This window comes from Zootoca vivipara, chromosome 2 (genome assembly GCF_963506605.1).
Source record: "Zootoca vivipara chromosome 2, rZooViv1.1, whole genome shotgun sequence".
Taxonomy (NCBI): Eukaryota; Metazoa; Chordata; class Lepidosauria; order Squamata; family Lacertidae; genus Zootoca; species Zootoca vivipara.
In genome coordinates this window covers 82,382,626-82,452,484 of record NC_083277.1, presented here as the reverse complement: position 1 = coordinate 82,452,484, position 69,859 = coordinate 82,382,626, and the positions used below count along the sequence as shown (strand labels likewise).

General features: G+C 46.7%; 4 protein-coding genes across 17 annotated transcripts in view; 2 read left to right on the top strand and 2 right to left on the bottom strand.

The window, feature by feature from the left end:
- MAN2B1 (mannosidase alpha class 2B member 1) overlaps positions 1-16,090 on the top strand; it is a 30,022-nt gene extending 13,932 nt beyond the window's left edge. The window contains exons 14-24 of the mRNA XM_035104885.2: positions 68-280; positions 1,075-1,172; positions 1,403-1,520; positions 2,603-2,721; positions 2,805-2,906; positions 3,454-3,541; positions 3,816-3,896; positions 4,534-4,770; positions 5,385-5,534; positions 6,096-6,198; positions 14,133-16,090. Coding sequence (XP_034960776.1) covers positions 68-280; positions 1,075-1,172; positions 1,403-1,520; positions 2,603-2,721; positions 2,805-2,906; positions 3,454-3,541; positions 3,816-3,896; positions 4,534-4,770; positions 5,385-5,534; positions 6,096-6,198; positions 14,133-14,254 — 1,431 coding nt within the window. The 3' untranslated portion in view covers positions 14,255-16,090. The remainder of the gene's footprint in view (positions 1-67; positions 281-1,074; positions 1,173-1,402; positions 1,521-2,602; positions 2,722-2,804; positions 2,907-3,453; positions 3,542-3,815; positions 3,897-4,533; positions 4,771-5,384; positions 5,535-6,095; positions 6,199-14,132) is intronic.
- TRMT1 (tRNA methyltransferase 1) lies at positions 15,239-30,103 on the bottom strand. Of its 10 annotated transcripts, XM_035104890.2 has the most exons (18): positions 29,989-30,102; positions 29,708-29,830; positions 28,074-28,453; positions 27,113-27,168; positions 26,014-26,162; positions 24,576-24,763; positions 24,169-24,284; positions 23,438-23,550; positions 22,863-23,011; positions 21,904-21,987; positions 21,008-21,077; positions 20,766-20,900; positions 19,828-19,913; positions 18,203-18,311; positions 17,765-17,841; positions 17,285-17,404; positions 16,860-16,980; positions 15,239-15,446 (listed from the first exon to the last, which is right to left on the bottom strand). In XM_035104890.2, exons 3-18 carry the CDS (start codon positions 28,424-28,426, stop codon positions 15,363-15,365), a joined length of 2,010 nt encoding a protein of 669 aa, XP_034960781.2. In that variant the 5' UTR covers positions 28,427-28,453; positions 29,708-29,830; positions 29,989-30,102; the 3' UTR covers positions 15,239-15,362. The 10 variants fall into 10 exon arrangements, with proteins under 10 accessions (XP_034960781.2, XP_034960778.2, XP_034960784.2 ...); XM_035104887.2 differs by having other exon boundaries at positions 28,074-29,830; positions 30,046-30,103; XM_035104893.2 differs by having other exon boundaries at positions 28,689-30,102.
- A 4,783-nt stretch (positions 30,104-34,886) lies between these two features.
- Positions 34,887-64,550, top strand: NACC1 (nucleus accumbens associated 1). 4 transcript variants are annotated; one of them, XM_035104894.2, is made up of 6 exons: positions 34,887-35,099; positions 51,173-52,154; positions 55,594-55,767; positions 57,157-57,286; positions 57,515-57,612; positions 58,022-64,550. In XM_035104894.2, the coding sequence occupies exons 2-6, from the start codon at positions 51,203-51,205 to the stop codon at positions 58,279-58,281; spliced, it is 1,614 nt and encodes a 537-aa protein (XP_034960785.1). In that variant the 5' UTR covers positions 34,887-35,099; positions 51,173-51,202; the 3' UTR covers positions 58,282-64,550. The 4 variants fall into 4 exon arrangements, with proteins under 4 accessions (XP_034960785.1, XP_034960788.1, XP_034960789.1 ...); XM_035104897.2 differs by having other exon boundaries at positions 34,888-35,099; positions 55,597-55,767; XM_035104898.2 differs by having other exon boundaries at positions 34,889-35,099; positions 57,181-57,286.
- A 1,005-nt stretch (positions 64,551-65,555) lies between these two features.
- Positions 65,556-69,859, bottom strand: part of STX10 (syntaxin 10) — a 16,492-nt gene continuing 12,188 nt past the window's right edge. For both annotated transcript variants that reach the window (XM_060271749.1, XM_035104908.2), the window contains exon 8: positions 65,556-68,062. In XM_060271749.1, the coding sequence (XP_060127732.1) occupies positions 67,986-68,062 (77 nt within the window). In that variant the 3' untranslated portion in view covers positions 65,556-67,985. The remainder of the gene's footprint in view (positions 68,063-69,859) is intronic.

Sequence of the window (69,859 nt, the reverse complement as noted above, 5' to 3'; positions counted from 1 at the left end):
AGAGAAGAGTATCCCTTCCAGGTGCTCTGCTGAGTGGAATGAAGAACTGTGCAGACTTTCTTTCCAGGTCATTCCCGTATCAAATTTCACCCGTGCTGTTCGGCATGATCGGGGCGATGCTGTCAATGAGTTGGTGTTCCAGGCATCTGTCCCACCGCTGGGCTACACCACTTACTCGGTCTCTAGACTGCCTGACAAGGAGCCAGCGCGATCCAGACTGCTGAAGAGGTTGCCCCACCAACCTGGAGCAGACCGACTTTCTTGGTCAATCCAGAATGAGGTATTTGCCAATCTCACCCTGACATTTGGCTGACTCTGCTTTGGTATTCCTGGCCTGGTCTTGCATGCTCTTTTCCTATGAGGCACAAGCCTTTCTTACAAAACCTTCAAAGGGCAATTTGTTTTGCTCAAGGAATGAAATATTATAACTTTGAGCAACAGAGAAAGCAGAGATTCCCACACCTGATTCCTACCAAGAGTAAGTGGTATTCAGCTAAGTTTTATTCAAAAGTTGGCCCATTGTAATTAATGGATGTGACTCAGTTAGGTTAATTAACTTCAGTGGGTCGGTCTATCCTGAGCAAAACTTGGTTGAATACTACCCAATATCTGGATTTTCAGTTCTCCATTCCCAAATGCCCATTTTGGTGTAAACATTAGACTATTCTTTACAGAAGTGTTACCAGACCCCTGAAATCTGGGACAAACTATGAGTTCAAATCTGTAGAAAGAAGTATAACCCAAATCTATGAACTAAGACCAGTTCAGGAACAAAACAAGCTTTCTTGAGAAGTCATCTTCCTTGGAGACATTCGAGAAAAGCACTGAAAAGAAATCCATCAGAGGCAGCTCCCTTGTTTACAACTTGGGTAGAATGAGATGACCACATGACATACTTTTTCCTACTTTAAAACTTTTGTGGGGATCTGTTTCCTGAAAGCAGACTTCCCTGGAACAGCATCACATCTTTTCATGCACCTTCTGCCACCCAGACTAAGAATCTTTTCCAGATTGCATCTCCTACAATTTTTTTCCTTTTCTTGTTCCCTCCTCCTCCTCCTCCTCCTTTCCCAGCATCTACGAGTTCTGGTTGACCCCAAAACAGGACTCCTGAAGGAGATTCAGAACCTGGACAAGAACATCTCCTTGCCAGTGTCTCAGAACTTTTTCTGGTGAGTTTTCTTCTGCTTTGAAAGGGAGAAGCTTTGGGAAGCAGTGTGGAGGGGAGCTCTCTCCCTGCACTTCCTGGCTGCGAGCTGGACTCTTGCCTCCGTGGAAGGTGGATATTAAAGATGGGCTGTCTGTCTTTATCCTTTCCTGCTTGAATTATTGGCAGTAGATGGTGGGGAATTTGTTATAGCTGCATCACCAGTTCTGTCCATTGATTGGCTGACTTCTTCAGGTACAATGCCAGCGCTGGGAATGCAGAGAGTTCCCAGGCCTCTGGGGCCTATATCTTCCGCCCAGACACCTCTAAGACCTTCCCCATTGCCAAGGGAGCCCAGTTGCACCATGTGAAGGTAGGAGAAACCGGCAGAAGACGGCACAAATCCTGGCTGAGGGACTATCATAAGCCTAGAAGGGCTGCTGGCCTGTCCAGGGAACTGACCCAGTCACCAAGGGCCTGAAGAGCTTTGGATCCATTGTTAGAAGGATGATGGCCACATCCAAGCTGGCTCTCTAAGTGGTCTGCACCCTAAATCCCACATTCATTAACACTGAATCCCACAACCAGAGCATGCTGAATGCCTTGTGTGGCTTTGCTGGGCATTTTTGCATAGTTTGGGCTGCAGAAACAGTGTTGCCTTGCCACTGAATGCTCAGTGTTTCACTGTGGCCTAAAGAGACAGAAGAGAATTGAAGTTATGGAAGAAGTTACAGCATGGAGCACAAGAGATGAGAAAGTTATGGCGATATAGGAGAGGATAAGGAAGAGATTGGAAGCTGTCACAGCTCCCAGCCCTGTTTTCATGGATGTTTTGTCATGTATGTTGCTTTTGAGTCTTCCGTGTTTTACCATCCACAGCCAGAAATCTTTTTTGTAGTTATTCTGCAACAAATACTGGTTCCATTTTAATTTCTGTGGTGGCGAAACTGCAGTTGCCAGGGCTTGCCAGACCCCAAGAGCAGACACATCTAATATGTACAGCAGGAGTGGCTAACCATTTCCAGGCCAAGGGACACATTGACCCTTGGACAGCCCACCAGGGACCAAAGTGGGGAAGGCAAGATCTGCCGTTCTCTAGAAGACTTTTCCCATCAGCTAGTCTACATTCTTTAAAATAATTTTATCATTGGCAGGGATTTGTGTGGGGAAGGGGGAAGCTGCATGTTAGCCTCCTGGCTTATAGTTCATGCCTATGCAATTTCAAGCCTAAGGTTTCTCATGCATGTGTGGCAATAAGAGTGCCCTGGACTACTTTGGCTACCACTTTTGTATGCCCAAAGGCCAACTTCTGCAATCCCCTTCCTCCTCCTCCCCCCCCTTGTGCGCACACAGTCTCCCCAACCCCATCTGTGCCACTTTTTATCAATAGAAGGGGCTGCATATCGATGCCAGGCAAATTAGAAATAAAACCTACACGTGTCTCTTATCTGGCAGACCCAAGTGGTGGAGGAGCTGTACCAGAACTTCTCTGCCTGGTGCTCCCAGGTGGTGCGACTCTATGCCGGGCAGCCGTACGTTGAGCTGGAATGGACGGTGGGGCCCATCCCTATCCGGTGAGTGTTTGGAAGCTGGGGGCGGGGGCGGGGCCTTCCCCTTGTCTTCAGAGTGCATCTCTGACCTCTGGGTTGTCCCACAGAGACGGTCTTGGCAAGGAGATCATCAGCCGCTTCGAGACAGACCTGCAGACCGCTGGCCGCTTCTACACAGACTCCAACGGGCGTGAGATCCTAGAGAGGAGGTACTGGCGGGAGCAGCAGGCGAAGTGAAGCTTTTGTGTCTTGGGACTGTCCCTCCATAGCCTGGACAGGAGCAGAGGATGCTAAGAGCATAGGGTGCAAACTGCTCTTTCTCCATCTTGACCAGGCATCCCCATACTGCGGCCCTCCAGATGTTTTGGCCTACAACTCCCATGATCCCTAGCTAAGAGGACCAGTAGTCAGGGATGATGGGAATTGTAGTCCAAAACATCTGGAGGGCCGAAGTTTGGGGATGCCTGATCTTGACTCTTCTTCTCCCCCATCTCCCAATAGATGTGTAACAGGGAGAATAATACTGGTTTATAGTAAGCCAGTATTCTCCTAAGACAATAGACATGCACTTGGAAGAAGTGTCTCTTAATGTAGTTGCTGCTGCCAGCACCTCGGGGTCCATTTTGCTCTGTCTCTACCCTTCCATGTTCTGTTTTCCCCTCCTCTGGGTGGGTGTGTCTGGGTTCCTAACTGGCTGAGGAAAGGCAGGAGATTGATCTTCCCTTTTCACTTCTCTCTCTGCTCACCCTGGCGCAGGCGCAACTACAGAGCCACGTGGAACCTGAGCCAGACGGAGCCTGTGGCCGGCAACTACTACCCTGTCAACAGCCGTATCTACATCCAGGTAATGGCACCCCTTGCGCACTGTGACAGGCCCACCTGCAGACCTACCAATGGTGGGAAATGTAGGGACAGGTGCTCCTCTGTTTCCAGGGAAGGTTTGGGACAAAGCTTGAGGGAGGGGGCTGTGTTCAAGTGTGGTGGGAACGGGGGGCCCAGAGAAAGAGCACACCTGCCCTGCCCTCCTGTGGCACCTAGCGAGCGGTGCGGCAGGAGGCTTTCATAGTGTGCACACGCCTGCAGCTCTGTCCTCTTGCTTTCTCTCCGAATCGCTCCAGGACCAGAAGGTGCAACTGACGGTGCTGACGGACCGCTCGCAGGGAGGCAGCAGCGTCTTCGACGGCTCTCTTGAGCTCATGGTGAGCGCAGCAGGACTTCCAAGTAGCAAGAAGGGCAAACTGCCTCAGTGTCATGCCCAGGAAGAGAAGGAGCCACGGTCAAGTAGAGAGGCCCTCGTCGGCTGGGCGACTGTGGGCATCCAGAGAAAGCCGAGAGCTACCCACTCAGGAGTCACTGAGGATGTGTAACTTTCACATTTCCTTCTGGGCAACCTTTTGAAGTCTCCATGCCAGTGGTGGGCGGGGCCAGAGGCCAAAGTGGGTGGAGTAACAAATGCAAATGCTACCTTTGTGCAGTTGGCTTGTTTCTACAGAACCTCTGCATCCTGTATCCAGACAGGAAGGGGGCCTTATCAGACACAGTCCAGCCAGGCAAAAACACTCGGGCTGCAAAGCAGGGGCAGGGAGGGGTAGGGCCTGAGGTGGAGAGGCCTGAGGGTGGGTGGGGGCTACATTCAGCCCCTGACCCTGATGTTGCCCACCTTGCCTTAAATAATAACAAGGCCAAAGCTTATACCGGTGACTCCAGTGAAGGAATTGCTGGTTCTTCAGCATCCTAGAGTGGCAAGCCCACTTTGTAGCAAGCAGACCAGCCCGACCTGCAGTACTTCTCCCAACTTTCATCCCCTCTCCCCCTTTCCTCCATCATGGTCTTCAGGTACATCGACGGCTGCTGCATGACGATAGCCGGGGCGTAGGGGAGCCACTGCTGGAACCTGGCGACTTCCACCATGGGCTGGTGGTGAGGGGTCGCCACCTCATCCTCTTGGACACAGCAGAGTCGTCAGCTGAGCAGCACCGCCTGTGGGCCCAGCAGGAGTTCATGGCACCACAGCTGGTGTTGGCCCCTGGCCAGGGGCCTCCATACCAGCCTGGCCAAGACAACGTGAAGGAGGTGAGGGAACGGTTGGGAAAGCAATGTAGTCAGTCGGCTGTGGCTGCCAGTTGCACTCACTCAAGGCCTTGCATGTGCAGCTCTGTGGGCGAGCTCATGCTTGGCATGCAAAATGGTCCCACCTTTGGCTAAAGAGGGCAGAGCTTGGAGTGGTCTCTGCCCCAACCTTTGGAAAGGTGCTCTCATTCAAAGTAAATGGCACTAGGTTAGATAACCCAAGACTCTCCAAATAAGGCAGATTCCCATATTGCTCTACAGTCTGGGCCCAAATATCTTGGGCAACACATTTCTTTGTATAAATCAAATCCCAACCCCTAGTCCACATAACTTTCTTAGGAAATGATGTGATTCAAAAAGAACAATTCATTGGCAGGTGGGGACACAGATGTTGTATTCTTAGAATGTGTTTCTTATTCTTGAGCCTGTTATCTTTTGCTGACTGTCACAACTTACTTGTGTCACTTTTTTCTTACTTTATTGCTTTGGAATGTTTTTACGACAACTCTTTGAAATGGCTGATCAGTAAAGTAAAAGCTAGTGAATCTCAGCTCTGTTCTAATCTGGTGGTGTCATATTATGCTTGTCTGATTGACTCTCTCCTTCCCCAATCCCAGTTCTCTGCTCTGCACCAGGCTCTCCCTTCAAATGTCCATTTGCTCACGCTGGCCCAATGGGAGCCCGACTCCGTTCTCATCCGTCTAGAGCACCAGTTTGAAAGGGGAGAGAGCGTCAATGGCTCCATGCCTGCTGTTGTTAACTTGCTGGTAGGTCTCTTTTGTAATACTGCCCAGAGTGAAAGGTGTTAATGCTTCCTGGGCCTGAGTGAGCAATGCTAAACTATCATGGGGGGGAAGCACTGGACAAAATACTAAATGCTCCACATATATTCTTCACATCCCTTTACAAGAAAGCCTATGAGGCATGCCAGCATTTATTTCTCTTGTCTTGCAGATGAGGGACTGAAGCTCACAATGAGTGACTCACTAGAGGCATTCTAGTGAATCTCTTGGTTGAGCTGAGATTTGAACCAGGACCCACGTCTCCTTTTTTTCCACTACTATGTTAGCTCTTAGAAACTCTACTCAGAACTAGGATATTCAGGATATGGAGAAGAGAATGCTAGACTGTTAGTTAATCCACAGTTAAAGAGCTTTACTCTCTTGGGTGTGTTGCAGCTTCCAAAACCACCTTAAAAGGTTGGGAGAACTTCCAAAGCAGTCCGTTTAAGGAGTTTAGCACTGGGCTATAACTTCAACTAACAGCATAATATGGAATCTCTTTGAGTTGTCACCATACCCTGTATGGCTTTTCTCTCCACACCCTAGAACTTGTTCTCATCTTTCAACATCATCACTGTGCAAGAGATGAACTTGGCTGCTAACCAGAAGCGGGAAGACATGAGCAGGCTGACCTGGCAGCCAGCTGAAGGTAAGTCTTCAACTCTGAATGTGGCTACTGTGACAAACTTGATGGGCCATATTTGTTGCCAAAAGAGGAAGATGGCCAGTGGTGACCAAAAAACCCACAAATCACTGGGCAATATCCTCTGCTAGATCCATTGAAACCAAGTTATTTAAGTCAAATCCATAGACTTCAATGGGTCTACTACTGTTTCCTGCTTGGCAGGGGGTTGGACTGGATGGCCCTTGTGGTCTCTTCCAACTCGTATGATTCTATGATTCTACTATGCATGCGACCAAGGTGGCTCACTGCTCTAAACTACAGTAGCACAGAACCCATCTTCCTTTGAGGTAATCCTTCACACCAACTGTAATAATTGGCTATGTCTGTGCTTACAGCACTAAACTGCTTTGATCCTCGTGTCCTAAACAGCAGGGTGTTCATAATGACAACAGTTCATAAATTATATATGTAAGAATGCTATTGTGGGAAAAACAGCCTTTGGTCAAGCCAGTCCGTTCCACCTCTGGAACAGGGTGAATTTGGTACCATCCTGCTTATGTGGCTTAATTATATAGGCAAAGGACCCCTGGACGGTTAAGTCCAGTCAAAGGTGACTATGTGGTAGCGGTGCTCATCTTGCTTTCAGGCTGAGGGAGCCAGCGTTTGTCCACAGACAGCTTTCCGGGTCATGTGGCCAGCATGACTAAACTGCTTCTGGTGTGTGAGGGACAGGGGATATCGCGAAGTCCCTCCCCTCCTGAGTTCAAGCCCGTCCCCGAGCAAAGGGGAAAGCAGGGAGAGTTCCGATTCCAGTGGGGAAGCAGGAAGTCGTGTCCGAGGCTCAGGCAGGGTAGAGGAGCCAGGGTCCCAGGTGGGACAGGAAGGGGCAAGTAAGGGGGGAAGACCCATCCCCCCAACTCCAGAATTACGCAGGAAGAGGAGGGGCAAGAGGATGGGTCTGCCAAAGCTTTTGTGTTGGAGAAAGACGCGCCAAAAGCCATTAGGAGGTTCTGAAACCGACTGACAACATCGCTCCGTGTAAATAGCAATGACTTGAGCACTGTAAATACGCAGCACCAATAAAAGAATAAAATGCAGAGCTGCGTAGCGTCGTTACTCTGAAGTAGTCCACTCCGGCCACTGTGACAGCAACCTCCTAATCATTTTTGGGCTACTTCGGAGTTGCCGGGATGAGCGTGTCCGAGGCGGAGAAGTGGCGGCAGATCGCTGAGCAAGCCCAGCTAGAACTGCAACAGCTGTCGCTGCAGGCGCAGGGAGAATTGAAGGCAGCTAAAGAGGAGACTAAGAAGGTCCAGGACGACCGGCTACAACTTGCGGAACAGGTGAGAGAGCTCCAGGAAAAAGAGCAGCATTTAAGGGCGGTGGCGGTAGACCTCCAAAACAAGCTGGATGCAGAGAAAAACAAGGCGGGAGGGGCTCCCCAAGTCCAAGTGCTGCCAGGAAGGAGAGCAGGGACCCTTGTAAGCAAGTTCAATGGAGACCCGAAGGAGTTTCAGGGCTTTGAGACTGAGATCGTGTATGCTCTTGAGCTGCACCAGAATGAGTTCCCCGATGATGAGCACAGAGTAGCGTTTATTGTGGAACATCTCACCGGAGCAGCCAGGGAGTGGCTAAGACCATTAATCGCAACCAAGAATCCTTGCATGAAAAATGTCCAACAATTTCTAGAAGGTTTGAGGACGATGTATTCGTCCGATAGTCATTTGGACCAGACTAAGGAGGAACTGCATAATTTACGCCAAGGAAATATGACAGTTCGCGCATATTGGGCGAAATTCACCATGCTGGTGCACAGACTGGGGTGGGTTTTGGATTCGCCTCCCATGCAAGCTGCGTTTTACTTGGGTTTGAGCGAGGAGGTGAAGGATGAACTCTCGAGAGGTCCAAAGCCCAGTACTATGGATCAGCTGAGCAAAGCAGCTCTGGCGGTGGGGGTGAGGCAGGAATCCCGGTGGAACGACAAGCAAGCGACGCGCGCAAAGCGGGCTTGGTTCCCACGGTCGCAGGAGAAGCCACTCCCTCAACAACCCTTTCAAGCCACGCCTGGAGCCAGCCAGGACCAGGAGCCCATGCAGATTGATAGCGCGCGCGCGCGGGCTTTTCAAACCCCAGCGGCGCCAAGACGCAAGGAGGGAAGGGGCGGGAATTGCTTTCTCTGCAACTCACCCCAGCATCTCGTCAGAGACTGCCCACATCGCAGGGAGTGGCAAGGAAAGGCGGGAACGGTGGTGCCCTCCCCCACTGACGCAGCACCACAGCAGGGAAACGGGAAAGCCTGGCTGCAGGAGACAAGGGGCAGCAGCCAGGCACAGTCAGCAGACAACAGCCCCAGCCCGCCCACCCGCACAGAGAGGTGCAGAGCCAGCCCACCCCTCCCAGAGCAGGAGTGGTTCTAGAAGTGACGCTAACGCTCCCAAATGGCTATCCCCTGACGGTCCTCGCCTTAATTGACAGTGGGGCGTCCGCCAACTTCTTCTCGAGAAGCTTTGCAGAAGAGCACCAAATCCAGCTTTTGCAGTTGGATTTTCCTCTGCACGTGGCAACCATTGACGGCAGGGAGCTGCTGGGAGGGGCCATCACACATCAAACCCCCCCCATGAGAATGACGGTGGGAAGGCACTCAGAGACACTGGCGTTCAACGTCACCACCATCTCAGACCCCCCCATCGTCTTGGGCATGAGCTGGCTGGCGCGCCACGACCCCTCCATCAGTTGGCACCAGAGGTGCATCACGTTTGGGTCGGACTTTTGTCTGGAACATTGCATGCAGCACCAACCAGGGGAGGGGCCTCCGATAGCCACGGTGGCCACCATGCATATCAAAGGGGGTGAGGCAATACCCAAGCAGTACTGGGACCTGCAGGAGGTCTTCAGCGAAGCGGAGTCCGACCACCTACCCCCGCACAGGCCTTTTGACTGCCAGATCAACCTGGTGCCAGGGGCGACGATACCCCCAGCCAAGCTGTACGCCATGTCAGACCAGGAGCTGGAGGATCTGCGCGCTTTCATCGACAAGAACCTCAAGCGGGGGTTCATAAGGGAAAGCAAGGCAGCAGGGGGCAGCCCGGTCTTCTGGGTGGACAAGAAAGACACGCAACAGCGCCGTCTTGTGGTGGACTTTAGACGGCTGAATTCGGTGACAGAGCCAGTGGCTTTCCCCATGCCCAGAGTGGATGATCTCCTGACAGCGGCACGCAGGGGCAAGATTTTCACCAAGCTGGACCTAAGGGGGGCGTACAACTTGATCAGGATCCGGGAAGGAGATGAATGGAAAACCACGATGTTCACGCCTCTGGGCTCTTTTGAATATCTGGTGATGCCCTTCGGTTTGCAAGGGGGCTCAGCATGCTTCCAGGCCTTCATGCACCACGTCCTGGGGTCCCTCCTCTTCAGGAAATGCTTGGTCTTCCTAGATGACATCCTTATCTACTCGAATGACCCAGTGCAGCACGTGAAAGATGTCAGAGAGGTGTTGCAACGCCTGAAGGAGAACCACCTGTATGTGAAGCTGGAGAAGTGCAAGTTTCACACCAAAGAGGTGGACTTCCTGGGCTACAAGCTGTCAGACAAGGGGCTGGCGATGGACAAGGACAAGGTGCAGGCCATCCTGGACTGGCACAGCCCCAGGACGCGCAAAGATGCCCAACGCCTACTAGGCTTCGCTAACTTCTACAGGAAGTTCATCAAGAACTTCTCTCGCGTTACGGCTCCCATCACGGACTGCCTGAGAGGCAAGCAGAAGTTCAAGTGGACACCAGAGGCGCAAGCAGCGTTCGAAAGCCTCAAGAGAGTGTTCGCCTCAGACCAAAACCTGTTCCATGTGGTGCAGGACGCGCCCCTACGCATTGAGACAGATGCTTCTGAGAAAGCTGTGGGCGCAATTTTGTTGCAACTGGACGCCAACAGGGAGTGGAGACCCTGTGCCTTCTTCTCCAGGAAGCTGACACAGCCTGAACGCAACTACACAGTGTTTGATAGGGAACTTCTTGCGATCTACGCTGCGTTCCAGCACTGGCGACACTTCCTGGTGGGCGCAAAGCACCCCATCCAGGTGTGCACAGACCACAAGAACCTGGAGTTCTGGAGAACTGCCAGGGTGCTCAACCAGCGGCAGATACGGTGGGCAGAGTTCTTCTCGAACTTCAACTTCTCCATCCACTACATCCCGGGGGAGCAGAATGTCAGGGCGGATGCCCTCTCCCGCAAGCCAGAGTACATGGAGGAGGAGGCGCCACCAGCCCCAAGGCACATTTTCCCCCCGTCGGCATGGTCCTGCGGAGCAGCTGTGGTGAGCGAGGCAGAACTCACAGCACTGACGGCAGCGGATGAATTTGCCAACCGCATCTTCAGAGAACTGAGAGGGGGGAGGGAGCAGGCAAAAGACTTTGCAGAACGCAGAGGGCTGCTTTTCTACAAGGGTGCGCTGTACCTACCCACCACCCAGCTTCGACGTACGGTCCTCAAGCAGATGCACGACAACCCTACAGCGGGGCATTTTGGAAGGGACAAAACCGCTCACCTAGTCATGAGACACTTCTGGTGGCCAGGGGTGCGGGAAGATGTTCGAGACTATGTAAGGGGCTGTACCACCTGCCAGCGGGCGAAGGTGGTCAGAGCAGCGCCACCAGGGTTGCTGGAGCCCTTAGCCACACCACACAGGCCGTGGGAAGTGGTGTCCATGGACTTCATCACAGATCTGCCTTCGTCCAGGGGTAAGACTGCAGTGTTGGTGGTGGTGGACCTCATGTCCAAAATGTGTCACTTTATACCGTGTGCCAGGGCAGTCTCGGCAGAAGAGACAGCCAAACTGTTTGTTGATCACATTTTCAGACTGCATGGATTACCTTTAAGGGTTATTTCGGATCGTGGCCGCCAATTTGTTTCCAGGTTCTGGCGGCGGCTCATGAACCTCCTGCAGGTGGAGGTCAGCTTGTCGACGGCTAGACACCCGCAGACCAACGGACAAGCGGAGAGGGTCAACGCCATTCTGCAGCAGTACCTGAGATGCTACGTCAGCCAGCGGCAAACGGACTGGGTGGATCGCTTGCCACTAGCAGAATTTGCCTACAACAATGCAGTGCACGTCTCCACAGGGGTGTCGCCCTTTAAGGCCAATTACGGGCGCGACCTCAGATCTTTCCCAGAGAGGGAGAGGGAGGAGGAGGAGGAGGAGGGCCCACAGGCTGAGGATTGGGCAGAGGAACTGGAGACGGTGCACCAGCAGCTCAGAGAACACTTGGAGAGGGCCAAGGAAGCGTACAAAAAGGGGGCAGATCGCCACAGGCGACAAGGGGAGGTCATCAGGGTGGGGGACAAGGTGTGGTTGTCCTCGGAGGGCCTTCCCACCAGAGGGAGGTGCAAGAAGCTGGCACCCAAATGGCTGGGCCCCTTCACGGTCACGCAACAGGTCAACCCGGTGGCATACAGGCTGGCACTGCCAGAGGACATGAGGGTGCATCCAGTGTTTCATAGATCGCTGCTGTCGCCGTACAGGGAAAGCAGCAGGCTCAGGGACAGCGAACAAACCCCCGAGGGAGGGGGGGAGAGGGAAAACAGGGAGCAACTCAATGAGGCCACGGCCATCCTGGATTCAAGGTGGGGGGTGGGGGGCCTGGAGTACCTCATGGCATGGGAGGATGCTCCACCGTCCCAGAATGAATGGGTTCCCGCCACTCAGATACAGGAGGAATTCTTGGTGGAAGAATTTCACGCCCTCTTTCCCCACAGACCCAAGCCCTGGCACATGGAAAGGGAGGGGGAGGAGGAGGAGGCACGGGAGAACAGCTCACCATGGCGCTGGGAAGCGGAGTTTGAGGAACCAGAGGATGAGGTATGGGTGTCGCCAAGATCCACCCAGTCAGAGGAAGGAGCAGATTGGCAAAACATTTTTACCCCCACCAGCTCAGACGCCACGGACTTTTTGGGATTCCCGTCCTCCCAGGCGGAAGCAGGGGGCTCGCAGGACTGGGGGGAGGTGTTCACACCAACGGGATCGGAGAGCACCGAGTTTTTAGGCTTCCAGTCGTCACCGACACATGGGGGGGGCCTGGGGAGGGGTGAAGGAGAGCTTGGGAGGGGGGTGGATGTGAGGGACAGGGGATATCGCGAAGTCCCTCCCCTCCTGAGTTCAAGCCCGTCCCCGAGCAAAGGGGAAAGCAGGGAGAGTTCCGATTCCAGTGGGGAAGCAGGAAGTCGTGTCCGAGGCTCAGGCAGGGTAGAGGAGCCAGGGTCCCAGGTGGGACAGGAAGGGGCAAGTAAGGGGGGAAGACCCATCCCCCCAACTCCAGAATTACGCAGGAAGAGGAGGGGCAAGAGGATGGGTCTGCCAAAGCTTTTGTGTTGGAGAAAGACGCGCCAAAAGCCATTAGGAGGTTCTGAAACCGACTGACAACATCGCTCCGTGTAAATAGCAATGACTTGAGCACTGTAAATACGCAGCACCAATAAAAGAATAAAATGCAGAGCTGCGTAGCGTCGTTACTCTGAAGTAGTCCACTCCGGCCACTGTGACATGGTGCAACATAACACCATGATGGAACCCAGAGCGCACAGAGTGGGTGGCGCTGTGGTCTAAACCACAAAGCCTCTTGGGCTTGCTGATTGGAAGGTTGGTGGTTTGAATCCCCACGACAGAGTGAGCTCCTGTTGCTCTGTCACAACTTCTGCCAACCTAACAGTTTAAAAGCACACCAGTGCAAGTACATATTTATGTACCGCTCCGGTGAGAAGGTAAACAGCATTTCCGTGCACTCTGGATTCTGTCACAGTGTTCCGTTGCACCAGAAGCGGCTTAGTTTTCTGGGTCATGTGGCCAGCAAGACTGTCTGTGGACAAACACCGGCTCCCTCGGCCTGAAGAGAGATGAGCACCGCAACCACATAGTCACCTTTGACTGGGCTCCTTTACCTAATTATATAACTGTCCCCAAAGCTGCATAAGATCCCAGAATTTCTGAGTGTCTCATATAGATAACCATGCATCATCGAAACAGTTTAGACTACACTTACTGTGCAGTGGTTGCTTCTCATGTTGTCAGATTCTAGGAAGAGCTTGGGTGTGTGAATAAGAGGCAAAGAGCCTTTCAGAACAGTCCCCAAGGCAGAGGGGCTGAGTCCTGTTTCTTTCCCCCTTCCACCGAGACTTGAGGCTCATTTGCTTCATTACTGCCTACACCAGGGGTCGGCAACCTAAGGCCCATGGGCCACAAGCAGCCCATGGGGGTCGTTTAACCAGCCCATGAGCTGCCCCCGAACCGAGCTGCCCGCTCGGCGAATCCCCGTGTGCTGCGCTAAACCAGCGTGGCACGGGAACTCACTTTCGTAGCACCAGAAATCGTGGGGGCGCATGCGCGATCTGGCCCACGGAAGGATCTCCGCTGGAGGGAACCGGCCCAGGCAAGGTAAACCTTGCCAACTCCTGGTCTACACTGCCTAGCAGCAGCTCTCCAGAGCTCCAAGCAGCAACCTTTACTACTTTTACCTGGAGGTGTTGAACCTAGGGCAAAGCAGATGCTCTTACAGCGATCTATAGCCTTTCCTATTAGATTCCTTTTAGTTATTCCTGACATGTGTTCCTGCTGTAATCTACATGAAGATATGAAGCTACTAGGTAAGGCAGAAGGTGTATGCCCTGTTCTCCACCAGCACTGTTGCAGGGATCTGTCTTTCCCTCTGTTAGCTGGTAATCATCTGTATGTAACTCACAGGCTTTCCACTAAACACTTGCAATTGTCTCCCAGAGGCAAGGGACTTGAAGCCACAGGATCATGTATGTAATCTAAGATCAATTGCATTAATTAGTCGACCAAAGATACTTGTGCCATTGCTAATCTACTTCATTAGATGCACAATTAGTCCTATTGTTTCTTTCCAAAAGCGTCTTATCGACAAGGGACTGGGGTTCCAATAGTGTCTTTCCTAAACTCCTTCTATTCACAGGAGCAGCAAAACAGCAGTCCAGTAGCAGGTTGGACCCAACACACATTGCACTACAACCCATGGAGATCCGAACATTCCTGGCTCGTATTCAGCACAAAACAAGGCCTGGAAGAGAGATCTGAGCAGAGGGATTAATTCCGTCCAAATGGAGTTGTGTCAAGCAAGGGCAGGACACTGGAGCTCTTGCCAGGGCCTTTTCAATGGAGATGAAATGATTTCTCGCCAAGCCAAGACATTCTCGTGGAGAGAGGATTCTTTTAGGCTGCTAAAAGGCAGTAGAATTGGCGTCTCTGAACTTCTACAATGATTTTGGTAAATAAGGGATCACTGTAAAATGCCTTTATACTCCCTTTTCCTCCACACATGCACACCAAAGAAACTTGGATCATTTTCAGGGGAGGGTGTGGAGTTGGAGGAGTACTTGGGCTACCGTAAGTGCAATCATTACCTTTTCAATAAACCACTTAAAAACACACTGCAACATTCTGCTTTAAGTCCCCAGTCTAGCATCTAAGTACACAATAAGAGGGAGAAACAGGCAATTTTGTTTCTTTTAACATACCATCTTTCTAGGACTTCAGACAGAGAGGTCTTTTCCAGCCCAGTCTGGCAGAGCCAGGAATTCAGTCTTGGAGTCGTTGCTGCATGCAAAGGATTTGGCTTTACCCTGCCTCATTACTGCACGTGCCATTGGGCTGGAGCCTGTGGTGCTAAACAGTGTAACACTGAGGAAGCAACAGGGTTTCCTAATACAGTCATACTTCGGTTTAAGTACGCTTCGGTTTGAGTACTCCGCGGACCCGTCTGGAACGGATTAATCCACTTTCCATTACTTTCAATGGGAAAGTTTGCTTCAGGTTAAGTACAGACTTCCGGTTCCAATTGTGTACTTAAACCGAGGTACCACTGTACTGCTACTATTCACTAGATTCTCAGACTTGACCTTCCACTATTTAGAATGGAAAGACATCAACAGTGAAGCAGTGCACGAGGATGATCTTAAAATATCATTTTGGGGATGTAACAGGGTCATCTCTTCCCTGATCTACTAGAGAGCAGTTTGAACGTGATCAGGTAGAAGACATCTAGCAAACCAAGAACCATCCAAAAGCTAACACCATTGTTTAATGGCAGGCACATCATAAATGGACAGTCATTTGAAAATAAAGGCTCTCCATTTAGCACAAATATATAAAACAAAAGGGAGCAGATACCAAAGACTGTTTCTCATCAAGATGGTGCCGAGTTGTTTTCTGCTGTCTTTCCTTCTGTCTCATGGGAGTAGCAGCACTTGTCCCCCAGTGAACAGTTGCCCTGTAAGGGAGAAGCAACACGCAACATCACTAAACCATTCAAGTCCTTGCATGCAGTCCTGTGGCTGAAGCAGCTGGCCCTTGGGCAAGAGAACTTGGCTGCTTGGCCTAAGGAGGCTGTAGCTGATCTGGGAACAGAACCCATTGCTACACCTCTAGTTGCCTTCACCATTCTGTTCTGTAGAAAAGCCAAACATACCAAATTTTCAAGGTTCCTCTAAACAGCCCCCTTGCCATCTGCAACAGTTTTAAATGTTACAGGTGAAATTAAAACAGACTTGCATACAACTAGTGACCCAGCCAGCCAAACAGGGTAACCCAGCAGGACTTTAAGGAACCTCCTGATTTTGCTGCCTGCCTAGGTCTGTAAAAACAGAGCAGCTGTGAAGCACCAGGTAAGCTGTGTGTGGGTTGGTGGGTCACAAGTTATGCAAGCCTGGTTAAAAACTATCTTTTTTATTTAAAAAAATTGCTTTTCATTGGACATCCTCATACCAAACAACAACAACAATAATAATTTACTATTTATACCCCGCCCAGCTGGCTGGGTTTCCCCAGCCACTCTGGGCAGCTTCCAACCGAATATTAAAAACAATACTGTACAGCATCAAACATTAAAAACTTCCCTAAACAGGGCCGCCTTCAGTTGTCTTTTAAAAGTAAAATAGTTGCTTCTTTATTGCCTTGACATCTGCTGGGAGGGCGTTCCACAGGGCAGCGCCACTACCGAGAAGGCCCTCTGCCTGGTTCCCTGTAACCTCACTTCTCGCAGCGAAGGAAACCGCCAGAAGGCCCTCGGTACTGGACCTCAGTGTCTGGGCTGAACGATGGGAGTTTAGGGACAGGGCAATTGTAGCAGGGCTTAAAATGATTACTGAGAACTGTATTCTACAGCTGACTCCCCTAAACGAGACCAATCGATACAGGTTGTGCATAATGACCTCTGGTTGTCAGCAGCTACAACTAATAATGGCAGCTGACAAGAGCGCTCATACAACAATGCCTTCCACATGGCAGAGAGGCAAACCACATGCAACTCCAGTAGAATAAAACCAGAACCCAGAGAAGAGGGGTGTGCTTAACCCTTTCCCGCTCCCAATTCTATTCAAGCTTCTTTTACTCGTACTAAGAGATAAAAATCAGTTACACAGGTACCATTTCCTCCATTTGCCACGAGTGAAGCTTAAAGAACTTAAGCTGCACAGGCCATGTGCTTAGACAGTAAAAAAGTAAAAGAGATATGGAACAGGGCAGAGAGCAGAGAACCATGTCCCTCCTCCCCTGCTCTTTTAAGCACAGCTATTCCCTGCTGTCATTAACACTCAGATTCCCCCAAAAGGCTACCCAGTTTCTTTCACACACCAACCCAACATCTCAGTTCTAAGCAAACAGCACAGGAGCTGTGGCTACTCACTTGCCGGAACCGTTTGCAGGGAAAGTTCTTCAGGTGGGCCCCGTCACTCTGTTCTGCACATTCTTTCCTCTTGTTCTGGTGTAGCTTTCTCTTTTCCTGCAAGGAGGAAGAGATCCCACCCCTGCCCCCAGCAGATGTGTCAGAGCAGAGCCAAGGAGGCTGGTGCTTTTGTTTCGGTGTCCCTGTCACTACTGCCCTAGCCAGGAGAGTCAGGACAGAAACCTGGGCATAGTTCTCCTTGTCAGCTTTTCCATGACATCCTTAAAAGTAATACATTCTGGTACCATTTTTAACCAACAGGGATGAGTCCTGGCCTGACTTTGTTCTAATGCCCCACCCCAGGACCTTTTATTTCCCCATCCCAGGTTACATAAACTGTATCCTAACTTGCTCCAAGCACACCCTGGTTCCCTGTTAAATCTTACCCAGCTTTGGCTCTTGCTTTTGGACCCCAAAAAGGCTCGGGATTCAGCTGGAACCGTTTGAGGCCTTGCTTTCGTGAGCTAGGATTAGCATCTGCCCGGACAGTGAAGGATGCCTGCAGCCTGTGGAGTTTAGAGTGTCAGCAAGGAAGGAAGGCAGACAGTTCCTACCTGGAACCAAACCCCTTTCACAAAGTGAGATCACTACCTTCTCTTAGTCAGAATGGGACAACATCTAGATGAAACACTCTTGAGCATTTGAACACACAGACACACACACACACACACACCTAGAGCTTATTTTGCTATCTTTATCTTAACCTGTAGCTGTTTGTTCCTCCCACCTCTGCCCCACAGCAGCAGCCTATAGATGTATCCCCTCCTGATTTCCAGTTTCCTGCCAGTGAGCCATTTCTTACTTGGCCCAAGGTCCATATTTGCCCATCCAACACCCAGTCTTGCAGTACACCCCTCAATACCTACTTGGGTTCTACAGAGAGGATGTGGGCAGCTGGGCTGCTCTCGGAAAGGCGCTCTCTTTTCACAGGATTGAGTTTCTCCTAAAGTTGGGGGGATAGGCAGGAGGAATAGAAAAAGAAGTGGGTTTAATCTCAAGAGGGGAAAGCAAATGAAGAAACAAACTTCCGGTAAAAGATGGCTAGGAATCTGTCCTTTACAAACATCTCAGGACTGTGTTTTAATCGCTCTTTATCAGACCAGACCCAAAGAGCAAAATATACATGCAGAAACAGTGGCCAGTGGTACAAGGTGGCCAGAGCATGCCCCATCGTTGCAGACAAAAAGCAATAGTGCCATAGGCCGGAGCCTGAGAACGGGGAACAAATAGCTGGTCTGGAGGTGCCTACAGTAAAAGATCCAGAAAGAAAAGCTCCTTTATGCAGAGGTTAAGACTTTGCTCACCCAGCAGCGCATGATGTCCCAAAGCACAGATGGTGGGGCATCTGTCTTGATGGCGTTTTTGCAGGCATGGGACAACGACACCCGGTAACCAGCATGGAGGAGAGCTGACCTGGAAAGGAAATCCAGGGAAGATTTTCAGAGAAATCCCTAATTTCCAAAGGGGAAGAACTTTGGTAGAAACAGTGGAGGGTTTCTCACTGTTTGAGTCAATTCTGTATTTCAAACTGTAGCCAACATCGCTTGTTACCGTACCCTCATTATTAGAACACTGGATTCCAATTTTGGTCAGATCCAGACCATTTCATTGGACATCCCTAAACATTTGTTGCTTGTTGATGTCGGAGCACTATAGTCTGTCAACTTGTTCTTCCCAACTACTCTGTGAAGTGTCATTCTTTCCAAACAATGCAAAAATTTGAAGATGACCACCCTCAAACTGCCAGACCCCAACCTAGAAGCAACTGTGTCTTGGATCCAGAAAACTTATAGCGTGAGCAATCCATCCTGCTTAGAAAAGGGAAAGTTTTCATATGTGGTAGACATGTGAACAAACTAAGGGATTTTAGGAAATGATATATAATGAAATGAAAATGATGTTAAAATTGGTAATTCCAAAAAAAAAAAAACTGAGGCTTTTTTCCTAGGGATATGGGGGACAACTGTCCCAAAGAATATTATAAAACTATGTATGGAACAACAGCTGCCAGAATCCTATGTGTGCAGAATTGGAAGGAAGAAAAAGTGCAAAACTAATGGACAATGCAGAATTGTCAAAACTGACAGCAAGAGTGAGAGACCAAAGTGATGAGCTTTTTACTGAAGAATGGAAATCCTTTTTGGAATATTTGAGAAAGAACTATAGCCAAATGAGATCGCAAGCAGGATTTGAATTAGGAGCAGTGGGTGGAAAATGACAATAATTGTAATAGATGAAAGATAGTTTAACATTTAATGCAGCAGAATATGGGGAGGAATAAACACACCACAGAGGTAAGGGTGGGAAGTCACCTTGTTTATTTTTTAAGAGAAATATATATTGAATTTTAAGTTAACGTGCTTAAGTGTTTAAAATTGAATAAAATTTATTATAAAAAGAAAAAAGGGGACTTTTCGACAGACTATCACTTTGGGCAACAGGACCTGTGGCTTCCTGCAAAACAGAGCAAAGTTCCAGCAGCAACCTAGCCTAACACAACCGGCCTACTCAGGTCTGAACTAAAGAGACCCAGAGAGTCACAAAGTCCTCTATAGGACAGGATTGAGGACCCTGTGGCTCTCCAGTTTTGTTTCAGACTCTAATTCCCAAGGGTGGTGGGAGCTGCAGTCCAGCAACACCTTGAAAGCTATGGATCAGCCCCTTCCCCCCCCCCCCCGCTACAAGTAAACACAAGAGTCCCACGGCAGGACCCTTAAGGCTTCAGCCAGACAAAATTGCTGAGTAGGGAAGTCAGAAAACAAAGGAAGGCACAATGCTCCAGTGTAGCTCTATAAAGGATTTAAGAGCCTGACTCTACCACTAACTAAATGATGCCCCTGCCCACTCCAACCCACACCAACTACAAACCCTCTCTGTATGTTATCCCCCACTTTAGGCTAGGTTCTTGCAGCACAAACCCCAATCTTACCTGAACTGTAGCAGGGAAGGGCTGCTGCAACGGACGGTTTTGCTGAGATTGTCAAGAGTGTAGTAGAGAGGGACATCACTGAGCTCCTACCGCAAAGAGAGAAACCAATACTAGTTAAAGCAGGTTGTTTGCCCCACTGTTGCCATAAAGACGACAGCACCAGTTTATCTTGTATAGAGTATTTCAAACAAAGATCTTGCAGAGGTGGCTTTTTAATCTTTGTTTATTTCTCCACCCCATTTCTAGATTGTCCATAGACCAGAGTACACTGGGTGATTCTTCTCCCTGCAGAGGCCTGCTCTACGGCAGAGATGCAGAACCTGCAGCCCTCTAGGTGCTGCTGCTCCAGCCACCACGAGACGCAGTGGGAGTTGGACTTTCCAACAACCTTCGCAGGACCACAGGTTCCCCACCCCTGCTCTAGAGCGAACTTTTTTGCAGGGACTCCCCTTGCTAAACACAGGTGAGAGCATTTGCCAGAACAAAGCCAGAGACTGGTAATCTCTTGTGGCTGTGGACTGCAGAAGAAGAACGACTGCGGTATAAAAGTTCTTGCTTATCTACCATTGTTTTCCCCTCCTATTTGGCAATCCCTCCCTTCTTATCTCTTCTTTTTTTTCAGTCTACCATTGCTAATCTTCTCACTAGATGGGCTTCCAAGGAACCCCGAAGTGCCCTGGAACAAAGTTTGAAAACCACTGCCCTGTATGAAAAGGGTGCCGAGCACAAAACATACCCTTCCCTTTGAATTTCTATATCAAACCAATCGCCACACAATACTGTATTCATTTGTTCATTCACACTGGAGTTTGCGCAACTCAGTGGTCCACTACGCAACATCCTTTGTTGCACCTTGGCAAAAGGCTGCATGGGGGTGGTCGAAAGGGGAAGGGATCCTGTATGGCAATCGCCTTCATCTTCTGCACAGTCTTCCTCACCTCCATCACCATGCTCAGGACGCCCTGAATCCGCTGGCTTGTTCGGAAGCGTGACGGGTTGCTCCCGACTGCTGACAGGACTCGCTGGACAAAATCCGCATTGTGCAGGGGCTCTGCCCACAGAGGGCCACCCAGCTGTGGGGGGGGGGGGGTTTGAGGAGGAGGGGGGAGAGAAGCAAGGGTCAGCTTGAGCTCTTCTGGCCAGGAACATATTATGAGGTGTAGAGATCAGCTGGGCTCACCTGGTGGCGCTGTTGACAATACTCACAGGATGGTCCCACAGGAGGCCCACAAGCAGCCTTGTAGTTGAAGCTGTTGTTTGGTCAGATAGCAAAAGCAGTATTTAAGAGCCTCATTGGGGTAGAAGGGGCCGATACTTTTTCTTTCCCTGTTCCTTTGTTATTTTTATTAACTACTGCTTGTTAGGTGCCCAAGTCTCTATTAATTATTAATATTGATTTTATTTTATTTATACCCCACCCATATGGCTGGGTTTCCCCAGCTATTCTGGGCAGCTTCCAGCACATATTAAAACATAATAAAACATTAAAGACTTCCTGATACAGGGAACAAATATCACTTAAGCATCCATCAGGCAGACTGTCAGTATGCCTCCTTTGATTGGCAACTCAGAACTGTGTCCATTATCTCTGGCATCAGGCAGAAGAGGCAGGCACAGAGGGGTTCAAACATTGATCATCACTTCCCCAATATCCCTTCCTGTTTGCCAATTGTTCTATTACACCGATAGGAAGCATCCAAAAATGAGTTAGCATGATTTCCACTCTAATAGAAACTTGCGGCTGAACACATCCTCCTTTCCTCACAGAAACAACACATGTCCCCCTGCTTCTGACTCCCACAAACCTATTGTGTATGACTGCACACAAAACTTTAGTTTTTAAAATTTGAGGCCAAAAGCTGAGAATAAAGGAAATGTTGCAATGAACCCCCACCAAAAGAGGATGCCTCATTAAGAGGGCCACCCAGGAAATGAGTTTCCCACCTTGGTCAGCACAGGAACATCTGGCAGTGCAAGTGTTCCTAGAATCTGCCCACCTGACTGGCTTAGGTAGAAGCAGGAGGGGAAATGCTGTTGGATTGTTCTATTAAAAAACATCTTCCCCAGCTCTCTTACTTGTTTCCATTGTGAGCCACTTTGCCAAGTCTCTGGAAATGAAAGGAGCCACAGCCCACACAGTTATAAACAAAGGCCTGTTTGCTGCCAAGAGAAAGAGGAATTATTAACATGTAGCAGGCTTGGGTACAAATAAGAGGCAGGGAAAGAAAAGCCCAGGGATGGGCCTCAATAAGTACTGGCTGCAGTGGATAAGCTCCCTGTTACCCCAGCTAACTGGGAGCACCATGGGGACACACACACACACACACACACACACACACACACACACACACACACACACGTGGTGACCATTTTGCACAGTGGTGCCACTCAGTTCCCACACTCCCTGCCCTGCCCCCTGTTCTGCCTTCTTCTGTGTCCAAAAGGACCTGCATGTCAGTGATCACATGAAGAAGAAGAAGAAGAAGAAGAAGAAGAAGAAGAAGAAGAAGAAGAAGAAGAAGAAGAAGAAGAAGAAGAAGAAGAAGAAGAAGAAGAAGAAGAAGAAGAAGAAGAAGAAGAAGAAGAAGAAGAAGAAGAAGAAGAAGAAGAAGAAGAAGAAGAAGAAGGAAGAAGAGGAGGAGGAGGAGGAGGAGGAGGAGGAGGAGGAGGAGGAGGAGGAGGAGGAGGAGGAGGAGGAGGAGGAGGAGTTTGGACTTGATATCCCGCCTTTCGCTCCCCTTAAGGAGTCTCAAAGTGGCTAACAATCTCCTTTCCCTTCCTCCCCCACAACAAACACTCTGTGAGGTGAGTGGGGCTGAGACACTTCAGAGAAGTGTGACTAGCCCAAGGTCACCCAGCAGCTGCATGTGGAGGAGCGGAGACGCGAACCCGGTTCCCCAGATTACGAGTCCACCGCTCTTAACCACTACACCACGCTGGCTCTCTACACATATCAGTTGGATGCCACTAAAATGGTTGTAAGCACAAATGGGGCACTACCCAAGGACTGAAACTCAAGTTTGGGGGTGGCTCACCTGGCAGAAGCTTTAACCTTGGCTTGCCCAGTAAAGACCCGGACAAAAACACGAATGTAGAAATCCGCACTGACCGACAGGAGTGGGACAATGTAGCGCTGGTAGCAGTTGGCCCGCAGATCAATGCTGTGCAGGATAATCCGCAGAGCCTGAAGGAAGGTAGGAGGAAACTACAGTGAGAGCTATTGTTGCGTTTTGATTTTGGACAGTTAACATTACTGTGATACATGGGACCTTCAACTCTTCCTGTGTCAGCCCCGTAAGAATACAGGGAAATGTCACAGTTTGTTTCATCATTTTAAGAGTCGCTCTGTTATCTTGAGGTTGGCCTTGAGAGTGTGTCCTCCAGCACAACAGCAGGCAGCCAAGCTGGGAGAAAGAGGGAGTGGAACTGCAGCAGTGTCCTGGATGCCTGCATGGCACTGCCGGTTGATACCACCTGATCTTGCAGAACCGCCAACTTGGAAGCATTCATTTCCTCTTGAGGAAGGCAATAGACAGGCCAAAGGCTGGACAGACATAGCGATGGGACATGGGCTTGTAGTCAGGGATTCCTGGCAGCTCATTCCACTCACCATTTCATGGCAGAACTTGCCCTTGATAGACATGGCCCCATATTTGCTGTAGCAGGTCTCCCCGGAGTTCCCAGCCATTACAGCCATGTCGGTGCATGTGACACACAGCAGGCCTGCAAAAGTGTCCCCAAAGGGAAGGGAAGGGTCAGGAGATACCGTACAACACAATCTTTTCCCCAAAACACACCTAAAAGGGCATCAAGCAACAACTATAGAGTCAAAGCATATGGCGCCATGACCTCAATTTGGACTGCAGCTCTGCCACAAAGCCCATAGCCAAACCATTACATATGCTGGCTTCAGTTTCTATCTGTGCATAGCGAAGAACAATGCTCTCCTGTTTCATGAGGCAGGGAAAGAATACAGAAAGAGTTCTGTAGCTTGCACAGGAGGAACAATTTCACTTTTACAGGTGTCTTCCAATCCTCAGAGAGCTTTAGGAACGTGCATAGCTAGACTACCATATAATATGCTAAAAGCATGTCTCTGACAAAGTCCTAGCTTTTCCGTCATGAGTCAATGTGTGGTTATGGTTCACATTTTACAATTATATGCAGATTTTGTTTCAAAAATCCCCCAAAAAACTTTATAAGGGTTGACAGAAAAGCCAAGTAGACAAAAATGGGTTGGTGTCTCCTAAATCAAAAACCACTGCAGAAGAAGAGTGGTCCAAACCCCCTGATTTTCACCATCACTCACAAAATTGGAGCTGGAAGAAGTTATCAGCTCACCTCCGTCACTCACGCTCTGAACCGCAGCATCCAGAAACATCGAAGGGCTGCCATACGGGTCCAGATCAATGACATCAAAGAGGTCTCTTTCTGCCTTGCTCTGGTACATCAGCATCCTGTGAGTGTGGGAGAAAGACCTGTTTAGAAGCACCACACTCCACACACAAAAAGAAACATAAAGACAACAGCGGCCTAGTTCTTACTATGGAAAGAGGAGAAGGAGTCTAGCTCCCAGGCCCTGAATCAGTGGTGGGAAATCTGTAGCCACCCAGATGCTGCTGGATTACAACTCCCATGATCCCCAACCATTGGCTGTGCTGGCTGAGGCTGATAGGAACTGGAGTCCAACCACAATCGGAGGGTCATGGGTTTCTTGTCCCTGTTCTAAATGGAAGACCTTTACGCACCGGGCATCTGACAAGCTTGGAGTCACCAGGTGTCCGACATCATTGAGCTGGATGTTTTTGGTTATGAGCTCAACAGCCTTGGCAGATAAGTCATTAGCCACCACTCTCTGAAGGCCAGGAACCTCCTTTGCAAACCGGATGGAGCGCAATCCAGAAGCAGCCAAGGCCTCCAGCACTCGGACTCCCTCCTGCAGGGGGACAGGAAGAAATATCTAGAAAAGAGAGGTGGTGGGAGGCCCCCAAAGCAACTGAGCTCCACAAGTGCCTTGCTAAAAATGAACATAACAGCTGACTTCAAATGGTATCCCCTTGCCGCAACTGATGGAGACGTAGAACAATTTTTTTCTCATATGCCTTATCATCTTGTGACCAAAGTACATGGTGAAGTAGACACAAATTGACTTTTGCAGCAGACTGGATCAGCTTTGTGAATGCCTCAACATGTATCAAACTCTAGCTGTTCCCCAGGTCTTGGATTTCTTGAGAATGTGTGCCAAAACACACTCAATATTGGGGTTGGGGGGGGGAGAGGGAATAATGCAAGGTGGTTAGTGTTCAGTGGAGCATTTGATGACCACTTGTAAGCCAGGCCTCTGCACCAAACAGAGACCTTCCAGTCCAAACTGTAACACAGCTAGCATAGTGTAGCACAGGCATCAGCAACCTCTGGCCCATGGGCCGGATGCAGCCCACAGAAGCCGTTTATCCGGCCCACGAGCCGCCCGTCACCGAGCCGCCCGCTTGGCAATTCCCTGCGCTGCGCTAAACCGGAAAATTGTGGTGCGGGACTCACAGTGGTGCTGCGCACGCGCAGATGCCAAAAACAGTGTTTTGTCCAGGTATGCACAGAAGCAATTTCTGATGCCACACTGCCCATACCCAGAAGCTGGAAATCGCTTCTGTGCATGTCCAAGCATGCGCAGAAGCGATTTCCAGTGCCGCGCTGCAGTGCCCATGCCCAGAAGCTGGAAATCGCTTCTGCGCAAGTCCGGAGCGTGTCCGTCCCACGGACCAGTGTCAGTGGCAATGATCCAGCCCACGGCCGGAAAAAGTTGCCGATGCCTGGTGTAGCAGTTACCATGTCGGATTCAAACTGGTAGGACCCAGGTTCAAACCCCCCACTCGGCCATGAATCTTGCTGGGTGACCTTAATCCAGTCTCTATCTCCCAGCCTAATCTACCCCAGAGGGTTGTTGTGAGAATAAAAGGAGAAACTTGTATGCCATCTTGATAGCCTTGAAGGAAAGGCAGGACACATATCAAATAGATAAAATATAACAAAGCACAATAAAACCAGTACAAAAATTAATATATTTTGACAAAGCAAAATAAAAGAGGGTCAAGGTGAACAAGGGAACATTCAACACTACAATAAGATAAGGTGCTGTCGCAAGACCCTCAAACCCCCAAGGTGTACATACACACGGGGACACAGCACCTGGCATACTTCTCCCACTTTCACAGCTTTATGCTCCTCATTATCTTGCTGGTCATCACCACCAGATGTCTGCTCCAGGTCATCCTCTTTTTCCCCTTTCGAGAGATCCACAATCACCTTTGAGACATTCTCCTCTCCAGGAACTGCAACTGGAACAGATGGAAATAACACAGAGTGGCATGGAGTCTGGGCCTGCCATTCTCCTTACATAGATTCGTGAAATCACATCATACAACTGTAATATGGCATTCAACATTATGCTGAACAGCACGGATAGAGAGATTGCATATATTTTCCCAGAACCTAAGCACCCATTTCCCAGAAGCAGGAGAAAGGTTAGCAGGGTGCTAAGAGATCTACAACATGTCAATCAAGTGTTCTACCTTCTATTTATCTCGCATAGATATTCTTAGCACAATTTGTGCAAGAAGACCACAGTTGCTCATTGCTCTTTTATGGTACAGAGTGGGATCTTGGCTAAAGAGTGATATGTTAACCAGATCTACATTCTGTAGTTCTACGAACAATCCCCAAGGCTTCAAAATGGGGCATGGCTAGTTCACAACAAAGCTGCTGACAGTATGCAAGCCTGCCTAAACAGGTGCTTAAAGCACAGCTGTTCACAGCAAGAGGAACAACATAGAACTGGAGAAGGAAGAAGAGAGTGGAAACAGCAGGCAAAGTCAATAGCAGGGTCTGCTCCAGCCAAACTGTTCTCCCCTCTCTCTCCCCTGGCCAACTTTATATTTTATAACATTTATTTGTTTTAATATTTTAAAATGTAAAGTGCCTTGGGTGCTTGGCATAAAGCCAAGTGCAGGGGAGATCAGAGCATCAACACCTCTTCTGCACCTGTTTACTACACAGTCAGGAGAAAGAATGGGGAAGTGCCCTAGTCAAACGTTTTATTTTGAAGAGAGAGAAAAACTGCCTCCAATGGACAGAGGTAATTACCTCAATGTCCAGACTACAGGACAAACAACAAGGAGAGAGAAAGGTTAATCAACATTCCTGAAAAGACAATTATGCATGCCTCTTACACATCAGCGATTTCCCCCTCTGGGCCGAGTCTGGAATAGAGGAAAACATTACTACTCACTTGAAATCCCTTTTGATGAAAGCTGCAGCCGTACAAATTCCGTAAGGACTGCACATCTATATGTGGGAGGGGAGAGAGGTGTCAAAGGTGTGATTTTTGTTATTCTGTAGCCAAGATATAGTAGAAAAAAAGATTTCATAAAATTTATACTGTATACCACTTGATTGTGAAAAACCCCCCTCAAAACTAAAGACCCCTGTGTGTCTTCAGAACCACTCATTTTTCCAGGGGACAGGCTCATTCATCAGCCCCAGCCAACATGGATGACGCCACCCATCAAGAATGATGGGAGCTGCAATCCAGAAAGCTGGAAAACTACAGGTCTCCCACCCACGCGAGAAGCCATTCTGCTTCAAACCATACTCACTAAATGAGCGAACACAGCTTTCCCCTCCATATTTTTCAGCCTAAACTACTGGGTAGTCATTTGTAACTAAAAGCTATGCTACAGTATCAGCAGACAAATCCCATAGGAAATATGTTATATAAATCAGCTTTTAAGGCTCACTAAACACAAGCATCATCACTATTTCCCATCCTTGGAAAACAAATCCTTCCCTCCTTCCCCACTCCACAATAACCCTTCTGGACATGAAAGTCCGCTGAACCCACCTTCACCATAGGAATAACCTGAGGATGTGGATTGGGAAGTCCTCAGAGAGTTAGTAAAAAAATAATGAAGTGGGGTCACAACTGTGAGCAGAGCTTTTTTCTGGGGTACTCGAGGGTACACAGTACCAACATTTTTTTCCTAGAAGAAAAGCACTGACTGAGAATGTCACAGTTCCTCTCTTGTTTATGACACTCAAAAACTAAGTTTAATTTGGCCAGTGGTTGCAGGCTCCTTCTCATTCTCACAAAATCAAAGCGACAGCCTCTTCCAAAATGCAAGAGCAGATTTCAACAGTCCATCATTTGCAAAGTTAAATGGAAAGCAATGTCTCCCCACATGTCTACTTACGTAAGGTCTCTGTTAAACTCCTGAACAGGGTTGTAGAACACTTCATTGGCACTTGGAAAAAATATTTTCCCCTTCCCTTCAGTGACCAGGGTTCCTCCATTCTTTACTGCCTCACTGCCACCAGTTGTGCTCACTATAGGGGACTGAGCCACATTTTGCTCCAGATTTGAGTCAGCTGTTTCCATACATTGTGCCTGATCACCATCCATGGCTTTCACAAAAATATTTCTGACTTGGAGAGCAATTAAAGGTGAAATATTCCAGGCCTTTTGAAGCTGTAGAGTTCCTGCCCTTCTGTAAGGAGGTAAGGTGCCTCCCAGAGTCCAAATCCACAGGAGACACTTGCTTTTCATTAGTACAGGCTTCTTCCTGAGTATTTTCTGAAAGTATAAGAAAAGCTATTTCTATTGCATTATTTTCCAATCAACATCACTGCTGTTCTGTATATGACTGACAGCTTACATATGTTATGATAGCTGCCCGCTTCCAAAGATATGGGTAGCAAGCGGTGGTTAGTTAAAAAGGAAGGAAAGCCCTCACCTGCCTTTAAGTGCTTTTAAAAAAGGATAAGGAAATATCAGATTTTAAAAATCAGCCTTGAATTTAACAACTTACCTGATAACAATAGGCACTTAGGAATTCTATGCAGAGAATTCCATGTAGGTGAGTGGGCTGGTGAAGGACGGATGGGTCTCTCCATTTGACCTCCACCTGCCCCCATGCTCTCCTGGTGAATTCTCTGAGCCAGCCAGCTAGTTACACTGGCAATCCAGCCGGCAGGAGGAAATAAGACATGCAGAGGTAGCAGGAAAAAGCATGCAAACTGCTTCCCAAGCTTGGCTTCTCCTTCTTCCTCTCACTTATACTCTAATCTGCAAGTGGACAGCCATAGCTCAGTGGTAAAGCACATGTTTTGCATACAAAAGGTCCCAAATTCAATCCCCAGCATCTCCAGGTACTGCTGGGTGAGGACGCTGCCTGAAATCCTGGAGAGCCACCGCCAGTTAGTATAGACAACTATGTACTAGATCAGGCATCCCCAAACTTCGGCCCTCCAGATGTTTTGGACTACAATTCCCATCTTCCCCGACCACTGGTCCTGTTAGCTAGGGATCATGGGAGTTGTAGGCCAAAACATCTGGAGGGCCGCAGTTTGGGGATGCCTGTACTAGATGAACTAAGGCTCTGACTCAATATAAGGCAGCTTCCTATGCCCCTAAGTTAAAATGCTGTGATGTACTGCTGGTATAAGGCTAATTCTGTGGCTTCTAGAGCAGTGCTGGCTCACAGTCCTGTCTCGGCTGCCTAAGGACAATTGGTACCTTACTTGCGCAGGACTACTGGGAGGCCCACCAGCTCACCAATCAAATGAGGAAAAAATGGATGAGATGCCAAATGCATCTTCCAACATGCAGGAGGGGCAGCTGAGTTAGGGAGGCTAGTTATTCAAGTTGTTCATTAAATAACCACCTTCAGGAAACACTTTATCCAAACTATAGGAAATTCGCTGGGCTTTAACACAAAAAAGGTAAGCATTAAAGTAGTGGGTCTTGATCATATTTTCCAAAACTATATGACACTTAACTGAGAATTCTCGATTGGCTGTTTGCACACCACCATAATTATGCTCTTACTCCTCAATGCTGGCTGTAGGTTTCTGCGTCTGATCAGAACTGGGAAGCTTGCAGCACCACCGGAAAAAGGAATGAAAATATACAACACTTCAGATCCAGCTTTTCCACAATTCTCCTCCTAGTCTAAGGAATCGGAAACAAAGCCAAGCCAGCATAACACAAACAGCATTGATTGTGGAGAATAAGAAAGTAAATACTTTATTCACACACTCTGGGCGAAAGGAAACAAAACATGTTCCATAATATAATCTGAAGCTTGCTCCAGTCTAACAATCACCAACCTCTTTAACTCATCCTCCAACCCAGAATATTTCCTTCCCAGAAGCAGCACAACTAACCAGCACCGACTTCCACGCTTCTCAGCACAGGTTATGTCGACGCCGCCATATTGAAAATTGCTGGGGGAAGATCAGCTGACGCTCTTCCGACCAATAAAACTAGCGGTAGATGGGACGCCTATAGGGTCAAAAAGGAGACGTAGCCCAGCTTCCGAAACGCAATTAGAAAAGCTGGAGTTCTTTAAACTCATTTGGGAGGGGTCATGTGTCGTCCCTTTGAACACGACTTCTTCAGTGATCCAGATGTATATACGGCTTACACGGGAACACCTGCAGTTTATAGTTTCGTTCCCCAGAAACGATTGCAATAAATGGCAATGAGAATCAGTAGGAATGTAAGCCGTTAGCCGGTATTTCTTAGAAGTCTTCGTTGGCGGGGGGCGGGGGGGGAAGAAGAGTAGCTCCTTTTCCATCTTGCAATATACAACTTTTAAACCATATCGAACTCAGTGGGGTGGGGCATAACTTCTCCGTGAACATGCATTAACTCCGTCTGAAAGAGGCAAAGGTAACAACGTGGCGAACTCCTACATACACCAAGATAAGTGGAGTGGTAACAGTTAGTAGGTCCCTTTCGTGCTTTTCAAGGATTTGGAAACATCTCATTATTCAGAGTCGGACTGTATTTTCCAAGCTCACATATTGCGATTTCCACATCAGTTCAATAAAAGCATCCACTTTCTAGTCCTCAACTTCAGAGTTAAAGGAAGGGGTGGATACACTTTACTGGGGGTCAGAGTGGGAAGGCAGACACCTAGCCAATAACCTTGAGGTTATTTGACTGAAGCTAAATTGTACATCAAGGTTGAGGATGGCTATGCACACTTGCTGACCTGTGTCTACATATCTCTCTGTATATTTTTAAATAACAATATATATGGTACCCTTCAATTTATTGAAAACAATATTAACACCAGGCTGGGTATCCTCACTATGCTGATTAGACTTCTTAGTTACAGCAAGCTTCCCCAGACGTACAATTTTGTTACGTATCCTTGCTCTTAAAATCCACAGATTTTATCTGTATTTTTCATAAATGTTTCACACTGTTTTAGGTAAGTCACTTAGGGATTCCCCCTCTTTTATGAAGCAGTTAATTTTATTTATTTGACAATATTTATAAACAATATAAATATTAATATACATGTTTTCAGGGTGGCTTACAATATATATGATGTCTTGCTAGGTCGCTTCAGATTTTCTAGAGCTAATCAGCATCAGTGTTAGGACTCAGTGGGCCTGATCCATGGCCTTAGTAGGGCAGTTCAGATTATCCTCCTAGCACATGTGAGAGAGTGCAGGGCTAGCCCCACATCCCATCCCTTAAATATAGGGGTTTCTGTTCATATGTTTGCACGCTGTGGCATGGGCATCAAGGCTAAGCTAGCCAGATAACATCAGGGACAAGGCCAGCAACATTGCTCTTTTCTTTGCACAGACCTCCTACATGCATTACACAGTAATACATTATACATATGTTGCAATATCCTGTCAAGTTTATCTATAAATACAAATCAGGTAGACAAGAAGATAAGAATCTTTAGATGCAAAGGAGTACACCAATACCTTTACAAACAGGTCCTATGTATGTTTACTCCAAAGTAAATCCCACTGCATTCAGTAGAACTTACTCCCAAATAAACACACATAGGATTGCAGCTTTCATAGCAGTAAAGGAGGAGAGATTTGGGCAGGTGTGTCTTGCAATGCTGAACTTGCCTCTTCTACACAATTATTTAAAAGTATGCAAGCCTATCTTCGTTTACACCTAGCTGCCACCTTTTTTGTTCTTGCTCCTTTAGCAGCAATCTCATATTGAAAAAATAAGCAGGTAAGGCTTTTCCTGGCACAGGGATGCAGTAATGTGGATTAAATGCAGAAATCAAGCAGGGACTGTTTTTCCCATTCACAGTTTAGACTGAGCCATTTTTGTGCAATGTACTTTAAGTTGTTGGCATCTATCTGTTTCGAGAGACAATGCAATATGCCTCCGGGGGTGAAGTCAAACCGCTGTGTTAGTAACACTGAAGTGACCTCTCCAGGGCACAAGCCTGGGCAGTGTGTATGGAGGTTCTGGTCCAGTGTGTATGGGCTGCCCAGCTGACAAGACCCCCATTTTGCATAGCTGCCAAGTTTTCCCTTTTCTCACGAGGAAGCCTATTCAGCATAATGGAATTTCCCTTAAAAAAGGGATAACTTGGCAGCTATGCCATTTTGTCCTCACTTATGTGGTCCAAAGGAAATTAGAGCAATATGTTTGGCACCAGCTTGTCTTTAGGAGTTGCCAGAAGGAGGCATCCAAGGCGCCATCCAACTGCCTTAGGGACTCCACTCCTGATTTATGTAGGGCTTGCTGTTAAGACTTTATTTCTCCTTAATATATCCCACAAGGCAGCAGAGATTTAGGATCACAGTTTTCCTTCTCCTAGGTAGATAAGCCCTATCTACTCCCTGACTTCCCTCTACAGCATGTACAGAAACCGCCTTATTGACTGCTGGACCCACTATTGGTCTCATCCCCTCGATCTGCCAGAGCCTGCCTTTGCATGCAAGAGAAGTCACTAACTCACCTGGTTTAGCCAGCCAGTTGAAGTGGTTCCTGGGGTGCGGCCACTGTTGCCACAGGTGAGAGCTGAGTGCAGGGTAGGGATGATGTCTCCCACCAAAGGTACTACCCTAGCACCCCATATTGTACAAGCAAGGTTCAAATCCCCACTCAATAATGAAGTTCACTAGATGACTTTAACCTGGTTGATACAGCCACCATCTCGAGATGAGCATCTGACAACCCTGTCTACTGTACTTATAAGCAATTTTTCAACCTGGTAGATGGTTGATCATAAATGGAGGCCAAATACTAGAATATGTTGCCCCTTGATCCGATGGGTGGATTAGATGGTGTTGCATCAAGAATTTTCTCACACTGTCCAGTGCACTTCCCCATCTCAAAATGTCTGATCTTTGGGGGAAGCAGGTTTCTTGTGCAAAACTTCCAAATCAACTTATATTGCACAACCTGAATTTGCTGGTATGTGATTCAATCACTCCTTTAAATAGTGACAGCCTGGAAATACCCTCAGAGAATGTTATAGCCAAAGTGGAGTTCGGATTTGAGTCTTCCATAGTTAAGGTCACCATGTAACGCCGGGTGTTCTAAGAATGCCAACTCTCTTCTGGTTCCTGTTCCTCCACCCAGCAACAGTGTGATCTGCATTAGCAGGTTTTGATGCTCATCTGCATATTGTGAAAATGCACCTGTTCATTTCTACAGATAAAGCTGCAACTAAAAGCACAGAATTAGGACAGACACCTTTGTGTGATGAGTTGGCAAGTTTAGTGAAAAAATCACAATGGCTCTTACTAACAGAAGTGGCTCAGATGATGATCACAAGTTCCAGGTTGGTTCATATGGGGAGAGTCAGTTCTTCAGGTGTTGCAGTCCTGAGCTGCTTAAGGGTTTATAGATCAAATAACAACACTTTGAATTGGCACCAGAAACTAACTGGCAGCCAGTGCAGTTGGGCCAGGATTGGTGTAATATGTTAAAGCCATCTTGCCCCATTACCTGACCATTGACTTCTGCACCAGCTGAAGTTTCCAAACTTTCTTCAGAGGTATTCCCACGTATGGCGTGTTGCAATAATTTAATCTAGAGGTGACCAGAGCATAGACAACAGAAGTTAGGTTAACTCTTTCCAGATAGCGGTGCAGCTGGGCCACCAGCCAAAGCTGATGGAAGGTACTCCACGCCACAGATGCTGTCTTAGCCTCAGGTGACAGCAATAGATCCAGAAGTACCCCCAAACTGGGCACCTGCAACTGCCCTAATCCACTGAAAAGTAGCTTACTTTTGAAACTATATGACAGTGTTTACAGCACTTTAACATTAGCAAACAGGTCCTTGCCCAAGCCTTGCATTCTACTTTTAGACAAGGGGCAGAAAGGAGACAAATGATGTTTGTGAGCAAGAAAAGTTACATATTTATACTTTTTTTTCCAGCTAAGCATGAGAACAGAGGATTGGCTTGATCAACAGTGTTTGTGCACCTGGGAATTCAGGGTGGAGGAAAAGTCAGAATAGGCAATCTTAAATGCTCAGTTCTGTACCAGAAAATTATGAGAATGTCTTCAAAACATGAAAAAGGTGCTGAAGTTATTTTTTTTTCCTTTTGTATTGGAAGATGTTCATACGGAATATAACATTATTTTCATCTCCTTATTTTTTCTGCCACTTGTCTGAGTTCATCCCAGTGTTGACTTTGGGGAGTTGCTAGGTGCCTTGAACATTTTGTTCCCTCTCACAAGACTCAAGCCTGAACTTTTATCGTTATTCAACTCCGTTTAATGACAAGTCTTTTGGATTTGAGGATTTCTGAAGGCTTGATTTTGTTTCAGTCAGGATAAAGTGAATGACTTGACTCAGGTTTTTGGGAAACTTCTATATGTGACTCACGCTGTATGTAGTTGACTTGAGAATGAATTCCGGGCAAACGGTGCGGGAAGAGAAAAGCTTTTGTTTTCATTTGTCGGCGGAGTTTGGAGACAGGAACCAAACTTGGTGAAATTTATGCGCCTCTAGGCACAAATCGGGGAGCATTCCGCCCGTCATCCTGAAACCCTTTCCTTAAATTTTATTTATTTTAATTGCGGATCCTCAGATTGGAACATTTACTTCCCAACAGCTCCTGGGAGACTCGCTTCCAACTCTCTGAGAACAAAGTCAGGCTGGCTGGCAAGTTCAGAAGCAAATATTTCCCAGTTCCAATGGAAAGGGGAGAGGAGGGGCGGGGGAGGGGGTGCGGCGGAGGGAGGGAGGGAGCAGGAGCTGGCTCGGAGCTCAGCTAGCAAGGCCTGTGGGAGCGCAGAGACGGAGGCCTGGCTTGGCTGGGCAGAGCACTACAGCGGCTCGCAGGCTCTTCCATCCACCAGCTCGGCTCTCTGCTGAGCCTGCCTAGGCTGACAATGAATGGCTGCTGCTAGTGCTGCTTGGAGGGCTAGGGGAGCAGAGCCCCTCCATTGAGCGACATCTCCTCTCCCCCCTTCTCTTTGCGCAGGTGAGAGCCACGTCGCCCCCTCCCTTCCATGAGACCTCGCCACTCCAGGGTTGCCCCCCACCCCACTCTTTTAAGTCGGGGCACCCACCCGCCACCCTCCTTCCAATGCATGCACCCCTCCCCCCATTATCCCGGGTGTTTAAACTTTCCTCGCCCTCGCGAAGCAACCCTCAAACCTGCCGGGTTCACCCAAGGGGGGCGGCGGGGTGGGGGGAAGGGGATCCTTAAAATAGCAGCTGTTGCCTGTGCCGATTTTTCCCCCCGGGTGGAAGAGGCCCCCTTTAGCAGCCCTCCCCGTCTCTCTCTTTCCCCCTCCGTCCCCCTCCCTCCCTTGCACCCCAAACCGGACCCCAAGGGAGGACCTTTGCGCCTGCCTTCGGGGTGTGGAGGGAGAGGAGGACCTGCGCCCCTGGGCTCCCCTGCTAGGCCTCCTTGCAGTTGGCGACCCCTTAGGAAAGTGTGTGTGTTTTTGGGGGGTGTCCCCCTTACCCCCCACCCGCCTTCGTCCCCCTCCTCCCCGGACCTCACAAGCAACGTGGTGGCGCTCGCTGCCTCTCCCCGGCCTGCGCCTTCTCCTCCGCACAGGCTGGCTTGCCGGGAGGGCGCGGGCTTCCCCTCTCCGCAGGCCTGTCCGAAATCCCCCGACTTTCCCTGCGGGGGCTTTGTCCTGCTCCTCCTCGCCTCGCTTCCCCCCGAGCCCGGCCGCCTAGAGGAAGGGCGCAGCGGCGGGGCCACCCTCGAGGGAGAAGTTTCGAGTGGGAGCCCCTTGGCGTTGCCAGGCGAAGAAGGCCTGGCCGGGCGGTTGGCTTGGAAACCCGGAATTCGGTGGCTTTCGGAGGATGCTTTTGGGCCACGGTGGGGGAAGGGGCGCGGAATGAAAGCGACAGAGGAGAGGACGAGGGGTGCTTCCCTTCCTCTTCCTCTTCCTCTTCTAGCGGGGGGAGGAGGTGGGGAGGGGGCAAAATGTTCCTTTTCCTGCAATGGGACCTTTCCGAGTTTAAAAATGGGGGGGAGGGTATCAGGGGAAAAAAGTTCGAGAAACGAAACTTCAGAAACTTTCACTTGTGGGGCAGCAAAAGTTACGATCGATACTGATTCGAAGAGACCAGGCTGGGGATTGGGGGGTGGGATTATCAACTGTTTTGGTGTGCACATTCACTCGGAGATTGCAGTATTACTCTCTCGCTAAGATTAATGGGAGTTTACTCCCAAACATAGACTTGGTTTACAACTTCCTGGGGTGGCGGGTGGGGAATTAAAGTTTTCAGTGGTTGTTTTGAAAGGGGTGGGATTATGAGTATTTTACTTGGGTTAATTCCTTATGCACGTGGTAAGGGAAGGAGAAGGTCACAATGTGGCTCTGACTTCAGGATAGTTTTTGTTCTCTTAAAGATACTTGTGGAGGTGGTGCAGTATGTTCCTGATAAATGAACATTGTAAACAAGTTGCCACTGAATAGCTCACCATATGTTATTTGTTTTCTTAAGTCTTTGCTTTTCTCTCTCTGGATTCCAATTTGGCCTTTCCAAGTGCCAAGTTTATTCTACCAGAGGACACAATTGTTGTCTTGCCAACTTGTGACTTCACATCAGAGAAGAGTTGTAGTGTTAATTTTCATAAGCAGGTGAGCTATTCAAAAATAGTGCATGACGACTTTGCAGCAAAATTGCCTCTGAAGAGAGGAAGACCACAGGTATATGGCATTGTATACATTATTAACTGAGCTCAGAGGGGCCTCTAAAAGTTCCATCCTGCTGTAAATTGCAATAGCATCTTATATAGATTAAGGCTTTAATAAGAATATTTTGCCGCAACTGAGGTCTGACTAATGGGAGGGAGACTCTCCCCCAAAGATTACCTTACTGGTGGTACTTGAAGCTGTGTATTATAGTTAGCAGTGTTGTTTGCAGGCATAGGCAACCTTGGCTCTCTCCAGATGTTTTGGAAATACAACTCCCATGATCCCTAGCTAACAGGGCCAGTGGTTAGGGATCATGGGAGTTGTAGATAATATTTTTCAGAAACCCTGTTCACATTATGTATGGCAGACAGGTGTCAGTGATATGGTCTTGGTGAGTCTGACCCTTGCTGAGTTGCAATGTTGGGCCAATTTCTCAGAGAAAACTGTCTGCTGTGACTTTGATATACTGTATACCCCTTAATTGTAAATCTGATTTGAGAGGCCAAGTGCTGTGCAACTTCCATTTATGCCACTATCAGCAGAAAGATTTTAAGATCCATGTGTAGCACTGAGCTCTTCTGTTCTAAGGGGTTGGACAGGAGGGCTAATGCTGAGTCTGGGATAATCAGATGGCACAAAATATCAGCTATTATTCCAAATATATTCTTGTCAAAAGATTTGCTCCCTGGGGCATGACAGCCATAGATGAATTAAGGAACCATCCTTCTTGCACCCTCTTCAGCAATGAGGAAAGGGGACACTGAGAAGAGATGGCACTCTTAATTCAGTGAGGTCTGACAGCAGTATAGTTCTACTTGCAGATTTGAGCTTATCTTCCCTGAGCAAGAAACCCTGTGAAGTCATGCCATCACTATACTAATGACTTGTAGCTCTACTTCTCCATAACATCTATGTCAGTAGAAGCTGTGCATGGTATCGTTCTGGAGCAGCTGTCCAAGTTAGGGGAAGTAAGCACCGCTTTGCAGTGGTTCCAATCCTACTTGGATAGTAATTTCCAGAGGGTGATACATGGGGAGTGCTTTTTGGCCCTGTCAAGCCTTCAATGCGGGGTTCCTCAGAGTCTGATTTTATCCCCCATGCTGTTCAACATCTACATGAAACCACTGAGTGGGGTCATCCAGAGTTTTGGAGTATGTTGTGAGCAATATGCTGATGACATGCAGCTCTACATCTCCTTTACATCTGCAGGTGTGGCAGTGGAGGTGTTGGACCGTTGTCTTGCCTTGTAATGGACTGGATGAGAGCCAATAACTGAAGCTCAATCCAGATAAGACAGAGGCACTGTTAGTGAGTGGTTCCCTAGGCCAGATGGATGGGAGGTTGCCTGATATTGATGGGGTTACACTCCCTTTGAAGTGGGTATGCAGCTTAGAGGTACTTCTGGATCCGTTGGTGTTGCTTGAGGCTAGGTAGCTTCTGTGGCACAGAATGCCTTCCAACAGCTTTGGCTGGTGGCCCAGCTGCAACCCTCTCAGGGCAAGAATAGCCTAACTTGTGTTGTCTATGCTCTGGTAACCTCTAGGTTAGATTACTGCAACATGTTATATGTGGGGGTGCCTCTGAAGATGGTTCAGAAACTTTAGCTGGTGCAGAATTCAGTAGCTAAGTTGCTCACTGGGGCAAAATGACTTGAGCACTTGCTGCCAATTAGTTTCTGGGCCCAATTCAAAGTGCTGGTTTTGATCTATATACCCTTAAATGGGCTCAGGACCCCAGCACCTCAAGAACTGACTCTCCCCATATGAATCAACCCAGACCCTGCAATCATCACCCGAGGCTCCTCTTCATATGCATCCTCTGCAAGTCTAGAGGGTGGCAACACGAGAACAGAAAGTGTTCGGGTTCAAGCAGGTGAAGATTGAGTAAACTGGTTCAGCAGACCTGAACCAACTGGTTCAGTTCCAGTTCATGTATGAAAACTTGCTTGTCATTTACATAGGTGGAGATATTCAGCAGTGCAGTATTGGATCCTGTTCTTAACTCTGTATGGTTACACATACAGTACTGGATAGAAAAACTGCAGGATGTTGGAACCTAGTGGGGCGGATACACAGGCAAAACACTTGGTGATCTGGATTATTTATCCTAAGAGATGTAATAGGAGTGAATTGATTCCTTTTAAGAATTCTGTTCTCTTGGTAGTATCCATCCATCCAGCCCTATGTTTCTGGATTCCCTCTTTATTGTCTCATCGAGAATAAGGACACTGGGAGGCTGCTGGACTATGTACTAACTGTCTGGGTCCCTTTAAGCCAAATTATCACAGAAGCAGCCTGTTTGTCAGGAATCTTACTGTTTAATCAACAACTATTTGCATCCTGACCCATAGGTCAAAGGTTAGAAAGATTGGGTTTTGACCACTTTAATAGGGACACAGACTGCTGCAGTGCTGAACCATGGGGGAAGCATTTTGCAGTGCACATACATTTCTTCCTCTCCCTGCCTATTTCCTCCACTTAGCTGTAAAGCTTCAGTCTCTGTCCTGCCTCCTGCTTTCCAGACAGAGGGCAGAGTATGGAGGACAAATCCAAAATGTATAAAAACTCTCCCAGTTACTGGTTTCCTATATACATGGTAAATTCTGGTTGTGGCAACTGCATGTATCATTGCAGTGTTGTTGATGGGCTTTTTTTTTAAAAGGTAGAACCTTATTACCTGAACCGTAATGACTCTCAAGGGGTTTGTGTGTTCTGTTCACGTTCATTGAAAATTTTCTGATAATCAAAGCAATAAATAGTTGGTTTGGTGTTGAATTTAAATCCCTAGTTCTGTGAAATTGCAGTGCTCCAGATTAGCGGGCTCTGGCATCCATTGTGATCTTTGGGGATGTGACGTTCTTTTGTAAGGAGGCATATCTGATGGCAACCCTATCTGAGCTTGGGGCATTGTCCTATTCAGTGGCTGTAGGGCCAAGTGCTGGCAGAGAGAGCTTAATGTGTTAATATGGTTATACGTATAATGATGCATGTTACCAAAATAAATTGCAGATGCATTTGTGCATTGAATATGATTTTCAGTTTTGGCTGTTTCATCTTAAAATTGTAGAACTGGAAAAGATGCAGGGGTGGGCAGAGTATAGAAGGCCTTTCACATGAGAAGAATGTAAACCTACTGAGAGCCATTGGAACAGATAACCAACACCTAGGTGAGAATATGAGTCATTTCTGCAAATCACAGCTAGATTGGAAAAATCTGTTTTGTTCTTTCACTTATTATAACTGATTTCACTTATTAAATTAACACAACTGCCCTACCCCCACGGTACAGTGCCTTGTGATACTGCTTTGCTACAGAAACAGGATGAAGAGCCAATGTATAAGTAAGTTCAAAAGAGGACAAGAGCAATTTATGAGTGATAAAAATATAAGCAGATGCCATCTAAGATGATCCGGGTAGTGTGTCATTTTGCTGAAAGAGTCCGTAGTCCTGAAATTGCTGAAGGTTGAAAAGAATACAAGAGCAGGTTCCTTATTAATAAGCTGAGCAGTTAATGTTCCCTGTAGCAGATTTTGGGCACACCCAAGATGGTCATTTGTACATTTGCCCTAGCCTAGACACTTAGAAGAATTCTGCTGTAACATATGAATAATATGGTTATGCAAGAGTAGTAGTTTTTTTTTTCTAATGTAAGAAAATAGTTTGAGGTAAAACATGGAGCATGGAAGTTGGCTTTGTTCCCTGATGAACAAACAAAGAGAGAGAGAGAGAGGAGGAGGAATATTGGAATTTGACAGGGAAGAAAAACTAGATTGTTTACTTTATGAGATGTTTGTGACTTCCCTGTGATGGAATATACACATCTCACACAGACTTTGTAGGCAATAAGAAATTTCAAACAGGCTGGCAGAATTTTCCCTTCCTGTGTGGCCAACAAGGAACCTCATTAGGTGATGAATGAGAGAAGGATCTTGTCGACTTTTTAAAAAAAAAACAAAAAAAACCTGGACTGCTGAGAGGTTAGTAGCCTGAGTTTTTATGTTGGCCATAGAGGAGGGCTCTTTTCCTCCATGGCTAGCATGGATATATAGAATAATATATGATAATAATTGCCCAATAGTAACTTTTGTAAACTTACTTACAAGGCTGCTCTTGTATATCCTGCCATCCTCCCAAGCATTTAAAGATGGCAATGCCTAGCCACCATAGTGTGTCCTTGGAGGATGAGTCTGTCCAGAAGAAGGATGATCTTAAGAATACAATGAGGATGCAGGTGTGTTTGGAGTCTCGGACAAAGAACATGTAATAGATTGAAGCCTCTGAGTGGCCCTATAATGTCTCAGTATGAGCTCATGGTCACAGGTCAGGTTGTCTATGTATAAACAAATAAGGCTCAGTCACCAGGGTCTGCTGCTGGTTGGTTATTTTTGCAGGTTCTGTGCTTCTCCTGCTACTTTGGTTCCTGTATTGATTCAAGTGTAAAAGGAAGCCACAAAGTCCTACGCATTAGTTTGGTTCCTGTTGGCTTTGCCAGAAAGAAAGAAAGGAAGGTAGAAGAGTGTTGTGTCGGTGAAACAGTGAGGCATTTGTTTTATACTCACAAAGGTTGTGTAGTCAAGGGAGATATTATGTTGTTGCTGTGACAGACTTGGGTTTTATATACACAGAAAGAAACTTGGGGCAGGAAGAAGCTAGGGGATATTAAGGGCTGTTGAATTATCTTTTGCCAACCATGGCTGGAGTCAGCATCATTTGGGGGCAGGGGGTGAAGTCTGGTGCTCTCATATTACAAAACTTAACATCTACTTGCCTTATCCTCTTAAATAACTTACAGCATCTCTCTGTGTGTTCTGTCAGTAACAAGGAAATTAACGATCTTAAATATGGTAGTAACTTCTAAACCTGGGAGACAGAAGCAAAAATACTCTTCTTCGTGAGCTGTGCTATGGTCACTGTCACTAAAGTATCCAAACACAAAAAGTTCTGTGATTTATGCTGCCTGCATAACGAAGAGACCAGCCCAAGTGCCAGCAGGCTTGCAATCCCTCAGATACGTGGCAATAACTTTCTGAGGTTACTAAATTGCTCAAGGTTCTTAGAGCGCTTCTTCAACAGAAGCATTGGGTTTCGTGAGAAAATGCCTTTCCTTGTTCATCTGCATGGCCCATTCCTTTTAGTGCTTGCTTAGAAAAATGTACCGCTGAGTTCACTACTCCTTTAAAAAAGTTTATTCGTGCATTTTCCAGTTTATGAGTTCACTACTCCTAAGTTAAGAGTTCTGTTAGAGCACATGATTACCTAGTCCAGTTTCTTGCCTCCAACAGAGATCTCAAAGCTCAAAGCAGGGCATCATGGAGAGAGCCTTCCTCTGAAGTTTGTCCCCTAGCACCTGATAAACTAGAGAGATACTGGCTCTGAATATGGAGGCTCTGTGTTCACTATTTACAGCTACTGTACTTCATTTAAGGCAAGTCATTTCTGGAAATAACTTGCCAGACTTGCTACTCAAGCCACCCAAGGACACAGGCTGATCAGACTTCTTGTAGGCTGTAAGCAGTTGGTACCTATCTGCAAGGCTGAATTTCTGGTTATAATCTTTGCTATGGGCCTAACCCTTGGGTACCTTTCACAACTCCAGAGAAGTAAGGAATTTGGTATCACTATAAGCTATCCTGCTTTATTGAGCAGAAACTCTTAATTGATGGAAGCTTTGGTCATTTGATTCCATGATATTATTGGGGGTTAATGAGGAATTGTGGGCAGCTGCTGTGTTATGAGTCACATGGTACTCCCAGACCTTGCCTCCCATTCCCAACCCCAACAGAAGCGTGTTAATGGGTTTCCTGCCCTTGAGTTGTTAACATGTGTGATGAGCCAATGTGAAACTGCTCTCTGACTTACTTTTACTTTGGTTTGCTGGCATCCAGGCCCAGGACTTGAAGTTAAGGCTGTCAGTTGAGCTATATTTTAATTGGCCTTTTGCTCACTAAATTACTCCAAAAAGAAAGAAGGGGGGGGGGAGAGAGATCTTCTCTGCTTCCAAGGCAACTTTGAGGTCTCTTGGGGGCAAAAGTGAACTTGCTTTTGTGAGAGCCAGGCTGTGAAACTGATGGGGGAAATCATTTTTTTTTTCTGATAAGTGTATCCATAGAAATGAGAGAAGTGAAATGTGTTAGCTCATAAAAATACTAGGTGATTGTGAATAGTTCCACAAACCACGACTGAGTAACTGAAGCCTCATTAATGTGCTTGCTAACACTGGATTACTCTGAGAGCAGAGTCATGTTCCCATAGGGACTTCCTTGGTGGATAAGTGCTTTGCTGCCATAGCACAGAGCAGAATAACATACTGGAGAAGCTATGATACAAGACGCACTCAGCCTACTCTTCAGTCATTTCAGGCTGATATGCCACTGATCTTTGCCCCAAACTATTTGCTTTCTAGATAGGAAATATCACTGAGATTTAGCCTTCATTTCTCTATTTCAGAGACTGGCTGAAGGTTAACAGTGTGGGACTCTCAACATGGGAGTCACAGGGCAGTTACTAAGGAAGGTGAGAACCAGTGTAGTGGCTAGTGCATTGGGATTAGACTGGGCAGACATGAATTCAAATCCCCGCTTCGCCACAAAAGTCACTGGGTGACTTTGGGCCAATCACTATTTCTCAGCCTAATCTATTTTGCCAGGATAGGGGTTCGAAATTAGCAGGGCATCAGGCGCATTTTGGGCCTAAAGATTCTCCATTTGCGAGCACCTCAAAAAGTCTGGTTGCCATATTTTGCACCTGGCTGACACTCAAGGATTACTGAAATGTATGTGCTTTGAAGCCTTAAAGTATATGTTAAGGATAGTCAACATGTTAAGGTGTTTAACAATAAAGAGTAGAGTGTTTTGAAAACTGAACCATGGTACCAATATTTTTATTGTAAACAACAAATTAAACATGTATTAGCAATTTCTGCTAAGAATTTGATATTAACAATGTGTCACTTATGTGAATTGTGCATTAGTTTATGATTATCAAAAGAATAAAATAAAGAGTGTTGCTGATCCATCACCCACCCATGGCAACTAGGCATTCTGTTTTGGTGCCCACAACCTAGGTCCCATGAGACATTTGGCTCCTAGCTTTTCTATCACAGTTTCTAACACTGAACTTGTGAGAATAAAAGTAGGGGTGGGGGTGCCTGATGTATGCCAACCCAAGCTCCTTGGAGGAAGGGAGAGGTGAAGGGAGGGAGAGAGGCAATTGCTCTGTGCAAATTCAGAAAGATCGATGCCTCACCTTTAAAAACCCCTTTAATGTCTCACCTTTTAAAACCCTTTAAAAAACCCCATTCCCAAAATGAAGGTGTTCCATAGGCAATTTATTGGAAAGGACATGGAAAGCCAGAATTCCCCATTCTTGAACTCTAAGCTGTCTTAACTGTAACATTACCTTCTCCCACATATTTCCAATGACATTACTCCAGTTAACCTAACCACACATAGATTTTAATCCTACATTCCTGCAGACTGTCTTGATATCTGAGCACTGCTAAGCATGAGGGATCCTTGGTCACACTGGAAGAAGAATCATAGGGGTTTTCCCCTGGCAGCCCCTGGGTCTTTTATTCCATAGTTCACTCTTGCTTTAGTACTGTATATAAATCCTCTCTGGCCCACTGGCTCTGTTGCACCTTCCCTTCTGAAGAATGGGGAGGTATCAGATGTCTAAACCAGGTGGCTAGCATGAAGGTACAAAAGAGCAGAGGCTTCTTGAGTGACATTAGAATAATGAGAGGGGGGGAGATAGAGATTTCTTATACTGAATGAGTCTATTCTAGGATGAGTTGTGAGTTAGTCCTGCTTAACAGCTGCTAGTTGAGCCCTAGCAAATGATAAACTGATTAACTTTGTCACCCTCAGTTGAAGAAACTCCAGTACTATAGATGGCAACTATTTGTCAGAGAGTGGGCCTAATAGTTAATGATCAGTGAGCATCTGATGCTCTGCAAGAAGGATGGCTAACCCATGGCCCGAATCTGGTCCAGCAACTCGCAAGAAATGGCCCCTCTAGCCCTGGAAACTTTTATCTCCCAATCAGATCAGGAGATCTTTGTTCTGTAGAGAGGAATCTCTAAAGAGCTGACAGAGCATTTTTTCTCCTGATTGAGAGATTTTAAAAATCCCTCTGCCTGTCCTTTAGAAAAGACATCTGAAAATCAGTCAGCAGGCTCTTTTATCTCCTATTTCAGAGCTAAGCAACACAGTGTTGAGACTGGAGATAAGCCCTCCAAACTGAAGCCGTGGAGTCTACCTCTATTGTGGCTAACCTTTCAAATTCCAGGATAGGAGTTCACTGGGACCTCCTATATGGAAAGGCTGTGGCAAGAAACTGTCTGTAGGCCTCTGTTTTGGCATGACATGGGAGTTCAGTAAGTGGATAATTTAGAGCCTTAAAGGTTTTATTTTTTCCTAATCTGGTTAGATAGCTTTGGAAGAGGGAGAGTTTGATGAGGAAAATAGCACAGTTAATGTATGGTTAACCCTGGTTCCAGTTTTTGTTTGGGGGTGTGTGTGGAGCTGCTATCTTAAAAAATAAAATATGCATTTCATTTAGTAAATTCATATCTCCATACAGGTAATACAAAACCCCAAAACAAATGTGTTCCATGCTTAAAGGCAAGCAACTATGGAGTTCTTATTTGGGGCACAAGAGTTCAGATTGTACTAGACCTAATAATGTACAATAATTTATACATTATTTTGATTTTTTAAGAACCCATAAAGTAATACTTACCAGTAAATATACACCAGCACTGAAGAGAATACAGAATGGTTCAATTCTGTTTGCTAAAAGATGCAAACTTAAGCTAATTCATCTGTCTTGAAAAAAGCGTAATGATAGGTTTAAAACAGAAGTTGACTTGAGTATGTTTTTCCAGCTAAGTGATACAGCCTTGCTGAATCAATGACTCAGTCGCACAGAATTAACACAGAAGCTATAAAAGATCAGAACTACTACACTGTCTAGTTTGAGTGCCTGATACTGTACACATATTTTGTGGTGTGAAATTTTCTAGAGTAGAAATTTGGCTTCTTTAAAGCCAAATACGCCCTAACAATTCCCTCCGCTCCTCCTGCCTCCTAATAAGGAAGTTTCGTTGTCAATTTGAAGAATAAAGGTTAGGGCAAGGTTTAGCTCCATAGCAGCAAGCTTAAATTTTAAACTATTAATACACTGTAGATTTAACTACCAGTACTCAGAAGGAAGTAGTTCCATTTCAGAATTAATGCATAGACTGTCAGCAGTGAGTGATGTCTCTGAAATACCTTTCCACTCTTTCAGTAAAGAACTTCATGATCTGGGGCAGTTCCCCAAGGGGGAGGGAGGGGGCTCTAGTTTCTGATGGATCTCTGCTAGAGACAGCAAAAACTGCTACAATTTCAGCTGTTGTGGTGAGAAACCTGTGTTTTGTTTCTGCATCCCATTTTGGAAATCAAGGCTCCAAATTATATTCCCTACCTCTTTTAAGGTGCTTAAAAATACAGTAACCTTCGAAATAAAATAGGCAAACCACCAACATGCCCCCCCCCACAAAGGCAAATAAAACCCAGGCAACAAAAGCAGACAACCCCTCCAAACAAACAAAAGTCCAAAAAGTTAGGCACATTCAGACAAATAGCTAAATGAAAAGGTAGACGAAGCATCCCAATGGGCTGACCAGAGGCATTATGAGGAAAAGGAGGGTAGAATATCTTGATAATGCCTATATTTTCCATCCAGTCCAGGGACATCCATGGGGTGTTTTTTTGTGTTTTTTAAAGTCATTTTCAAAAATGACGGGGCAAGAGGGCCTTGGTGAGTACAAACAATCTGAGGTTGCCATAGTGTCCATGACCACCACCTTGGGGGTTCCACAAGCCTTACACTCATTCTTGTATTGTTCAAATCATTGCAGAATATGTCTTACTATGTAAACCAATATATCCTATCTGAAACAGAATAAACCTCTTAAAGATACACTGGACCAGCAGGTGTGATAGGATTCCCCCTTCTGCTCTGCCTCCTGTTGTCACCCTGCACCCCACCCATAATTTCGAGGGTCCCCCGAATGTCCAGAGCACATGAGGGGCTTGGGGGGGGGGTGCAGAGGGAAGAAAGAGTAAGTCCCTTTTGTGCAAACAGAAGTCTGTGAGCATGTGGGGGCATTGCAGTTAGATGTCGCCCACCACTTTTAAGTAGCGCTTTGTCCTGGATCTTAGGCAAGTCAATTGGAAAATCGTAGGTTTTTTTTGCATTTTTGTGGTGTTCTGATTTTTACTTTATGAAATATGGCAACCCTATGTAAGCTAGACACAACCAGTTTTCAGCCCCATCTGCACTATATATTTAAAGCAGTGTCTTAACATGTTAAACAGTTATGGCTCCCCCTCTAGTACAGTTTGTTAACAGTCCCTGCTCCTGCCAACCTAGTAGTTCAAAATCACGCCAAAGTGCAAGTAGATAAATAGGTACTGCTCTGGCGGGAAGGTAAACGGTGTTTCTGTGCAATGCTCTGGTTCGCCAGAAACAGCTTACGTCATGCTGGCCACATGACCCGGAAAAACAGACTGCGGACAAACACCGGCTCCCTCAGCCAGTAAAGCGAAATGAGCGCTGCAACCCCAGAGTCGTCCGCGACTGGACCTAATGGTCAGGGGTCCCTTTACCTTTACAGTTTGTTAATGATGTTTAGAGTTGTTACTATTCCCCTCAAGAGCTACAATTTCCAGGGTTCCCTGGGAAAGAGGGGTTGATTATTAAATTGTAGATATTTGAGGAGAATAGCTCAATAAAATTCATACTACCGGTAGGGATTTTTCATTTCCATTCTACACAGATCTGCAAAATTTTCAGTTTTTCAAAAATAGGCAGTTCTTCAAACTGCTAGTAATGTGGGACACTCAGTGCGACTCTGCATGGGAGGTAAAATGTGATTCCTGAGCTGCTCATCCCATCTCCAAATGCCATTTCAGGCACTGTTTTGCACCCAGCCTTTAGCATGCATGGGGATTTTAAAAAGCAGCAGTCACAGTGCAGTATCTCCAGAGCTCTCTCTCTCTCTCTCTCGCTCTCTGCAGCCTCACAAAGTAATATGTTCCCTCAGTGCGCATTGTGACAGACACATTTTAAAACTAACTAGGGCACCTCTTCTCCTCGGTAAAAATGTACATTCATTTTTAGTATTTAACATTCCACCCAGCATTAACTTGCCCCCACAGTTGGCAAGTGTGAAGGAATAAAAAGCACATGACTGTTTTGTCTGTTTTTAGCAAAAGCTTTCATTTAAATTCATAGTGTTTCTTATCTGCAGCACACATGCTGTTTGTCTTAAACAGACAATACCCATGATTCAAAGCTCCCTGTGCCCTGGGAGGGACGGATCCATACGCTCGCTCTCAGGGTTCTGTCCCTTCTTAGAGCTGACAATAGAGAAGCCTCGCTGGGCTTGTGGATCAGCAGTGCTGGGTTGAAGCTTGTTTACCCCATGTGGCTGGCAGCGGGAGGGGGGCGGAATAGCAAAAGCTGCCACTTCTCATTATAGTTTGTGTCTGCATGTCTCTTCCAACACAAACAATGTTTCGCCAGCTTAGACAAACAAACACAAACCTTTCCTGGATAATGAAGAGCTATTTTTTAACCTTGTCACTTTTCCATAATCTGGACAGTGCTTGATAATATGAAAATAAACATCAGAGAAACAAGTTCTGAAGTTTCACATGGTTATGCTATAATACCTGTAACAGCTAACTGCTGAGTGTTATCAGCATCAGGCTAGTGTAAAAGGGGTGGATGATTCAATAAAGACGTTATGCACATTATATCTTTCCTGATTGCTAATAACCACAGGACTGTAAAAGGTTTATTATATGCAAATGATCCCTTGTGGTAGTAGGTTGCTGCTACAAGTAGAAGCGGTGCTGATCACTCCTTCTAGCACATTCAGCATCCATGTTTTGCTATAATAATATACAATATATGCCCACTGACATACAGTATATATGTTATTGGGTATTCTTCACATGCCATCTGCTAATGTTTCTTTCTTGCACGAGGAGGTGCCCAATCACCTGCATCCCTAATTTTGTGCTTCTTTATGGTTTTGAGTTTGCTAGTTGTTCATTTTAAGGGGGAAAGTCCTGTGTAAGTCAAACACACAGTTGTGAAAAGAATACTGGCCGGCCAAGGATGGAGTAGTAGATATTCTACAGAACCACACTGAAGGATGTGTCCATTTGCGACGGTTACTGGACCCATCTTGATTTGCCAATATTGGAACATAAGCCCCACTTTGCAAAATAGATAGGCACCGCCTTTCCTCATACAGTTCACAGCAACTTACAGAAATAAAAGAATACAGTAAAAGCAGTACTGTGCAAAAAAGAGCAAACAATGAAAGCCAGCAATAGTGCAATTTCAGATCAGTTGCACCTGGCATTTTATTTAGTCAGTCTGGTCTCTGTGGTCAGTTTGGATTTAGAGGATGGTGGTTCGATTCTGGAAACAGAATGAAATGACCTTTAGGTTCTTTCAAAACCAGCAAAAATTCTTGGAGGACAGAGACATTTCAGCCCTCAAGCGCCGATGCTTTGCCCTCATTGAGCCCTTAATCCCAGGATTATTATTTCAAGTTTTTTGTTTGTGAGCTACTAGGGTTATAGCCCATAATCACATTTGTGAGCTGTTCATTGGTCACATCTTTGCCCTCTATTCCTGGTTTACTGTCCTCTAGGATATACTGTATTAGAGAGAATTTTAAAGGTGCTTAATATAAGCCCCGCTTGCCAAGAAACAATCAGGTGCACAATTTAAGGCTTCCAGTTGTTCCTTTTCAGTCACATCTTTACAGGCTGCACACCTGACATCAGGTGCAGGGCAGCCACTACTAATCCATGATTCAAAATATATGAAGAGCAACTATTTGAAGCTTAGCCTTACAAAATAGCCTAGCTAGTAGCTTCTGCTGAAAGGCTTCCTTTGTTGTAGAGTACGCAGTTCTGTTTTTCAAGTTACAGTACTGAATTTCTTTGCCTTTTCCAAGGCAAAATGTTGACGGGCCAATACCTGTGGAAGTTGCACCACATGTCTGCTATAACAATAGGGTGGAAGCATGCTTAAAGGGAACATAACATTTTCTTTTAATGGACAAGTCGGTCAGTGGACTTAATGCAGCATTGGTTTTAAAAGGATGGGATTGGGAAGAGTGTTGGCTAAGACATCTGCCCTGAGCGCTTGCACCTCTCTGACCTTAATGACATACTTCCTCTTCTGCTCGCATTACCTGGCCAAGAAAGAAACTTGCACATTCAATATCATATCTTTGTTTATATCCACATTATGGCCTGAGGCTGTCACAAGCTTGGGTATCCAGAAGTTTTCTGCAAGGAGGGGTTCTTTTCCTATTGAAAGTAGGCTTCCCTGTCTTCAAGACTTGAGCCCATTCTCTATTAAGTCACTCCCCACCATAGCTGTCAAGTTCTCCCTTTTTTTTTAAGGGAAATTCCCTTATGCTGAATAGGCTTCCTCGTGAGAAAAGGGAAAACTTGACAGCTATGCTCCCCACTCAGGTGGGTATTTTACCTCCCCCCCCCAGTGGTGTGTACAAATAATGCGTAATCAATGCAACCATAATGAACTTATTCCATTAACACAGACCTCAAAGCAGCTACAGTGGAACCTTGGTTTTCAAGCATCTCGGAAGCTGAACTATTCGGAACCCGAACACCGAAAACCCAGAAATAATTGCTTCTGTTTTCTGACACGCCTTGGAGGTCGAACTGCTTCCACTGCAGGGTTTTCCATTTTTTCAATGGATTTTGCTGACTGCCCATTGAGCCTTGGTTTTCGAACATTTCGAAAGTCAAAAGGTCTTCCAGAATGGATTACGTTTGAAAACCGAGGTTCCCCTGTATTGTATTTCCTGTCCTCCCTCCCCCCCCCCCCCGGTCCACTATGCAGAATTCCAAACCCTCTTCTTGTTCCACTGATGCCTCGCTGTGTTTTATATGTGGGCTGTTTTAACTTCCCTCATGGTGGGGAATGTGTCTTCTCTATGCCTGGCTTCATAGCATTCTTAGTTTAGCCAAAATTGCTAAGCCAGTCGTGGGCTTGGTGTGTCACAATACTTCTGACTACTGAAAGCTGGAAAAGATCTGTAATGGAATGATGTTGCCATTTCTAGAAACGGCACATAAAATAGTTGATTGGGTGGCCAGCGTATTCCCCCCCCCGCCACCTTTTCAAGGTAACCCTTCCTTCACCAGACAGTATGAAGGGGGGCCTACCAGGGTGTAAAAGGAAATGGATGACCTTCTCTTCCCTTTCCCCGATGTTCCCCCTTTTCTCATGTGTGCCTTTCCATGCTGGACCCATCTACAACCTCTCTGGCTCCTTCTTCCCTTTGCAGCTCACCTACCCAAGTGAAGAGAAGGAGAGGATGGCCCAGATTCTCCAGATGGAGATCCCCAACTTTGGTAACAGCATCCTGGAGTGCCTGAACGAGCAGCGATTGCAGGGCCTGTACTGTGATGTCTCGGTGGTGGTGAAGGGCCATGCCTTCAAGGCACACCGGGCTGTGCTGGCTGCCAGCAGCTGCTACTTCCGGGACCTTTTCAACAACAGCAAGAGCACGGTGGTGGAGCTTCCTGCTGCTGTGCAGCCCCAGTCCTTCCAGCAGATCCTCAGCTTCTGCTACACCGGCCGCCTCAGCATGAACGTAGGCGACCAGTTCCTGCTAATGTACACTGCTGGGTTCCTGCAGATCCAGGAGATTATGGAGAAGGGGACTGAGTTCTTCTTGAAGGTCAGCTCGCCCAGCTGCGATTCCCAAGGCTTGCACACCGAGGAGGCACCTTCCTCTGAGCCACAGAGCCCCGTGGCACAGACCTCCACCTGGCCCTCCGGCAACACCCCCCTGCCCCTGGTCTCTCGCGTAAAGACGGAGCAGCAGGAGTCGGACTCTGTCCAGTGCACATTTGTGGTTAAGCGGCTCTGGGAAAGCAGCCAGAAGGAAGGGGGAGGCGGAGGTGGAGGTGGAGGTGGCAGTAACGGCAGCCGCAAAATGGCCAAGATCTCCTCGCAGCAGGAGCTGAGTGGGGGTAACCGGCAGGCTCAGCAGCAGCAACAGCAGCAGCAGCAACAACAACAGCAGTCTCAACAGCAGGGGGCGCTAACGGGAGGCGGTGGAGGGGCAGGTGTGGTCAGTGGCCCCAGCACATCAGACCAGACGAGCCCTGGTACCTCCAGTGCCTACACTAGTGACAGCCCCAGTTCCTACCACAATGAGGAAGACGAGGAGGAGGACGCTCCCGAGGAGGGCACTGACGAGCAGTACCGGCAGATCTGCAACATGTACACTATGTACAGCATGATGAATGTAGGCCAGACGGGTGAGTGGCGAGGGCAGATTGGTGACGGACAACATTCCTCTTCAGCTTCTTCCCTGCAGGAAGGGAATTGGTTCAAGTTGCTCACCTGTGATTTGGTCTTTTTTTAAAAAAAATCATTGCAGAGATGCATTATGGGGGAAGTAATTGGAGGCTGGGAAAATGAGTGTTTTTAAATTGTGTGTTAAAACATTTAGATCTCACCCTTCTGGTGCAAGAGCGCCACTCAGGGTGACACACAAAACCTTAAAACCTGCAATTCTATTAAAACAGCAATATAAAACAAATCGACCGAAGAGACTGGGCCTGCAGTTGAAACCAAAACATATAAAAGCCATACAATAGAAGTCTGCTGAATTCAAGCAGTCTTCCAACAACGGGGAAGGCAAGGTTGCCAAGGTTGCTGTTTCGATCCTTTTATGAGACAACTGCATATTCCTGCATTGTAGGGGGTAGGACTAGATGATCCTCAGGGTCCATTTCAACTCTACAAATCTGTGATTCTAAGTGCCAACCACACTTCATGGGACAGGGCATTCCATAAGCTGGGTGCAGCCACTGAGCAGGCCCCCATCTCTCATCCTACTCAAATGAATTTTCACTCTCCAGGGGAATTTATGGAGTTGGATTGGCTCAGTCTGGGCCTCTTCACGTTTTACAACAGAAGTATGTACATGACGCAGGTGGCACTGTGGGTTAAAACACAGAGCCTAGGGCTTGCCGATCAGAAGGTCGGCGGTTCGAATCCCCGCAACGGGGTGAGCTCCCGTTGCTTGGTCCCAGCTCCTGCCAACCTAGTAGTTCGAAAGTACGTCAAAGTGCAAGTAGATAAATTCCTGGCTCCGGCGGGAAGGTAAACGGCATTTCCAAGTGCTGCTCTAGTTCGCCAGAAGCGGCTTAGTCGTGCTGGCCACATGACCTGGAAGCTGTACACCGGCTCCCTCGGCCAATAGGAAGCTGTACACCGGCTCCCTCGGCAATAGAGCGAGATGAGCGTTGCAATCCCAGAGTCGGTCACAACTGGACCCCACAACTGGGGTCCCTTTACCTTTATGTACATGAATGATATTCATCATGTGTCCACTTCTGCCTGGTGAAATGCGAGATGAGGGCATTGTCACCCACCCCTTCACACAATACACAGCGGAAGGGGCTGCAGTTGGCCTTGACACCCCATCTTGTTTCCATGGGTGTTCTTGAAGTGTTACAAAGTTTTCCATACATTAGGTAGTAGTGGAAAATTGCTATGTACATTCCTGCGTATAAGACTACTTTTTAACCCAGGAAAATCTTCTCAAAAGTCGGGGGTCATATTTCTTATATGGCGAGTATATCCCAAACTCTATATTTTAACTGAAAAGGTTGGGGGTCGTCTTATACGCCCAGTCGTCTTATACGCCGGAATCTTATACGCCCAGTCGTCTTATACGCCGGAATATACGGTATTTTAGATGGCATGTAGCTGCCTCTACTGTAATATGTGAAGCACTCCCTGAGATATTGAAAGCTGCCCCGGGGGGCAGAGTGTCTGTATTAAAGAGTCATTTACTTCTCTATTTCTCACAGCCTTAGAATCAAGCCTGGCTATCCTTGCACCTTGGAAGTGTGGCTTGCAGGGAAGAGAGTGACTAGGGCTTTGAAACTGGACTCTAAAGAGGGAGTGAGCAAAGGTGATCTGGGTTGTCTAAGGGTTAATTCCATGGGTGACTTTTACCTTGGGTTCCAACCATCAGTATGGCCTTGTTTGTCCATGTGGGATAAGGCTGTCTTTGTGACTCCTAAGCCTCTCTGTTTCTTCCCAGTCCAGTTTCCCATGGCCAAATACTCAAGACTCTTGAGATTTAGTCAGCAAAAATGTGCACCGCAAGGAGCAGACGTAGCAAGGAACTTAATAAGAACTTAAGAGCTCTGATGGATGAGATCAAAGCCCATATAGTCAGTGCTCACACAAACCAACCAGATGCCTAGGTGAGGTCTACAGATACAGCAGGAGGGCAGTAGCACTCTCCCGCTCCTGGTCCACAGCATACTGTCTCTCATATTAAACACATAGCCATTATGACTAGTAGCCATTTACAGTCGTATCCTCCCATTAATTTGTTTAATCTTATGGTTAAGCTTCATAGACCTAGAACTATCATACATGCCTTAGTGACTCCTGAGCTAGACTACTGTAATGCATTCAGTTGTAGACTCTTGAGTTGGCCTTCTTGTATAATACTTGTATAACCTACTAAGAATTTCATAGAATCACAGAGTCGTAGAGTTGGAAAGGGACCACAAGGGTCATCTAGTCCTACCCCTAGCAATGCAGGAATCTTTTGCCCAATGCGAGGCTCAAACCCATGACCCTGAGATTAAGAGTCTCGTGCACTACTGACTGAGGTATCCCTGCAGTCACTGGCTGCTAATTTATTGCCTTAAACAGCCACAGTCCTGATCACAGGGAACATATGACCCATCTACTGAGGAGGCCCTGCTGAAGTTTACATCTTATATGGAGGACAGTTCAGCATCCACAGGAAATCTCTGTTTGAGTTCTAGTATTCAAGAATGCCTTCCCATTGGCTCTCCATTTAGCCTTCCCCACTGCCATCCTTTCAGAGGCAATTTAGGACTTCTCTAATCTTCTTTTGATAGGTGACTCATTACTTTTGATCTACTCCATTTGTGTGTTTGTTGTGTTTGCTAGTTGTTTGTACACCATTTTGAGAAACGGTATATAATCAAATAATAATAGGAGGAGCATTAGTAAAAATGCGCTGTAAGCTGTAGCATCACTTTCAGACACAAGCCTACTATGCAGCCTTAAGAAAGTTGCTCTTGTCAGACTCGCCGACCTCCTTCCCAGTATTTAATAAGGCTATAATAATACTGCCTAAGGGGGGTTGTTTTAAAGATGGCTATGAATTTTTAGAAAGCACTTCAGGAAAGTGTCCTATAAATATGATGTACTATGCTCCTGACAGGTTCCTGCTTGACATGAGCAGTGCAAACAGAAACATAAAATCATCCAGGCCTTGTGGATTATGGATCTTTTGCCACCTGTCAGCATTTCATCTCCCTGCATCCCATTGAATAGTGTGGATCTAACTGGAGATCCCCGTGACAACAACAGCAATGAGCTCTCCCCACTTTCACTTTTATTGCAAAGATAAAAACGCATAAGCTTCCAAACAGCTTTCTGTTCTTGTGAGAGGAGGAAATTGTTTTTGTGCTCCCATCTTTGGGAAGACTGCAAGTTCCATAAATCCAGGAGGGCCATATGTGAATCTGAACCACCTGCATAAGAATTGTCTTCCAGAATATATGTTTGTAGTGGGATGTCACAGAGGTATATATACTTGTTGAGATTCCACAACTTCAAGCTTCATTCCTTGCTTGCTTTTCACACATTTTCTTCATGTTTTCCCTCCTCGCCTCCCTCCTCCTTTTCGCCCAGCAGAGAAAGTGGAAGCGCTGCCAGACCAGGTGGCCTCCGAGTCTCGCAACCGGATACGGGTGCGGCAGGATTTGGCTTCACTGCCCGCTGAGCTCATCAACCAGATTGGAAACCGGTGCCACCCCAAGTTGTACGATGAGGGGGACCCAGCTGAGAAGCTGGAACTTGTGACAGGTAAGATAGGTGCCTCAGCCTGTTGGGGTCAAGTGGGGGGTGGGGCAGTGGGCGAGAATGTAGGTTTCAAGCCAGTTGCAGTCAGGAGGAAAAGTCTGGATTGCTTCCTAGAAATAATCCCAGTCTGGTGGATTAGGGCCTTGTTGGCAGAATAAAGTGGCAGTTTCTCCCACCAAGAGCAAGGTGATCTTGATTGTTAGCCTACAAAATACTAGAAGATCCTTCAGGTTCAGGGGGTTTCCTCTCTCAGATAAAAACAACAACTAGTAAATCAAGTACCACAGCTCTCATGGTTGCAGGTTGCAAGCAGTAGTCAAGAGGGTGAGGCTGCCTGAAGTAATGCATGTGTATGTTACATAGAAGTTGACTGGGCCCTATGCATGCACATGGCCTCAGAGTCTGATTAGGCCTTGAGATGATCCTACCAGGGCATCCCAGCTTCCAGCCCCTTGTACCTTTGTTCCATGCCATTCTCTGATCAGTTAAAAGGAGCTGACAGGGACCTTGCCATGCCTCGTTGCTTTAGACAAGGCATACTCCACGAGCGCTGTTTTGAATTAGCAGGAAAGACTTCAAACTCCTGATCTAAAGACTATTGGAAAGAAAGCCAGAAAAACAGGAAATCAGTTTGTAAATCTTGCTTATGAGCTAATCCAGCTTTTGGCTTTCCACCGCCCCGCATTGCTGCATCTCTTACAGGCTGGTGCCGGATAGGAAGGAGAGAAACTGTGTTAGATACCCAAGCTAAGTAAGTCCTATCCAGCACATGCTATATTCCGCTCAGAGCTATCTTGGGGGATTTGGTTCCTGCTGTTGGCCTTTCCTTTGCACGTGCCAATGTACTTGCTCTGTCTGCACTGAGGGGAGTGAGTTGCTCAATAGCCCAGCCTCTGCTGGGACCAGCAAGTCAAACTTTCCTTTCACACAAAAGTGAACTTTCTCAGGTATTGGTTTGAACCTGTCTTTCCAACAACATCCGCAATCCACCGAAGTTACTAGCCACAAGCACGTCCCCAAAATGTCTGTATAAATTCGGCAAGAGCATTAGAATTGACCTTGCCTGGATCAGGCCAATGGCCCATCCAGTCCAGCATCCTGTTCTCACAGTCGCCAACCAGATTCATTTTGGAAGCCTGCTGATGTGTGCTCTCAAAAGCCGCTTGTGCAGCTGTGTTTACAGGATGGGACCAAACTCACCCAGGAGTTAATAACTGTTAGCCAACTTTGTGCTTGCCATAGTTCTACATGGAGTTGGAAGCTGAGAATGGCTGGATGGATCCCATTATAATTGTTTGTTGTTGCTTCCAGAAAGCATCTGGTACTGCACACAAGTAATTAGTTGGCTTATGGGTCTGCACCCAAGTTGAAAGCTTGTTGTTTTCACAACAGGCCTTGTCTCTTTTCCCTGCTTAGGTACCAACGTGTACATCACCCGGGCACAGCTGATGAACTGTCATGTCAGTGCTGGGACACGACATAAAGTGCTTCTCAGACGACTCCTAGCATCTTTCTTTGACCGGTGAGTGAGCCTCCCAGTGTGTAGGAAAGGGGGAAAGGCTCTGTTTTGCTCTGTTTCCAGCCCCTTTTTTGCCACACTGTTTCTTTCTGCTTTAGAGGCAGGACTTCAGGAGTCCTGCCAGAGCAAGAGGCAAGGCAGGAGCTGGAACGGATAAGGTGGGTGGGCAGGGAACAATAAGATGCTGCCAGTAAAGGGTTTAAATGCTTTCTCTTGCTCACCGCTTGCTAGGAACACCCTTGCCAACAGTTGTGGCACTGGAATCCGCTCCTCCACCAATGACCCTAGCCGGAAACCCCTCGACAGCCGGGTGCTGCATGCTGTGAAGTGTGAGTGTCTGCCTTAATAGATCCTTCTGTGGTGGGGAGGGAGCTTAGGAGTATATTATTACCGCTTTCTTGAAGGGCATGAGGTGGGAAATTTTAGCTGTGTGTCATATGGTCAATAGGCAGAATATCCTATTCCACCCTATCAGAGCACCCAGATCCGTAATGATTCCAGCAGTGGAAGCAAATACAGAGCTGGAAGCGGGTCCTTTGTCTCACTCAAGGCTGTGCCTTTAAGATTTACTGTGCTGTGAGTCGTCGCAGGCTTCCACCAGCATCTCGGGGGTCTTCGCTGGCTTGGGCAGGCGCTGGTGTTCGGGTTCCCGAGAGGCGAAGAGCTGTGAGGATATTGATTCCCAGTTGCCACTATAGCGACCCTGATCCGGGCTCACGCCCTTCCTCTCTCCCTCAGTTTATTGCCAGAACTTTGCCCCCAACTTCAAGGAGAGCGAGATGAATGCAATTGCTGCTGATATGTGCACGAACGCGCGGCGCGTTGTCCGCAAGAGCTGGATCCCCAAACTGAAACTACTGATGGCCGAGGGCGACACTTACACCACCTTCATCAATGACACTGGCAAGATGGAGCCAGACATCATGGGGGTGGAGCACAGCTTCGAGACGGGCAGCCATGACGGTGACGCAGGCACCTCCACCGAGGGCCTCCAGTAAAAACATGCCCAATCTCTTTCCCCCACCCCCAGTCGATGGTTTTTATTTCCTAATTTGATTTTTGTAGAATCGTTTTCCCACCTTTATTTCATTTCTTCCCTCTTCCCCCCCCTCCCCCGTCGTTGGTTTTTGTTTTTGTTTCGGCAGAGGAGAAAGAGCATTGTGCCTTCTCCTTTAAATATATATATATATATATACATATATATATATTCTTAAACATGGGCCTTGCTTCCTCAGGCGCCACAGGTAGTACGAGCTCAGAGGGGAGGTCCTGCTGCTGCATTGGCAGTTCTGGCTGGCATTTTCTCCCCCATCCCTTCCCTCTGTCCTTGTTGTGCTATAAATTGTTCTTGGGTATATTTTAGTAGATTTTTTAAATTAAAAAAAATACCAAATCCATTTGCAAATGGAGGCCGTGATCCAGGGAGGTCTTATCCCAGAGTGCTGCCTCTTCCTTCATCAGCTCGGGTTCTCTCCAGGCAGGTCTCTCTCTAACTTAGACTGATCATCGTCAAGCCCAGGCATCCCCAAACTTCGGCCCTCCAGGTGTTTTGGACTACAATTCCCATCAGCCCTGACACCTGGTCCTGTTAGCTAGGGATCATGGGAATTGTAGGCCAAAACATCTGGAGGGCCGCAGTTTGGGGATGCCTGGTCAAGCCTTTTCCTCAGGTTCATACCAGAGAGTGGGAAAATCCTAGTGCCATGATAAATGCGAACAGGGAAGGGACTGGACCCCAGTGCTGTGCTCATGTTATCCTTACTCTTCTTGGCTTCCCTCCACTCTTGCACAGCATGGCAATTCCACTCCTGCCATTCTGAGTACACTCCCTTTTCCTTACTCTATTTTCTCTCTCTTTCTCCCCCTCCCTCCCGCCCTCTCAGACATACCTCCCCTTACTTTTTCTGTCTTCTAGACCTTATGTACCTTCCCCATCCATTATCTGTCTTGGAGGTTTTGACCAGCCTACCCTACTGAACTAAGAACATATACGGGAAGTCTGTTTGGCAGTGCAGCCCTTCCATATTTTGAGTGGCACACAGTCATGACGGGAACAATGTGCAAACTATTCACTTTTCAGCCAGTCTGTGGAACAAATAGCAGCACTGCTAATTGAAATGCCAACCTTTTCTGCCACTTCAGCTAAATTGGCTCAAATGTCACAAGGTTTGGGAATCAGGTTTTGAAGAAAAAGGAAAGCCAAGGGAGAAAGCATCACGTTTCCTCCCCCTAGAAGTGCCAGGCGTTACCCAGTATGCAAGGCTGCCTTTGACCTTAGCTCCCCGCCCAGCACCAGGTAATGAATCAGTGTGATATTTTGCCTCTTTCCTTCCCCTGCTCCCTTAGTGATGCTTCCGAGTCATATTTGGTGCATAGCAGAGGAGCCAGCTCCTAGCGACCGAGGTCCCTTCGCTCTCCCCATAAAATATTTGACGGAGCTGCCCCCCCCCAACTTGATAGGCATTGTAATCCAAATAGTGGTGTGAATGCTAAGTCATGTCATCGATTATGCAGGGCGGGGTTTACCAGCCCCCTTCCCCCCATATTTTATTCAAGGTGGCACCCCCGGTGCATAATGAAGAACTCCTATCCCCTGGTTCATAGGGACATTTTGAGAAGGGAAGTACATTTAGATGGGAAGCAAGCACATTTAGGTTTCTACCCTGATTGCAGCAAAGCTCCTCTCCCTCTTTCTGCATTTCTCTTTGTATGGTCTAAGAATAATGACTTTGAATTAAATTGCGAGAATCTCTCTCCTGTCTAGAAACTGGTTATTCTTACTAGGAAACAAAGTCTGCAGTTCTCTCCGGAAATGGTTGGCCTTCCTTTGAGCAAACTGTGAAATGGGAGGCAATCTTTTTAATAAAAAGAATTACAGCTCTTTTTTTTAAAGAGGGTGGAAACTCCTGTCCATGAATTTCCAAGAGAATAAACTCCAGAGCAGTAGTTGTCCCCAGTAGCAAAAAGATGGCAAATGCTGTGACATCTTGGAGACTAACTGGCTTATTATTTTAAGCTGGGCTGGCTATCTCATGTCGACTAATCTGTCAGTTGAAGCAAGCCTGGACTGGGGAAAGTCCCATTTCTCTTAAGGGAGGGCTAGCAGTGGCCGCCTGGGCTCAGGCCACTCTTTCTTTGTGAAGAGGAAGCGAGGCTAAGCAGGCCCAGTTACCTCTTGTGAAATAACTCCTTTACAATGTTTGATAAACTGTTCTAGTGGGTAGTACCAACTCTGTGCTGGATATGTTACAGCCAAAGTTGCAACACTCAGATTCCACCAGTTCTGATATGGAGACCGGTAACAAAAATTGAATATCTTGTTGTTATGAAAAGGGCTCAAAAGCAGCCTAGCATATAGAGGGCACTTCACTCTGAGTGGTCCTAATCAAGCACTGGCAGTTACTCCATGTTGACAAGTAGGGTGGGGTATATTTTAACTTCTTGTAGGCAAGCTCAGAGTACATTTAATTTTGTGGCACAGGAGGAACGTACCTTGTAGTGGCTGCTTCGCCTACTAGTACAAATCTATGCTCACTTCTTCACTAATTTTACTTGTGTTTCTGTGCCCAGGAGAGAACATTTGCAACACTAAGGATGCAATCCTAAGCATACCTAACTGGGAAGTGGGTCCCGTTGAACTGAGTGGGATATACTTCTGAGTAGACATGCCCAGGGTTGCACTGCAAGGATACATTTTGGGTCTTGATATTTTAGTCAGAACTCTCCTTAGGTAACTTGACAAAATGGCTACCAACCAGCTGCATGACTGGAAAGTTATGTACAATACAGTGTGGCTTTTGAAATACTAAGATGGCATGCATCCATTTTGTATGTCCTACAACGTTGCTTCATCGTATAAAGGACTTGGCTTCTACTTCAGGGCATATTTTTGGCTTTCTTTTGTCTGCACAGTTGGCAGTCTTAGCTGTTGTTTCTTTAATGAGTTATTTGATACTAAAAGCAGGACATTTTCCTTTCTTTCCACTGGAGGGAGACAAAGACAGAGATGTGAATATGTTAGAAGGAAGCACTGTTTAAATGAGCAGTCATTTTGGCTTTGGCGGCAGGAGACTGAGGCTGGATGCGTAGCATTCCCCATTTGCTCCATGTTGGCCCAGCACAGTTGTATTTCACTTGCTGTGAAATGGTTGTTTGTATGTTTGTTTTTAAATAAAAAAGGGCTGGCAATAATCTAAACTTACCATAGGCAGATCTACATTTCAAACCTAAGTCAGGTTTATACTGCTTTAAATGACATGACTTCTCCAGGGAAATCACGGGAATTGTATTTTTATGAATTTGCTGAGAATATTCTTTTTCAGTCTTTCCCAGAATTACCATTCCAGTGCCTCCGTTGGTGGAAACCCATGATAAACTGGGTTTCTTTAGCGATGCAGCCACACACTAGCTGGTGACTGTGTCAGCATTTGCACTGCACTTGGAGGAATGGATCACATTTTGCCAAGATCTGAAAGCGTAAATGTTGGCATTGACACAATTCTGACATAACACTAAGTTCTCGCTTTCTTTCAGGCCATTTCTTCTCCTTTCCCACTAGCTGCTTTTAAACAGGAAAGGGTTATTTTATCACCCAGCATGCCCTATTTTTCTATTGCATTGTATGGTCATGTACCGTATGTACTTAAGCTCACTCATTTTACCCTTGTATTTTTCCCTGAAGAAGTTGAAGTGATAGAAAAGTAACATTTAAAAACATAGGTATTCACTACAAAAAAAGTGGCAATCTCATTCTAATTTTCTTAATCTGATTTCTCAGATAGTTCTAGAGGGGAAATTTAATGAGATGATTGGCCTTGTTCTAAGCCATGCTGAATATGAACATGGAACAAAATAAGACATCAAGGCATCTGTCAACCTAATCTAGAAAAAAAGAAAAACATGTGTAAGCAACTATACATATACATTGCCCCTGGATGCACACCTGCATGTTCATCTAAGTGTTGCTGAATGGCTGGGTTAATATTTTAATGCACATGGCGCCACCATTTGTGATGGGGTGATGAAGTTACTAGTTGCACTCAAATCCAGTTGCATATGGCCCAAGTCCCTCTCCTGCAAATGCCAGGCTATTGACTTTATACACACATCATTACACTGGCTAACTGATGGCATCATACTCTCTTCTCTTCTTTCTCCCCCACCCCACCAAACCTCTCCCATTTGACTTTTAAGTTCTAAATTGTACAAGTTCAGATAGATTTCCCTCTCCTCTCTCCCAGTGATGGCAGAGCTGGAATTTGTAACAGAACTCTCTCTCTCTAGAGAATCAAGTTGGAGAATTGAAGGTTGGGTGGCTTTTATTTGGTTTGGAAATTACTCTGAAATTCTAGGTAAATGTGGTGGGAAAGGTTGGAACGCTTTCCTATGTTACTCTTCACGTACTAGTCCTTGTGTGCCCACTTTTCTCCATGACCTTCACGTAAGGCCATTATTGGAAGAAGCACTCTTTAAAAAACACTGTGGCAGGGCTACAGCCTTACCTGATCCAGTAAATTAAGCTTGATTTTTTTTCTCCCCATGATCAAAAGAAGAAGAAAAAGACTTCTGGGATTGGGTGGTAGAAACTGGATCATATCAAAGCAGGACAAGCCCCCAAATCTCACTTTGAATCCTGTTAAAGAACGCTTGGCTTCCAAAGAATGTTCGCAAGCCGGTTGCAAACACTCAGTTCCGGGTTTGTGGCGTTTGGGAGCTAAAACATTCAAGTCGCAAGGCATTTGAGATCCAAGGTACGACTCTATTTGCTTTTTCCTTATCCTGATGCTATTCCCAGTTTTGCATCCGTTATCTTGAAATGATTATATTGTCTTGTTGCAAGTAACCAAATGGTGTTGCAATTGAACTGAGATAGGACAAAGAAACTTCACATTCTTGCTCATTTCTACAGCTCTTTTATTCTGCCTCAATTCCCTCTCCTCTCTCGTGCTTTTTTTTTTTTTTGCAAGACAGATGCAGGTGGTGGTCATTTTATATCATCCGGGTGTTGCAAATGCAAGCGGTCAATCAGCAAAGTTTGAGTTGTACCTTTTGTATATCAGCCACGAGGTCTGATTCCTTTAGAGCTTTGGAAAGAACACTTTTTAACCTACTATTGGAGTTTGGAAACATCTGTAGAAAGTAAGTGTTCAATCAAACCAATAAGTTATTATGTAACTGGCCTGAGAACCTTCTTGATCCTTCTTCCTAACATAAAGCTGTTTAGATATGGACAGCAGTGTGCATGGAAATTACAAGGATGCTTGGGGGAAGAGTCCATAGGTCAGGGGTAGAACAAATGATTTGCATGCAGGTTCAATCTCTGGCATTTTCAGGTAGGGCTGGGGATGACAGCACAGACAAAATTTAGCTTGATGGACTAATGGTCTGACTCTGTATTTGACAATCTGTGAAAGGGAAGGAGGAACCGACCAACTGATGTAGCTTCTTGACATTCAAGGATCTGACTTAGAAAGTTGAAGCTTCTGGCGGCCCCCTTGCTGAATGAAATAGACTCAGCTTCTTCTAGCTTTATGGTGAACACTGACTCCTCACGGAGGAAAGGCGGAGAGCGGATTGTGCAATAATGGTGGGCCTGCTGAAGATCAGCTGGTTTTATTGGGGTCCCTGTTTTTCAGAGGGAAAGGGAGAAGGCACACCATACCAACCAGTTCATTTTTATCTATCCCAGAAGCATTTTGGTGCCAAGGGTGGGTTCTAGAGAAGCTAGTGGAGTGAATCTCATTTGGGAAGGACGCGAGTAGCGCTGTGGTCTAAACCACTGAGCCTCTTGTCTTGGGCTTGCCGATCAGAAGGTCGGCGGTTCAGATCTACATGTTGGAGTGAGCTCCCGTTGCTCTGTCCCAGCTTTTGCCAACCTAGCAGTTCGAAAGCACACCAGTGCAAGTAGATAAATAGGTGCCACTAGGGCGGGAAGGTAAAAGGCATTTCCGTGTGCTCTGGTTTCCGTCACAGTGTTCCATTGTGCCAGAAGCGGGTTTCTCATGCTGGTCACATGACCCGGAAAGCTGTCTATGCACAAACGCCAGCTCCCTTGGCCTGAAAAGCCATATGAGTGTCACACCCCATAGTCACCTTTGACAGGACTTAACCATTCAGGGGTCCTTTACCTTTTTTCTTTTTTTTTACCTTTACTCTGAATCTCATTTGGCTGAACTTAGGTGAGCAATTTTATTTACACTGGAACATGGAACAGAATAATCTCCTGCAGCATTTGTCTGCATGTAGTAGGGTTGTTGTTGTTGTGTTTTTTAAAAAAACAGGTGTGATTGGCTATGGGCATCCCCTAGGCCAAAAAGATAAGAGTTGTACATTTTCTCACCAGGAGGCTTGGCATCTTTAGGAGAGTTGGCCCAAAGTAGCTACTAACCTTGAAATAACATTTGAAGAATCCTATCCTGTTTCTCTGTGTTGTGAGCTGTGTTGGTAGGACTGCCAGATCTAAATTTCAAAAACAAAGGGACACTGGAAGAGGAATGTCTGGACATATGTTATGACCTATCGGGGCTGTGCTTTTTGGAATTCTGGGTATGTAGCATCCTGGGGAGACCCACTCTGAGGCGGCACTGTCTAGTCTCATGGATATTATCTGGGGATGTAACAGAATGGGGAGATCCAGCATAAATGTCCTGCAGCAGAGGAAACTTAAGAATTATCTATATTAGAGGGTCTCTGAGGATCACTTGGACTCAAAACGTTATAATCTTTCTTTGAGGTTCCTTCTAGCCAGCTGAATAATTCCCTCCCCCCATGGTCTATTTGCATCTTGGGCAGGCTTTCTGTTGGAAATGGGAATAATCCCACAATGGGGCGAAGGGAGTGAGGCCTCCTTCTGTCTTTTGTTGTCTCTACTTTTTTGTCCATCTTTTGTTTTTTGCTTTTGTTGGGTTCTCTTTTTTTGTTTCTAAACTAGAGCAAACAATTTTTTTTAAAAAAGGGCAAAAAAATGTACACTGAAAAGCACTAACAAAGCCTGATTATGTAACCTCTGCGCAGATGCAGCATGGACTTTTATCTCTTTCCCCCTTCCAGGCGCTTTGGGTTGATGCAAGCAGCTACTCCAATATCAGCCCCTCTCCCTCCCTTGCCCCTTGTAAAACCCTCTCCGAGAGGAAAACAGATCCTTTAAAATGAAATAACAAAAGCACCCTCCCCCTTTCCCCCGCCCGCCCCACCCCAGCTCCCTCAGCACCCCCTGCTTTTCACCTTGAAGCCCACCTCTTTGCCCCTGGAGAATGCCAGTATTTGTTCTGTGTTATAAGTGCCAAGAAAAATTTTGTGACTCCCTCATCCCTGTGACCTGAGAGTATCAAGAAATTGCACATTAACTACTGTAAAGATTAAAAATAAAAAAGGAATTCAGAAATGTTAATAAATAAAAAAAAGTTTGTAACAATTGCGTGCCTGACCATTTCATTTGTAAGATTGATTATTCCCTGGGGAGTTATCCTGGAGCAGCCTTGCCGAAATTAAAAACAGACCGGATTTGCTTAAGGTAGGTATCTAAACTTTGGAGCATTTCTATGGATGCATCAGGCTAAGTAAATTCTATTTCCAAATTAATCAACCCCGTGGTACAAAACAAATATGACTGAGAGTCATGTTTGTGTGTTTCATTAAATTTCATATCTTGCTCTTCAACTCCCCTAGACTAGAGTACAGATGGGCAACTGGTTGCCCTCCATATGTTGTTCGTTCAACTCCTGCCAGCCCTTATCAGCATGGCCAATGGTGAAAGCTGGTGAGAGTTGTACTCCAGCAACATTGGGGGGGCCACAGGTTCCCCACCCCTGGACTATACAAAGGATTCCTTAAACTACAGCATAAATGTTTGAAAAATCGAGCACCATTTGATTAGCATATTTACCTTTTCTTGAGTTCAGCAGAACATGTTGAATTTCTATTTCTCTACTGAAAAGGGTGGCTCTGATTAGATTGCTGTGCACACTTCCCTGGGACTAAGCCCCACTGAACACAATTGAACTACATCAGATTAGGCTGCAAACTACACAGCAAGACTCTGTTTTGGTGATTTGGGGAGGGAGGACATGATAGGAGGTTGGTACTGCTGCAAACGGTAGAGATGAGAGAGCAATTACTCGGTTGCTCAGAATACAATGTGATCACAGATTTGAGCTTTAGGCAATCAGTTAAGAATCATCTTAAACAATGCCCACACAATTCAATAAGAATGACTGAGAGTGAGTTCAAAGTGCATTAGATCCCTAGCTTCAAATAACATATGTGGCTGGCAGGCCATAGTTGAAGACAGAATGCTAGTCTAGTTAGATCAAAGTAGGGTTCTCTTCTAGTTCAGAGGTGGGGAATTTCTGTCGCTCCATATTTTCTTGGTCTTCAGCTTCCAGCAGCCAGGGATGACAGTGACAATCGGACATCATCTGGATGGCCATTGCTGCTCTTGATTTCATATTTTGGGGTATGTAAATATCACCACTCCCTCCCAACAACATTCCAGAACCAAAATCTGTATTAAATAGAAGTATAAAAACTTTTATTTTTCTTGGAAGATCTAAAAAGCTTGTTTTGGTACCTTTTTAAAAAAATAATACTTCACAATAGAAACAGAATGGCTTCTGAGTGCATGTGACAGCAGAGCTGCCTCATAGAAAGGGCTGTTATCCTCCACTTGGGCTTGGCTGAAAGTAGCTGTCTATATCAGCATAGACAGTGTGTCCTTGGCAGGGATTTAGACCTAAGGGGAGAAGGTTTGTTTACCATATAACTGAAAGGGATTGAGCTGACTGGGTGTCTAGAAACCAGTTTTCTTGAAGTGCTTGGCAGCACCCCAAAAGTATTGGCACCACTTGCAACCTGAAGCACAGCACTGAGGCCTGAGGGATTTGGGTGATGAGATTCTGACATTTTGCTCCCTGTTTCTGTTGGACGGCTGGCCTCACAGTAAGAGAAGGAGCATTGGGGGGGGGGTGTGATGTTGCCAGTTCCACTAAGCAAAATCCCTTTCTTGGCACTTAGGCAGTGAGATGGCTTTGGCCTGTTCTCAACTCTGAGCAATTTTGTCCTTTAAAAAGGAAGCAAAGCCTTTGTCCTATCCCGTCTATTCACAGTGTCCATGTGCTACTGGCTGAGGTGAAACACAACCAATGGCTTAGTCAATTGTGCTTCTTCAACAAGACACATTAAATGTGCAGCAATCTTGCGCCCGTTCAGAGAGGTGGCATGAAGAATAAGAACCTATAATGGCAGCAAGAGTAGTCAGCTGGGACCGTGTTCTTCCTCTTTGGCTGCTGGAGATGAGAGGAAAAGGCTACTCAGTGGGGGAAAGGAAACTGACGCTGCTGCACCTACTTGCAAAATGGGTAACAAACTGCATATGCAATATGGCTTCCACATTTAACAGGCACATCTGTCTATAATTTCACCCTGGCACACACAAAAGGGGGGAGATGGCACAAATTTCCTAACCTCCAGAACCCAGTCCTCCTTTTTCACAAATCTGCAGCCTTAAACAATTAGGAGCAAAGCCTGACTGCAAGGGAGAGTAGCCCATTTGGAAACCCATCATTCCACCTGATTAAACGGACATGCTTCCTTTTCACCTTTGGAGGAAGCTTCGCCACGATCCCACACAGGATACAAGTGTTCCACTCGGCAGGGATGGGATTGGTACCTGCCACCCTTCCCCCATGTCCGTTCTGCCGTTTGATCACAGAGCAAGGATAAGAACCAGCACCACCACCACGACAATGAGCAACAGGCCGATGATGCACCACTGGCGCCGTTCTGATGGAGTGGGAGAAAATACAGGGGGGGGATGGTGTTAAATGCAAGAAGACCAACCCCGTTAAGAACCCACCAGCCCTTCCACCACAGTGAGGGGTCTGACATTGTAAATAAGCAAAAACAGTTAGAAGGGATCCTTTAAGAAAAGGGATGAGTGACTTGTGGCCCTTCACATCTTGTTGGACTCTGACTTCCATCAGCCCCAGGTAGCACAGCCCAATGGTCAGGGATCATAGGAGCCGTAGTACAAGAACATCTGGAGAGCTATGGGTTCTCCAGTCCTGCCTTAAACAGAATTAATTTAAAGCACGTAAGATGCTGCAATTTGAACCATATTCTAACCCTCTGAACCATGTGCCCCATCCCACTGGCCTGCACTCCCAAGCATGGTGGACGCAGGTGCAAGAATCATCCTTGGAAGACCACAAGTAGAAAGGGCTCAAGTGAACATCTGAGGAAATGATATTGGGAGGTCTATTCCCGGATTAAAACACCATAGTGTGGAGACCTAATCTAGCTTGTTGGGTTAATCATTAATCTAACCCACAGCCCTGGTGTCACAGGCAGCGTTAGAAACTGAGATATGAAAGCTAGGAGCTAAATGGCACCCTAAACCTAGGTTATGGACGCAACAGTGGAATGTCTAGGCACACTTTTTAAATAACAAGAATACAAAGCTTAAAACGGACTGCAGCTAAAATATTATGTTCAATTTTCACAGGGTCTAGTCCTTCCCCTGCCCACCCCCTTAATCTTATTGAGAGGGTCTCTTCTCCAGTCTTCAGAGAGTAGCTGGAAGTGGGGAGGCAGAAAAGGGTCCTCCTTTCCTTCCACGCTGCCGTTTTAATCTGAAATCTTAGACACAGTACTGCGGCCAGAGCTCAGAAACTGCTAGCGCGAATGAAATTCCCAGTCGCAAAATGCGCCTAGAATAATGGGAATTTCCAACATTGGACACAAGTAGCTAATATCCGTAGCACTCTTGGGCAAGAGCTGGGGCAGGATGGAGAGACACTGCAGGCCTGTTTATGGCATACAGTGGAGCTTGAATTCCTGCCTGCCTCACCTATGGAGGAAGGGCTGCAACTTAAGAGATCTGCATGCAGACGATCTCTGGCTCAGTCCCCAGACTCTCCAGGTAAGGCTGGGAGTGTCTGGAGAGCTGCTGCTAGTTGGTATTCACAATACTAAGCTAGGTAGACAAAGGATCTGACTCGGAAAGCTGCATTCCTGTGTGCAAACTGCTTGCTCTTTGTAAGCCAGAAACGAGAGCACTAAATGACACTGTAGTGGCACTCCTGCCAGGAAAAAAATGGTTTTAACCTGCTTTTCCATCTATTACTCTAGGGACTTGTGCTGAGAGCCAGCAGTAGAAATGGAGATGCAATACTGGCCCAACCAGAATGTTCAGGTTTTTATACCATTACCTCATTCTTTTAATTGCCATTCTGTTTCACACATATTGTACACGTACTCCAGATCTCCTGTGATGGATCTGCCTTGCTGAGTCTCAACAATGATGCCAAATGCTCCTTTGATTAAGAGAGGAGGGCAGCAAAAACTGCCTCCCAAGTGAATACTAAGCTCAAACCTAGATTATTGTTCCTCCTGGCCCCCCACCAGCAAGCGGATGGGTCAATCTGATTGCAGAGGAAAGAGGCAGGGTGTGTGCTGGAAGTGTGCAGAAATTCACAGTTGTGAAACACAGAATACTTTTTGTGGAAGCCAGATTGCCTTTGCCTGTGGTGATGTTTATGGTGAGGAAGGCAGGGGTGAGGAAGCTAAGACCTCTCTACC

Excerpts from the sequence above, each read along its gene's own strand:
- TRMT1 (XM_035104887.2), bottom strand. The coding sequence starts at position 28,426 with ATGAAAAGCAAGTGTCTCCTGTGGATTTGGACTCTGGGAGGCACCTTA. Across the intron at positions 24,764-26,013 it reads AAGTGGGAGAAGTATGCCAG|GAGGGAGTCCGAGTGCTGGA; the intron begins GTGCTGTGTCCC and ends GTCCCCCTGCAG. Across the intron at positions 21,988-22,862 it reads AAGGTTAAAGCTTCTGCCAG|CAAACAGGCCTTTGTTTATA; the intron begins GTGAGCCACCCC and ends TTCTCTTGGCAG.
- NACC1 (XM_035104894.2), top strand. The coding sequence starts at position 51,203 with ATGGCCCAGATTCTCCAGATGGAGATCCCCAACTTTGGTAACAGCATC. Across the intron at positions 52,155-55,593 it reads GATGAATGTAGGCCAGACGG|CAGAGAAAGTGGAAGCGCTG; the intron begins GTGAGTGGCGAG and ends CTTTTCGCCCAG. Across the intron at positions 57,613-58,021 it reads GGTGCTGCATGCTGTGAAGT|TTTATTGCCAGAACTTTGCC; the intron begins GTGAGTGTCTGC and ends TCTCTCCCTCAG.